This window comes from Halichoerus grypus, chromosome X (assembly GCF_964656455.1).
Source record: "Halichoerus grypus chromosome X, mHalGry1.hap1.1, whole genome shotgun sequence".
Lineage (NCBI taxonomy): Eukaryota > Metazoa > Chordata > Mammalia > Carnivora > Phocidae > Halichoerus > Halichoerus grypus.
Window position 1 is genome coordinate 2398703 of NC_135727.1, and position 72089 is coordinate 2470791.

At 43.3% G+C, this 72089-nt stretch overlaps 2 protein-coding genes and 1 long non-coding RNA gene across 5 annotated transcripts in view; all 3 read left to right on the forward strand.

The window, feature by feature from the left end:
- Positions 1 to 19442: 19442 nt before the first annotated feature.
- Positions 19443 to 28473, forward strand: LOC144380348 (uncharacterized). Of its 2 annotated transcripts, XR_013444478.1 has the most exons (3): positions 19443 to 20678; positions 22636 to 23580; positions 28149 to 28473. It is a non-coding gene; the product is annotated as an uncharacterized LOC144380348 (long non-coding RNA). The 2 variants fall into 2 exon arrangements; XR_013444477.1 differs by having other exon boundaries at positions 19443 to 23580.
- Positions 28474 to 43192: 14719 nt separating this feature from the next.
- On the forward strand, positions 43193 to 53455 carry LOC118547634 (synaptonemal complex protein 3-like). Of its 2 annotated transcripts, none has more exons than XM_078064103.1 (9): positions 43193 to 43309; positions 43400 to 43465; positions 44131 to 44200; positions 44593 to 44627; positions 46231 to 46348; positions 47225 to 47324; positions 49108 to 49206; positions 52907 to 53011; positions 53137 to 53455. In XM_078064103.1, the coding sequence occupies exons 1-9, from the start codon at positions 43249 to 43251 to the stop codon at positions 53137 to 53139; spliced, it is 657 nt and encodes a 218-aa protein (XP_077920229.1). In that variant the 5' UTR covers positions 43193 to 43248; the 3' UTR covers positions 53140 to 53455. The 2 variants fall into 2 exon arrangements, with proteins under 2 accessions (XP_077920229.1, XP_077920228.1); XM_078064102.1 differs by having other exon boundaries at positions 53140 to 53455.
- A 16761-nt stretch (positions 53456 to 70216) lies between these two features.
- LOC118544197 (synaptonemal complex protein 3-like) overlaps positions 70217 to 72089 on the forward strand; it is an 8258-nt gene continuing 6385 nt past the window's right edge. The window contains exons 1-3 of the mRNA XM_078064812.1: positions 70217 to 70239; positions 70415 to 70449; positions 70573 to 70584. Of these exons, the coding sequence (XP_077920938.1) occupies positions 70217 to 70239; positions 70415 to 70449; positions 70573 to 70584 (70 nt within the window). The remainder of the gene's footprint in view (positions 70240 to 70414; positions 70450 to 70572; positions 70585 to 72089) is intronic.

The following is a 72089-nucleotide window of genomic DNA, read 5'->3' on the forward strand; positions in this document are numbered from 1 at the left end:
GAAAGAAAGAGCAAAGCAAAAACATCTTAAGCATCATTATGAAAGGAGATTTGATCTTGTGGACCCCTGCGTGAAAGGGTCTTAAGGACTCCTCGGGGTTCCCCAGAGTCTGCTTTGAGAATTCTTGTGTTATTCCCTACTTCCTAAGTCCTTGGGATGCATTTATTGCACTGACTGGTCACTGTTAGGATGAATTACACACGTTACGTTTGTAGATGTCCATCACTCCATCTGTCCTGTCTGATGCTGTTACTGCGTGGAAAGCAATATGGAGCAGCAGGGTGAGTCAAAGGAATGCCAAAAAGATAAGAATGAAACAGTGGTTAGGCCAGCGCTATGGAGGGACCTGAAAGGGAGGATGGAGTCATGCATTTGTGAACGAGCATTTCTGTAAAACTTGCTGTTGGGCATAAAAAGATAAATAGAACAAGGTCACTTCCTTTAAAAAAAAGTAAGATCTCAGCATGGGAAACTGATAAAGACAAAAGTAAGTATGTGCAAAACCACAAGATCATTGTTCCATGGAGTAGCAATAGAATGTTGGGAAGGATTGTTGCAGGGGGAGGACAGGACAGAGAAAGATATCTCCTGTGGGCAGATCTGGAGGATTTTCCTGGGGTGACCCTGGAAGGGAACATTCCAGAAAGGGCAAAGGACCTGCCTCAAAGCAGGCAATATTGAGGGCACTGCTGAGCCAGTGCTGGAGGTGGGCTATGAGGTGAGGTGGAGACCTGGGAACTCCAGAAACAGCAAATTCTCAGGCCTTACCCCACTCTGGACACTTTGGGAGCAGAGCCCAGCACTCTTGAGTTCTAACAGGCTCTCCAAGTGGTTCTGACAGGGAAGACAGTTCTAGAATCACTGTAGCCCAGCAATGGGTTAAGAGTGCAGGGTTTTGTGCGACTGTGTAGATTCTAAGTCCAATTCCACCCCTTAGTAGCTTGGTGATCCTGAGCAATACTCTCAACCTATTTGAACTTCAATTTCTGCAACTACGAAATGACCATACTGAAGGTTTCTCCCTGACAGGCATGCAGAAAGGCTTGGATGGAACTGTGCATATACAGCAATCTGGCTGGTCTTGGATGCAGCCCTGAGCTGCTTCCATGAGCGCTGTCCATGGATGAGCTGACAGACTGAGGAACCCTCTCTTGATATGAAACTAGGCGCACTCAAGCATGTCCCGTTCCTCGGTTGACTTACTTCTTGGTGATTACCTATTTCACTGGAATGAATAAACACCATTTCCCTGGCCCTCCTCTGGTCCTCAGTTTGTTTCCTTATTCATTCCTCAGAATGGAGATCATGAAATGCATGATCGGGATGGAGCGGGGAAGTGGGATTACAGGAGACCTCTCCAGCACACTGATCCCCACCCTTCTCTTGGTCCTTTTTTTTTGTTGCTGGTACTGTCTTCTGTGTCCTCAGCGTCACTCTCCGGCAGGAGCGCCCCCAGGGGCCGGGCACTCTTTCCCCCACTCCTTCGAACCCTGTACCACGCCAGCGGTGCTCAGGGCTGGAGCGGGAAGAAGTCCTGTGGTTTTCCCAGAAGGACGGCTGAAAGCCCTAAGCGTACCCGGACCAGCCCAGACCAGCCTCCCGATGTGTGAGCTGCCCCTCAGGTTCCGAGAGCGTGGGCCCAGGTTGCGGGGGGCGTGGCCAGAGAGCCGCCGTTGGGGATCTGACGGGTCCCTGGGGCGGATGGGCATGTGGGCAAACAGGCTGTCTGCTGACTCTAGGAGGTGCGACCTCGGGTTTTAGGGAGGCCCAGTGAGCTCCTTGCGTCTTCCCAGCGCCAAGACTCTGATTGATGGCAGGGCTGGACTCCCACGGAGTAGGACAGCATGCATCCAGGCCCTCAGGGGGCCTGTGCTAATCCAGAGGCCAGGGTTTCAGCTGAGATTCCCAAATCAGACTCCCAGTGGTGGGGCCCTGGAGTCTGCATTTGGTCATGTGGGCAGGGTGATGGGGAGAAACACGTTAGAAACTCAGGCAGGTGGGCACTGGTAGTCTTCTCCCGTGAAGCTGCTATTCTTTTTTATTTAAATTCAATTAGCCAACATATAGTACATCATCAGTTTCAGATGTAGTGTTCAACGATTCATTAGTTGCTTATAACACCCAGTGCTCATCCCAACATGTGCCCTCCTTAATACGCATCACCTGGTCACGCCATCCCCCCCACTCCCTGCCCTTCTGTAACCCTCAGTTTTTTTCCCAGAGTCCAGAGTCTCTCATGGTTTGTCTCCCTCTCTGATTTCTTCCCATTCCATTTTCCCTCCCTTCCCCTGTGGTTCTCTGCGCTGTCTCTTATATTCCACATATGAGTGAAACCGTATGATAATTGTCTTTCTCTGACAGACTTATTTCACTCAGCATAATATCCTCCAGTTCCATCCATGTCCATGTAAATGGTAAGATATCATCCTTTCTGATGGCTGAGTAATATTCCATTGTATATTAGTATATATACAAGTGAAGCTGCTATTCTAATGTCATGGGGGCAGCATATGCAAGGCTAAAGCCTTGAAAGATGGCCTTTGAAAGCTCCAGGAGGTTTTAGAATTGACCAAGACTCCAAACTTCTGAGTGTAATTTTATTTATTTTTTTAAAGATTTTTATTTATTTATTTGACAGAGAGAGACACAGCGAGAGAGGGAACACAAGCGGGGGGAGTGGGAGAGGGAGAAGCAGGCTTTCTGCTGAGCAGGGAGCCTGATGCGGGGCTCGATCCCAGGACGCTGGGATCGTGACCTGAGCCGATGGCAGCTGCTTAACAACTGAGCCTCTCAGGAGCCCCCTGAGTGTAATTTTAAAACATAATTTTAGTGTTTTATCATATTCAAATCCTTTGGAATTAAAAATCTGTTTAAGTGATGTGTTCAGTAGTTAGGTAACCAGAAACCATTCTTGTGTGTAGGACTCCTGATGTGGACGTGTGTGGTTTAGCACTGGAACTGAATGACCTGGTCTGAGAATGAACAGGTAAATAAATATTCATGTATGTTAATGAGAAACATAGATGAAAGGCACTGGATGATATAGTCATTACTACTGAGCATGTGAAGTGGCATAAAGATAAAGGAAGCTGAAGTCCATGAGCAAACTGCACAGTAATGACAGTGACAGAGGTGAATATTGAATGATCAGGACTTGAGTCACCTGACACCCTCCTCCTAAAGATGCGTGTACGTAACTATTTCTAAATCATATATGTGTTACTACTGTAATATAGTATGTACTACACTATAAAATACCTACAAGCTAGACACTTAAAATGATGTAAGAGCCATAGAAAATGCACTATTGCCCCCTTCTTCTGCCCCCACCTACCTGGCCCTGCCACCTGGTTTGTAGACTGCTGGCCTTGAAGACTGGGTATAAGCTTAGTTAGCAGTATCTGGAGCTGGGGAAGCATATTGAGAAGAGCAGGCCAAGGAAGGAGGCTTGGATGTGGAAAAGGTTCCTCTCTGCCTGGCACCTCATTCATTCATTCATTCATTCATTCTCCAGCCTTAGGAGTAGAGTCTTTTCCAAGGGCAGAGACAATGCTTTCTCCATGTGTATCCCTAGAGTGTAGCACAATGCCAGGCACCAAATAAATTTTTTTTTTTTTACTGTTTGATGTTTTTATTTCTTTAATTTAATTTTATTATGTTATGTTAGTCACCATACAACACATCATTAGTTTTTGATGTAGTGATCCATGATTCATTGTTTGCGTATAACACCCAGTGCTCCATTCAATACGTGCCCTCCTTAATACCCATCACCGGGCTAACCCATCCCCCCACCCCCTCCCCTCTAGAACCCTCAGTTTGTTTCTCAGAGTTCATCGTCTCTCATGGTTCGTCTCCCCCTCCGATTCCCCCCCTTCATTTTTCCCTTCCTACTATCTTCTTTTTTTTTTTTTTTTTAACATATAATGTATAATTTGTTTCAGAGGTACAGGTCTGTGATTCATCCATCTTACACAATTCACGGCACTCACCATAGCCAAATAAATACTTTAAAAATATTGAGCCAGAAGAAGAGAGCCAACACAGCAAGGATAAATCTAAGTTGTGGTTAACAGCTACCCAGAGAGCAGAAGAAGAGCTCTGGAGTTGGTACCATAGGCCCACACACAGGGCTAAGGCTGGAGTAGAAATTGGTATCACACCTATGGAGAGCAAGTTGGCAATATCCACTGAAAATCCAAATGCACAAAGCTTTTGAATAAATCGTTGTACTAGTAGGAATATTTATTCTATAGATAAACACTCTCATGGGTGAAAGAGGTATATATAAGATCTTCACTGCAGCATAGTTCGTAATAGCATGAGATTGGTACCATCTAAATGTCCACAATGGGAGATTAAATAATTGAGGCATATCTACATATTGGATTACCATGCAGTGTACAAAAAGATTGAGGCTACTTCTACACTGGTGTGGAAAGGATTCCAAACTGTGTAGATATGTGAAAGAAGAACAATGTGCATCGTATGTACCGTTTCTGTTTTCTTTCTCAAATCTGACCCATTGCCTGTTTTTGCATGACTGGCAAGTTAAGAATGGTTTTAATATTTTTAAATGGTTGGAAAAAATGAAAGGAAGAATAACACCTTGTTACACGTGAAAATATATGAAATCCAAAAGTTGGTGCCCATAAATAAAGTTGTACTGGCACACAGCCATGCCAATTCATTTCTGGCAGAGTTGAGCCCACAGAGGTAAAAATATTTACCCTTTGGTCCTTTACAGAAACAGTTTGGCATCCCCACCTTTAACTCACTGTGCTCCTTTTTACCTGTGAGTGCTTCTCCCTGCCTTGTATTCCCACCTCCCTGGCCTGGCTAACGCCTACCCTTTTCCTGCTTAAAATTCCCCCTGGAAGACTTCCCTATTGGCTACGTAAGGGAGGGTGCCCTTGCTATCACCTTCTACAGTCCCCTGGTATCCCTCATCTTGGATCTGAGCAGCACACATCTCCTGATTTACAAGTACATGTTTCAGCATGTCCTCCACTGGGCACTGGTTTGCGTGTGCTGTGCTGAGAGTGTGTGGTAATTTCAGCTCCCGGCCCAGTCATTGGCATGGTGTAGGTGCTCCAGAAGTGATTATTGAATGGATGAATGTGTCTCTGTGCTAAAATTAAATAGGCTTTCAGTTAGATAAACTTTAGAACTCAACTTGGTGGCCAACTGGTATAACTCAATTTACATTCCTGCTTCTTCAGAGACTGGAAAAGAAAGAGCAATGTTCCTGCTGATCTTAAGCCTCAATGTTTCCAATCTAGACTGAATCAATCCAAAGACAAAAATGTTTTGCATTCTACATGTGTATATGTATTTTTACTCAGCACAGAGGAGGGAGGAGTCCATGCAACCACACACCAGCGGGGCGGGGGTGGGCGTGGGGTGGGAGTTGACTGTGGGTGTGTGAGCCCACGCTGCTAACGGAGCTGGTCCCTACAGGTTCCCAGTCCACACACTGCAGCCTCAGCAGGCCACATCAGGTCAGGCTACTCAGGCTAAGCATTCTGGGTACATTAGAAGAAAAGACTCTTCTTTCAGTAATTGCCAAGGACTATATTTGCTTAGTAGACTTCTAGCGGGTCAGTGATGTCACTGTCCATAAAACAGCAATGGTGGAGCTATTTCTTGAGGCTCCTTCCCCTTGTCTTGGACTCTCTTCCCATGGTTTCAGGATGCCGGCTGTGGTCCTGCGGGCCCGGCTGCCACTGGCTCCACAGGGCACCGCTGGATATTGAGAGGCTTGCCTCCCAGATGGCCTGCAGACCAGAAACATTGGCACAAGTGGTTCTAACTAGCTGTCAGCAGCTTCAGTGTTTCTCAAATCCATGTGGTTGAAATTGCTTGTCCTTGTAACATGGGCTATCAATGTACTGAAATTAAAATGCTTAGCTAGCTTTTGTCTTTTTGTAAAAAAAGATTTTATTTATTTATTTATTTTTAAATTTTTTCAATGGCCTACTTTATTTTTTATTTCTAAATTTTATTTTATTGACGGGGCTCCGTAGCTCAGGGGTTAGAGCACTGGTCTCATAAATTTTATTTTATTATGTTATGTTAGTCACCGTACAATACATCATTAATCTTTGATGCAGTGATTCACGATTCACTGTTTTCGTATAACACCCAGTGCTCCATGCAGTATGTACCCTCCTTAATACCCATCACTAGGCTAACCCATCCCTGCACGCCCCTCCCCTCTAAAAGCCTCAGTTTGTTTCTCAGAGTCCATAGTCTTTCATGGTTCATCTCTCCCTCTGATTTCCCTCCCTTCATTTTTCCCTTCCTTCTCCTAATGTCCTCCATGCTATACCTTATGTTCCACAAATAAGTGAAACCATATGATAATTGACTTTCTCTGCTTGACTTATTTCACTTAGCAGAATCTCCTCCAGTCCCATCCATGTTGATGCAAAAGTTGGGTATTCATCCTTTCTGATGGCTGAGTAATATTCCATTGTATATATGGACCACATCTTCTTTATCCATTCATCTGTTGAAGGGCATCTCGGCTCTTTCCACAGTTTGGTTGTTGCAGACATTGCTGCTAAGAACATTGGGGTGCATATGGCCCTTCTTTTCACTACATCTGTGTCTTTGGGGTAAATACCCAGGAGTGCAATTGCTGGGTCATAGGGTAGCTCTATTTTTTTTTTTTAATTTTTTTATTGTTATGTTAATCCCCATACATTACATCATTAGTTTTAGATATAGTGTTCCATGATTCATTGTTTGTGCATAACACCCAGTGCTCCATGCAGAACGTGCCCTGGGTAGCTCTATTTTTAATTTTTTGAGGCACCTCCACACTGTTTTCCAAAGTGGCTGTACCCACTTGCATTCCCACCAACAGTGTAAGAGGGCTCCCCTTTCTCCACAACCTCTCCAACATTTGTTGTTTCTTTCCCTGTCCATTTTTGCCATTCTAACTGGTGTAAGGTGGTATCTCAGTGTGGTTTTGATTTGGATTTCCCTGATGGCTAATGATGATGAACATTTTTTCATGTGTCTGTTAGCCATTTGCATGTCTTCTTCAGAGAAGTGTCTTTTCATCTCTTCTGCCCACTTTTTGACTTGATTATTTGTTTTTTGGGTGTTGAGTTTGAGAAGTTCTTTATAGATCTTGGATACCAGCCCTTTATCTGTAGTGTCATTTGCAAATATCTTCTCCCATTCTGTGGGTTGCCTCTTTGTTTTGTTGACTGTTTCCTTTGCTGTGCAGAAGCTTTTTATCTTGATGAAGTCCCAAAAGTTCATTTTTGCTTTTGTTTCGGTAGCCTTTGGAGTTGTATCTTGAAAGAAGTTGCTGTGGCCGATGTCAAAGAGGTTACTGCCTATGTTCTCCTCTAGGATTTTGATGGATTCCTGTCTCACATTGAGGTCTTTCATCCATTTTGAGTTTATCTTTGTGTATGGTGTTAGAGAATGGTTGAGGCCAGCATTACCTTAATCCCCAAACCAGGCAAAGACCCCATTAGAAAGGAGAATTTCAGACCGATATCCCTGATGAATATAGATTCCAAAATCCTCAACAAAATCCTAGCTAATAGGATCCAACAATACATTAAAAGGATCATCCACCACAACAAAGTGGGATTTATCCCCGGATGCAAGTGTGGTTCAACATTCGCAAATCAATCAATGTGATAGAACACATTAATAAGAGGAGAGAGAAGAACCATATGGTCCTCGCAATTGATGCAGAAAAAGCATTTGACAAAACACAGCATCCTTTCCTGATTAAAACTCTTTAGAGTATAGGGATAGAGGGAATATTCCTCAAGTTCATAAAATCCATCTATGAAAAACCCACAGCGAATATCGTCCTCAATGGGGAAAAGCTGAGAGCCTTTCCCTTAAGATCAGGAACACGTCAAGGATGTCCACTCTCGCCACTATGCAACACAGTACTAGAAGTCCTAGCAGCAGTAATCAGACAACAAAAAGAAATAAAAGGTATTCAAAATGGCAAAGAAGTCAAACTCTCTCTTTTCGCAGATGACATGATACTTTATGTGGAAAACCCAAAAGACTCCACCCCCAAATTACTAGAACTCATACAGCAATTCAGTAATGTGGCAGGATAAAAATCAATGCACAGAAATCAGTTGCTTTCTTATACACTAACAATGCAACTGCAGAAAGAGAAATTAGAGAAATGATTCCATTTACAACAGCACCAAAAACCATAAGATACTTCAGAATAAACCTAAAAAGAGGTAAAGGATCTATACTCTAGGAACTACAGAACACTCATGAAAGAAATTGAAGAAGACACAAAAAAATGGAAAAACATTCCATGCTTATGGATCGGAAGAATAAACATTGTTAAAATGTCTATGCTACCCAGAGCAATCTATACCTTCAATGCCATCCGGATCAAAATTCCAATGACATTTTTCAAAGTGCTGGAACAAACAATCCTAAAATTTGCATGGAATCAGAAAAGACCCCGAATCGCCAAGGAGATGTGAAAAAGAAAAACAAAGCTGGGGACATCACGTTGCCCGATTTCAAGCTATATGACAAAGCAGTGATCACCAAGACAGCATGGTACTGGCACAAAAACAGACACATAGACCAATGGAACAGAATAGAGAACCCAGATATGGACCCTCAACTCTATGGTCAAATAATCTTTGACAAAGCAGGAAAAAACATGCAATGGAAAAAAGACAGTCTCTTCAATAAATGGTGCTGGGAAAATTGGACAGCCACATGCAGAAGAATGAAACTCGACCATTCTCTAACACCATGCACAAAGATTTTATTTATTTATTTGAGAGAGAGAGGGGCAGAGGGAGAAGAAGAAGCAGACTCCCCATCCCTGGTGAACAGGGACCCCCCTCCCCCAATGCAAGCCTCGATCCCAGGACCCTGGGATCATGACCTGAGCTGAAGGCAGACACTTAACCCACTGAGCCACCCAGGCGCCCCTAGCTTTTGTCTTTTTAAAACATTTTTAATAGTGGTAAAATACATATAACATAAAATTTACCATTTTAGTCATTTTAAGTATACATTTCAGTAGTTTAAGTATATTCACACTGTTGTGTAACCAATTTACAAAACTTTTTCAAAACTGCAAAACTTGCCAAACTTGTAAAACTGAAACCCTGTCTTCACTAAACAACAACCTCCTATCCCCCTCCCCCAGCCCCTAGCAACCACAATCCTACTTTCTGTCTTTATGAATTTAATGACTCTAAGGACCTCGTAGAACTGGAAATGTATACTATTTCTCCTTTTCTGTTTGGGTTATTTTACTTAGCATAATGCCCTCGAGATTCATCCATGTTGTAGCATGTGTCAGAATTTCCTTTCTTTTTGAAGTTAAATAATATTTCATTGTATGGATAGACCACATTTTATTTGTCCATTCATCCATCAGTGGACACTTGGGTTTCTTCCATGTATTAGTTATTGTGAATAATGCTGCTAAGAAAATGGGTGTACAAACACGGGTTTGAACTACACTGTCCACTTATAGTAAACACAGTATGTATTTTCTCTTCATTATAATTTTATGAATAATATTCTCTTTTCTCTAGCTTATTTTATGGTAAGAATACAGTATATAATACACATAACATACAAAATATGTGTTAATTGACTGTTTATGTTATTGGTAAGGTTTCTGGTCAAGAGTAGGCGGCTAGTAGTTAAGTTTCGGGGGAGTGAAGAATTATTATACATGGATTTTTGACAGTACCAGTGGTCGGTGCTCCTAACCCCCACATTGTTCAAGGTTCAACTCTATCTCCTTGAGACCCTGCTTTCAATTCCTTTGAGTGGATACCCAGAAGTGGAATTGCTAGATTGTATGGTCATTCTATGTTTAATATTTTGGGGAACGATCATACTGTGTACTAACTTTTCTTTAAAAACAAAACAAAACAAAACAACCGAAGTTCTCCTAAACTTTGAAATAAAATAATAAAATTCTTTTAATAAATATAATAATTGATTATTTTTGCTTTGCTTTTTCCTTAGGACCTATTACAATGACAATGTATCATTATAGGAAAAGCATAGAGCTTCCTTTCTCTTCCATCCCTCAGCTCAGTTTTGCTGATGTTGATGTCAGGAGCGAGTCATGCTCAAATTGAGGCCATGAATGGTGCCAGGGTGCCTGGGAATGCCCTTCGAGGAGGCAACCGTCTGTGTCTATGTTCCTTTTTCCAGGTTATGACCCATAGAATCCATCTAGTTCTCAAAGGTGTTTGTGACCCTGCATTCCCCAGCACAGCCTTCCCACCTCCAGCATGGCCTCTCTCTAACTCTAGGCTAGAAGGCCCTGGGCTCTGCCTCATTCCATTTGCCCTGTGGCCTCTTCTTGCTCCCAGGTCATAGTTGCTCATCTCAGGGCTCAACATTCTGGTAAACTTTTCACGTCCCAGCCCATCAGTGACCTTGGGTGTCCTGTCACTACTGTTCAAAAATAGCAGACTTAATTCTCTTATTTGCCAGTCATTCTTTGAGCCCCTGCACAATGCCCAACCTCTGGCTTGGAGAGGAGATTTGATGAGGACCCCTTTTTTCCTTGACATGATCTGAGTCCTGGAAAAGGAAGTGTTTGGGATTCAACAGTCTTGCACAATTCACAGCGCTTACCAGAGGACATACCCTCCCCAGTGTCTATCACCCAGTCACCCCATCCCTCCCACCCCACCCCCCACTCCAGCAACCCTCAGTTTGTTTCCTGAGATTAAGAATTCCTCATATCAGTGAGGTCATATAATACATGTCTTTCTCTGTTTGACTTATTTCGCTCAGCATAACACCCTCCAGTTCCATCCACATCGTTGCAAATGACAAGATCTCATTCCGTTTGATGGCTGCATAATATTCCATTGTATATATATACCACATCTTCTTTATCCATTCATCTGTCGATGGACATCTTGGCCCTTTCCACAGTTTGGCTATTGTGGACATTGCTGCTATAAACATCGGGGTGCACGTACCCCTTCGGATCCCTACATTTGTATCTTTGGGGTAAATACCCAGTAGTGCAATTGCTGGATCATATGGTAGCTCTATTTTCAACTTTTTGAGGAACCTCCATACTGTTTTCCAGAGTGGCTGCACCAGCTTGCATTCCCACCAACAGTGTAGGAGGGTTCCCCTTTCTCCGCAACCCCTCCAACATCTGTCATTTCCTGACTTGTTAATTTTAGCCATTCTGACTGGTGTGAGGTCTCTGAAACAAATAATGCAATATATGTTAAGAAAAAAAAAGATATCAGGAGGGGAAGAATGAAGGGAGGGAAATCGGAGGGGGAGACAAACCATGAGAGACGATGGACTCTGAAAAATAAACTGAGGGTTCTAGAGGAGAGGGGGGTGGGAGGATGGGTTAGCCTGGTGATGGTATTAAAGAGGGCATGTTCTGCATGGAGCACTGGGTGTTATGCACAAACAGTGAATCATGGAACACTACATCTAAAACGAATGATGGTGATTAACATAACAATAAAAAATTAAAAAATGAATAAAATAGAAGAAAAAAAAAGAAAAGGAAGTGTTTGGGAATCGAACTTGATTTGCAATGTGGGAGGCAATAATTATATCATCATACTACCAATGTGGGATGATTACAATTAGCGGGTGTTTGGGGACTGCTGTAGGTTGAATTGTGTTTCCCTCCAAAAGATATGTTGGAGTCTCAATACCCAGTACCTCACAATGTGATATTGGAGTGCCTGGGTGGCTCAGTTGGTTAAGTGTCTGACTCTTGGTTTTGCTTCAGGTCATGATCTCATGGGTTGTGAGATCTAGCCCCCTACGTCAGGCTCTGTGCTCAGCAGGGAGTCTGCTTGAAGATTCTTTCCCTCTGCCCCTCCCCACTTTCAAATAAATAAATAAATCTTAAAAAAAAGAATGTGATCTCATTTGGAAATAGGGCCACTGCAGACGTAATTAGTTAAGATAAGGTAATTAGAGTGGGTCTTAATCCAATATGACTGGTGTCCTTATAAAAAGGGGACATTTGGACATAGCCATGGACATGCACAGATGGAAGACAATGTGAAGACACAGGGAGAAGATGGTCATCTACAAGCCAAGGAGACAGGCCTGGAACAGATTCATCCTTCACTATCCCTTGAAAGAACCAACCCTGTAACAATTTGATCTCCCACTTCTGGCCTCCGGAACTGTGAGACAAGATATTTCTGTTTAAGTCACGCACTTAGTGGTAATTTGTTGCAACAGTGCTAGCAAACTGATAGAGAGGCCTACTGAGCAAGATGTGGATGTACTGCCAGAGTGCTGAGAAATCTAGGCAATAATTTCTTCCCCAAGGAGTAATCAACCCACTCAGGATGTAAGATGAACACAAAGGAAATGAAATCTCATTATCAAATTTAAATAATGATACAATAGGATACTTCACAAGCCAGTTAATAATAATAATAATAAAACAAATCTAGGGAAAATAGAAGAATGTTTCTCACTGATATCTGTTACTTTATTTTAATGCAATCTTCTCCATGCTTCTTAATTAGAATATTCTCAGAACTTGATTAAACGTGGGTAATGTGTAAGGCACTCTGCCAGATGCCAGGGAGAGACCAAGAAGACCAATTCAGTCCCTCCCCTCAGGCAGTTGATAATCTAATACATCTAGAGATAAATAGAAGACAAATATACACTTCTCTAGACAGACCCTGTATTCACTTCCCATTACTTCTGTAACAAATGACCACAGATGTAGTGTGTTCAAACAACACAAATGTCTTATAATTCTGGAGGCCAGAAATATGAAATGGGTCTCCCTGGGCTAAAGTCAAGGTGTGGGCAGGGCTGCTTTCCTTCTGGAGGCTCTAGGGGAGAATCTGTTTCTCATCTTTTTCGGCATCTGAAGGCCAGCTGCGTTCCTTGGCTTATGGCCTTATCACTCTAACCTCTGCTTTTGTGATCACATCTCCTTCTCTAACTCTGAGTTTTCTGCCTCCTTCTTCTCCATTTAAAGACCCATGTGATTAGATTGGGTATACCTGGATACTCCAGAATAATCTCCCCATCTAAAGACCCTTAACTAAATCAATATGCAAAGTCCTTTTTGCTATGTAAGGTCACATATTCACATATTCATCTCATACCTGTCAGGATGGTTGATACCCAAAACAAACAAACAAAATAGATAACAAGTGTTGGTGAGGATGTGGAGAAACTGAACCTTTCCTCACTGTTGGTGCAATGGAAAATGATGCAGCCACTGTGGAAAACAATATAGAGTCTCCTCAAAAAATTAAAAATAGAACTACCATATGATCCAGCAACTCCACTTTTGGGTATTTGTCCAAAAGAACTGAAATTAGGATCTGGAAGAGATCTCTGCACTCCCATATTCATTGCAGCATTATTCACAGTAGCATAGAGGTGAAGACAACCTAAATGTTCATTGACAGATGACTGGATAAAGAACATGTGGTCCATCCATACAATGGAATATTATTTAGCCTCAAAAAAAAAAAATTCTGTACTATGTAACAGCAGGGATGAACCTGGAAGACATTATGCTCAGTGAAATGAGCCAGTCACAGAAGGACATACATTTACTGCATGATTCCACTTATATGAGGTATTTAAAATAGTCAAACTCACAGAAGCAAAGAGAGGAATGCTGGTTACCAGGGGCTGAGGGGTTGAAGAAATGGGAAAATTGCTAATCAACAAAGTTTCAGTTAAGAAAGATGAGTAAGCTCTAGAGATTTGCTGCACAACATTGTATTTATAGTCAACTATAATCTATTGTACACTTAAACATTTGTTAATAGGGTAGATTTCATGTTCACTGTTCTTACTGCAATAAAATAACTTTTTAAGAAATAGGAAAAAATGTGCAGTTAGACATAGCAAAATATAGACCATTTTTACTTAAAAATACTTTATTATTAATAAAATTTAATAGAACTAATTTTTATACCAGCACATAATTATAAATTGCAAAAACAATATTTTGGTGTTACAATTTTATATAATAAATAAATAATAATACTAAATAAATAACACTAAATACTAAATAAATAAACTACTGATAAAAGAACATGTTTAGTATAACAAGACCAGCTCTTTCATCACCATGATTGCAGAAAAGAGTTTTTTTTTTAAAGATTTTATTTATTTATTTCAGACACACACACACACACACAGAGTACGAGTGGGGGAGAGGGGCAGAAAGAGAAGCTGGCTCCCCGTTGAGCAGGGACCCCAACTGGGGGCTGGATCCCAGGACCCTGGGATCATGACCTGAACTGAAGGCAGATGCCCAACCAACTGAGCCACCCAGGCACCCTAAGAAAAGAGTTTTAAAAATTGTGCATACACTTTTTCCACTGTCCTCACTCCTTTGTACACCAGTTGCCCTATGTTCAACTATTCTGACATATAGCCACTATATATTCCCCTTTCTTCCCATGTCCCTTATTTATGCATTATTCTACATGCAAATACATATTCAATCCTTGCCACCAGCCTTTACTGGTGTCCCTTCATTTATTTTGGTTGTCTGAAGTTCATTCTGTAATAGATTTGTAAGAAAGGAGTCATGGCAACACACCATTCTCCAAGTTTTCACGTTGGTGAGAATTTGCTGTGTTTATACTTGAAAGTGAGCTTGGTTGGATATAAAATTCTTGGCTCAGATTATTTTCCCTTGATGACTATCTTAAATTTTCTTCTGGTGGAAAGCATCACTGTTGAAATTTTGAAGAGAGTCTTGTTTTCTTTCCATTATATACTTATTCTTTTCTGCCTAGATATCCAAAGAAATTTTCTTTCTTTAATCCAATAATTTTACTAGAATATGTTTCAATTTTGCTTGTTTTGGGGTGATTTTCATGGGTACCTGGTGTAATCTGTCAATTTGTAATTTTGAATCTGGTTTTGTGCCAGGAAAGTTTTCTTGAATTATGCATTTTAGTATTTTTTCTTTTCCTTTTCTTTGGTTTTTAATTTTTGTGGACTCTTATTATATGTATATTAGATTTTTTTATTGCTTTTCTCCTGAGTTTGTCATTTTCTTTCAAATACTCTTCATATTTTTATTCATCTTTCCTCTTTAAACAATTCCCTTATTTTCTTCTACTTCTCTTAAGGCATTATATGTGGCATTTATGCATTCTTCAGTTCCTTTTACTTTAGTCTTCGGTTTTGAAATTTAAAGGAATTTTAAAAATCTTTTATTTTGGGACACCTGGGTGGCTCAGTTGGTTAAGCGTCTGCCTTTGGCTCAGGTCATGATCCCAGGATCCTGGGACTGAGTCCCACATCAGGCTCCTTGCTCAGTGGGGAGTCTGCTTCTCCCTCTGCCTCTGTCCCTCACCCCGGCTCATGCTCTCTCTCACTCTCTATCTCAAATAAATAAATAAATAAAATCTTTAAAAAAATCTTTTATTTCCTATTCTTTCCTGAGTCTATCATCTTATTCCTGAGTTTTTCCATTCTGATTTATGTTGTTCTTTCATGTCTTGAATCATTTTCTTAATGCCTTAACTTGCTTTACAATGAAGGATTGTAGTTCCATCTGTTTTGTGCACATTTCTTTCCAGGATGCTTTCAATGTCTAGAGGGATGCCCTATATTCTTTGTTTTATTCTAATAACTTTGTGTGAGATTTGCCTTTGATCTTTTTCTATTACTCTTTTTCACCCCAAATTAGTTTTCTTGCAATTGTAGAGGAGGATTAAAAAATATATATATAGATTTTCTAATTTCACATATAAAGAGCACCCTCTTCTGTTGATTTTGAGAACTGTAAAAAATATGTCCACTTACTTTCTGTGATCATCTCAATTTGTTCTCCCTCACTTTTATCTGGACCTCTTTTCTTTGACCCTACCATTCCTATCTTGCTTGATTGGTATTCTGCTCCCAGTAGTTTTTCCTCAGTGGAAGGAAGTTTTGAGAGTTAATTGGGCCCAGTCTGTCCCAACGCCTTTAGACCTTTATGGTGATGGCAAAACCCTCCCTTGCCTCTCCTCTGAGAGACAGTGGAGTCCTGGAGCACAGAGCATTAGCCATTTCTTTTCTTTGTGCTCAGCTTCTGGCACAAGGGCTGACCTGACTGAATAGAACAGCCACCTGGAGATGTGAGTGAACAGGCCAGCAACAGACCCCACTGATGCCCCCCCCCCCACACCCCTTCCAGGACCTCCCAGTGCCCATCTCTGGGAGAGGGATGCCCTGGGCCTGGGTCCCCCTCTGGGTCAGCAGTGAAAGAAGCAGATCCCCCCGCCCAGGATGTGTCCTTGACCCCTCCTCTGAGCAGGTGTGTCCCGCAGAGGTGGAAGGCAGTTGCATCCCTACATGCAAGTACATGGGGCCCTGAGTCACCACGGAGGCCACCTGCAGGGCGCGCAGGATGGTGCTTGCCTCTCAGTCACTCCCCCTGTCCTTGGCTCCTTCCTTCCCTCCAGGCCCTTCTGGCCTTGGCAGCCCCATCGGCCCCCCTCCTCTGTGGGGGGTTGCCTAGAGATGTGCAGCAGCAGGGACTTTGCCACCGTCAGAGCCCAGGGCCCCAGGTGCCAGGAGTCTTTGCCCTTACCGGCAGGTGGCTTGGCTCTTCCCTGACCTGCTCCCTGTCTTGCCCCCTCCAGGCCCTCCCAAAGGCCTCATGGGCCTCTCTACCTGTTGGCCAGGCTACCTCCACCTGGAGCACCCTGTGCTCCCACCAGGCCAGGAGCTTTGAGAGACGCATGCACCCCCTGCCCCCTTCAGGGGCTCCTTCCCGCATGACCGGGCTGCTTCTCCATGCATTCCCTGAGGCCTTCCCCGCCAGTGCAGCTCCCCTCTGGGAGGATTTGGGCCCTGACCCTGAAACTGGAGCCCCCAGCTGGGTGGTCTCCTTGTCAGTCAGACCCGGGGCTGCAGGAACATGAATAAATAAATACACACATGCCCCAGCCCACCAGCACCAGGGCAGGGGCCTGCTGGGGGCACGGAGCAAGTAGACTGGCCTGCTGTTGCTCCGGCGGCATCTCAAGCCCAGGGCGGTCCCTCATCTGCAGCGCCTCATGGCAATTCTGGACGTGGCTCTGGATCGCTGGGACCACGCCCACAGAAATGTCCAGAATGCTTGCACATTGGTCCTCAGGGAGGCATAAAGAGGGGTGACATGAAGGACAAAAGGAGGGGGGCTGACCTGATGGAGGGTCTCTCTTACTTGTCAGGACTCATTCTCCACAATCTGTCTTACCCCTGCCTCTTGCCAAAGTGTAGTTTTAGGCTTTGTTTGGGCAGGTCTAGAATAGTCCTTTTCTCCTGGTCATGGTTCTCCTTCCTGATGTGTGACCTTTCTGGGGTCTTATCTAGCTGTCTAGGTTTGATGAAGAGTCCAGGTAGATCTTCTGCCATAGCTGTGCCTCAGGTCCTGTTCTGCTCTCAACCCCTCAGCAGGCACAGCTTCTCGGCCTGGTGTCCACTGCCCTCTTGCATGTGCAGCGCTGCGGTGGCCCAGGGACTCATGAGGAACCCCTATACACACTTTGGGGCTCCCTGGTTTTGCACAGCTCCCTCCTCATATGCCCTGCTATGCAGATTCCAGGCCCTTCTCAGGGAGAGGGTTGCAGCATGGTGGGGCCTAGGGTGGGTTCTCTTCTCTCAGTTGTGCAGTCTAGGCTGCCAATTCTCCAGTGGAGAAAACAGTCACTTCATCTCCTTGATCCTGTTTTATAGTGGTGTATGATGAGAGGTCTGTCATTCTGTCAGCAGTAGAAGCTAAAGTCCAGCTCTCCTTTTTTATAATAGATTAAATCTCTTTATTTTTTTATAGGTCTATTGAGAATTTCTATTTCCTCGTGAGTGAGTTTTGTTTGTTTCCAGGAAATTGTCCATTTCATCTAACTTGTCTAATTTTTGATGTGTAATTGTTCATAGCGCTCACTTGCCATCTTTTTTTTTTTCCTAATCTCTGTAAGGCCAATAGTAATGTCCCCACTTCCATTTCTGATTTTAGTAATCTGACTCTTCTCTCCTTTCTTAGTATAGAATCAGTACTGCTTATATTTTCTTATACTGTAAGGAGATAGCAGCTTGATAGGCTTCCATGTGTGCCTTTCCACATAATGTCACTTGTGCTAATATGAAGATTCTGCCACCTACCAAGTACGTGATTGCCAACAATATACTGAGAGCCTGGAGAAAAAAAAAAAAAAAAAAACCCTGGGTGATCCACAGAACCATTGGATTTCCTGTCAGATTAAAATGAGGCAGAAGTCCATTATCATCTAGACTTCAGAAGCCCCTTTATAAGCAGAGAACTCATATTCCATATTTTTTTTTCAAATGCAGGTATCCTCCTTACCACAGTGCACATTTACCTTGGTAAATAGACACAGGTTTTTGGGAAAGGCTTGGCTGGGTTTTTCTGACCTCCACCTTAATCAAGGCTCTGGGCCCATGGGCTGACTTAGACCTCGACACTTGGTGGGGGACTAATGTTTTCCACTACGGTTGCTAGCATCAGCTTTCTGCTTACCAGCTCTCATTTTTTTTTTTTTTCCTTACGAGAATCAAGTAATACCCCAGCCAGCTGTCCATACATCCAGACCCTAGAACACTACTACCTACTATCTATACTATCTATATTGCCACAGATTCCGGTCAGTCAGCTGAGACTGACTCCACCCTGGCCTTGCTGCCCGGTATGGTAATGATGCCCACCTTGCCCCTGGTAGTTTTGTGCCACCATTGGGCCCCTGCCTTTTGAGAATGCTGTCATCTCCATTGATTGCCAGTTCCATGCCATCATCGCTTGCTTCCAACAGTGGTTTGCAGAGGAGAGTCAGCACTGAGCTCTTCAAAGATGCCAGTGCCACTTCACCAGCACATTCCTTATTTGAGTCGTGATTTCTCTGCCCTCCAAAGAAACAGAGGCTGGAGGTAGGACGTCTGATCTCACATTATAAGTCGTATCTAAAAACCTACTCCCCTGGACCTTCTCGCCAGTTCCTCAATTTTCTCTGCCTAGGAAGTTCCAGTATTTCCATGTCATTTACTGTAGACTGTTTGTTGTCCACGCTTCTATAATATGCACATTATAGGGGCCCTCAAAGGGGCTGGGTTGGCCCCTTTAAGGACATCAAACCCCGAGTCACAGCTCTGTGCTCCCACGTTAATAAGTTCTCTCCATACTGACTTATATTCTGTTCCCTGTCCTGTGGGACCAACATTCTCAAAATCCACTGGCACATATATTATCTCACTTCATGCAAGTACATATGAGCCAGGTCCTACAGTTTCTTCTGAATGTAAGGCATTTCCCACCCAAACCAAACTGTATTTTTTTTTCTTGTGCTGTCACCTTACCTAGTCTTACCTACCCTTGTTATTAGTCCGATAGTAATGGAAGTTAGCAGAGATTAATGTTGAATAAGAGAAGCAACATCTGTTTGGGTGGCTGCCTTAGATGAGGTCTTTGCAGGGTCTCCAGGAACAAGGAAGCTTCTCCAGTAGCAAGAGTTAGGGGGCTGCTAATGCCCAGGTGAGGTTTCAGGGGATTCTGGGTATTCAGTGTTCTCATGCTCGCCACCTTAGTGTGTCTCGGGGTTCCACTTTTTCTTTGTCAGATCCATACGTAAATATGGAGAACCGTAAATTCTGTGCGTTCCATCTCCATGCGTCTCTGCCAACCAACAATTACGGTCAGGGCCTGATGTTCCACCATCTGCCTTATGACCCCAGGAGAGGAGGTCTCCTCGATCCAGTAAGTTAGGGTGGGTGACAGGTTGGGCTATCCCATCAGACACACACACACACCCATGATAGAGAACCAGTTCAGGGCCATCTCTGAGCCACCTTAACAACTGCTCATGCTGGGAGGTATCTCAGAGTCTACACAGCCAGCCCCCCAAATCCGGCTGCACACCCCAAATGTGATCCTGGTTCAAGTGGAGAAGAGATGCGTGTTCTAGGCATGTTGCCCTCTTCAGTGAATGCCTCAGGCACAAATGACACCCCAGGAGGGACCAGGTCCTCTCCCTTCACCCCAAACCAAGAGATACTCACAATCTCACAAGTATGGGAAAATCCAGGGTTCTGGTCTCACATATAGGCAATCAATCCATGATGCCGATAAATATTTCTCACTAAGAATGTGAAGGAGAGCATCACAGTCATCTTAGAAATTAGATTGTCACCTGGGTCCCAAGATTGTCATCTTCTTTCTATGGCACCTGAAATTTATCCTCAGATCAGAGTCTTAAACCACATCTTACTTGCTCTACTGACTCACAATGCTATGGATGGATGGATGGATGGGTGGATGGATGGATGGATGGATGAGTGGGTGGATGGGTGGGTGGATGGATGGATGGATGGATGAATGAGATAGTGAAGAAAATATTAGAATGTAGAGCCAGATCCGGCTATATGAGAAGGCTGAAGTTGAGTGATATATTTGATTCAGAGAGACACAATGTTTATGGAAGAACTAAAGTGTGTTGTTCCAGTGTACAAGGTCCACATAGAGCATGGAGATGGTGTGTTTCCAAGTACTTTTCAGGGCCATGAAGATGTCACTGTGGATTAGCCCAGGCAGAATGCCTCAGGAGTCATTGGTGTCTCTCAGGCAGAGCCCAAAGAAGGTTCTGGTGGGTCTGAAGCTTACACAATTTGGAAGGCCCTCTTCTAAAATGATGAAAGCAAGCATGAAAGTGAGTATTTATTTAGGGTGAGAAGAAAATTCATAATAAACTTTAAAAGATGATGACTAAATCACTGAAATTCCAAAATAGTATGCGCACACACGCACACACGTATGTATGTGTATGTACATATATTATATATACATATTTAGAGACACCAACTATGTAGTTGTACAATCTAAAGTATGAAACAGAAGTTCAAGGTGAAAGATACAATGGTTTTGTTGTGAATCAAAACAGCTAACTCTTAACAAATTTTACACACACACATCTCACGGCCACATGAACACATAACGTGGGCCTGTGAGTGACAGTTGACTCCCTCTAAGAATAAAAATGCACTCAGGTTCGTGTTAAACCTTTAGTGTTTATTTTCACAACAAGTTTTAAAAGTAAACTAGCTTTTCTGACATTTTTTTTTCCTCAAAAAAATCTTGTTTCAAGTTAGGATAGCAATTCATGGGCTTCAGAATTTATCTTTTAGTGAGATGTGTTTCATTGTATTCTGACAACAGCCATATTTAGCCAAATGGAAGATTTTCTGTTGCCCATTTCTGAGTTCCCAGGTCCTCGTCCATCTGTTGCTCAAGCAGCCTGGAATGACCTACCAGCCTGCAGTTATAACTGTTGGAACCTGTCAGGGCTAGTCAATGAATAAGTCAAAAGAGAAAGCTTGCTTGGTATGAGACAAATGACCGTGTTTTAGGGGACACAGGTCCAGGACAAAGCGCACGCTTCCCTGCAGTTTGTGTCACTTAGATGGGCTCCTAGCAGTGAGCTTGAATTCCTAGGTCTAAAATAGCTAAACTGTGTGTATGGTTACTCTCGTTGTCTTCCACGTGGGGATAAACCTCTATGTGTAAAGCATCCAGTCAGTTAGGAGGACAGCCAGGAGGCTGTCTGTTTTAGGAAACCACTTAGCCACCGAACAAGAGCTACTTCCCTAAGTGGAATCTTAGGGAAGCGAAGAGTTAACAGTCTTGCACAGGCTGACAAAATGTTTACTGCCCGTTGAGATTTCGTTCATCCACTTGTGGACTGCATGCAGATGACCCATTGACTTTGGATTCCAGACTGCTTTTCCAAGAACCATTTGAAGGTAGTGACAATATGTAGAAAACATCTCTGCTGTTGGCTTCACCCCTCGGGGCTATTTTTCCAAACAAATAAGCATGGCAGATCAAATTCAGGAATTATCTCAAGAAGGAATCCAATCATTTACACTGAGGCGTCGCAAAAAGGATGAGAAATCCACGTGAAGTTTCTGTGAGCATCTATCCTGGATTTCAAAAACGATTGTTGCTTAATGTCTGACACCAGGGGTCCTTGATGTAATAAAAAGAATGCGCATCCTATATTGAAATATGAAGTACTGTCAAAAGCAACATTATGAAAACACCTGGACAAGTACACATCCAAGGGAGTAGAGGGAAGTAGAACTGTTTGCAGTATTCTAACAAATTAGTTTGTGAAGCGTTTGGGAACCAGAAATGATGATGGCCGTGCTACCCATAAGTGCTAGAGATTGCTCCAAAATGAATCCAGCATGTTCCCGGGGTCTCAGATTTACAGAACATATTTACATGCCATAGAGAAAGGAAGGAATCACACATTTCATGCAGACAGGGCAGTGAGAGGTCGCCCTGCTGAAGCGCGGGCGCAGGAGGAGTTATTTAGCTTTGCCCCTTGTTGCTGATCTCTTTCTCACTTCCTTGAGGATATGTTTATCAAATAGCTCTTTTTCCCGGTAACGCACAGGTGGCCCCCGCAGGTACTTCCGTTCTGCCTCCTTGTAGCCTAATCCATCAAGTGCAGCGATTGAACAAATGATTGCTTCTGGCAGAAGAACTTCCAGAACGAAACTCACTTTGTCATCCCTTGTCAGAGTCAGCATTTTCTTGTCTATCTGTTTGTAGATTTCTTGTAAATGTCTCACCACCACATCCAACTGGTCTTCATCCTCCAGGTATGTTTCGACGCAGATCACGTACCTGCTTGAATTCAGAAATGATGCCAGCCACCTGGACTCTTTCCTGCCTTTGACAATGTCCAGAAGATGGTGATCAGCTCCCTTTCTTTTCACGATGAAGTCCACTAGCTTCTGGTTGGCTCGGTCCCGAGCAGCCCTCATGCGGTCAGGGAGAATTTTCTTGCAGGGCCTCTCCCCGCCCAGGGAGGCCTCCTCCTCAGAATCTTCCAGGTCGGCATAATTCACCTTTGGGAAATCAATCTCCACATCCCCGTCTTGGATGGCTTTCCTGATTGGGTAACTGATGTCGGCAGCATAATAGTCCAGGAAAGAGCCTCCAAAAGACCCGCGACTGAGCCCTTCTCTGTAGTGGGAAATCAGGGAGAAACACCAGTTCACGCTTTGCTCGTACGCTTTCCTGGCTCTCTTCATCAGTTTTTCTTTCTCTTTACAGTCCAGATGCTTTAATCTTCGAAGAGGGACTCGAATGCCACTCATTTCGCCGTGCATGTTTGCCTCAATCAAAAGCACCCTTGCAGTCTGCTCTGTTTGGCTGACACTCTTTACCACCGCTGGCCAAAATGGGTGATCCTGAAATTTGAACCAGACCATCATTCCTCCTTCAATGGCACAAGGCTCCCGTGGAAAAGCCATGCTTGTCGGTTGTCCCATTTCCTTGCCGACATCCTTTTGAATAGCAGTGGTGGGGCCGATAGCCTTTGAGTTGACGGAAGGCTGAAGTTCTTGCAGCCCTTTCTCAAACTCTGGTACCTGCAGCTTCCTTTTTCTATTTGCCAGACGGAGTGAATAACGCAGCTTCGGGTTAGGGGCACTGGAGGATGCTGCCACACCTTCCAAGCCTGGCTTCCAGGGACCCTCTCCGTGGTCCCCAACATTCCCGGAGAAGGCAGAGCATTCAGAGGAGGCAGCCAGGGTCTTTGGGTAGGTGTCACGTGCCTCTTCTTTCAGAGCCTTGGGTACAGTGAGGTTGAACCCTGGTGGCGGAGATGGAAGGGCGCCTCCATCTTTAGCACCTGTACCCTCCTCCTCGACTGGGCAACGCAAGGGCCTAACTCTTGAGGTGTCCCTCTTTCCCTTGCCCTCTTTCTCCCCTCGCATTTTCCTTGGAATCGGAGTGACGGTTCTGTGTGCCTGTGGTCGGCCACCGTCTGGGGCGTCCTCACCCTGTGAACATACCAGCAGCGATTTGAGTTTTTTGCTTTTCCTAAGACTCCTCAGTAAGTTCCCTTTGGGCTTCCGGTACTTTCTACGAGATCGCTTTTGTGGTCCCCTTTGGGACGGCTTAGTGGTCTCTGGGTCATCTGATGCTCTTGCTGGACCCAAATTTGCTCTCTCATTCAGAATCTCCAGTGCCACTGTAAGAGCGTTTCTGTAGGGCACTTCCTGTCCTGGTGGGACACTGGCCTCCGACTCGGCTATTAGCAAGGAGGTAATGTATTCAACTTGAGACTCATTTAGGATCTTTATGTCTGTGCTTTTCACTTCAATTTTTTCATCTATGGAGAGTATCTCAACTTTTAGAGAAAGTGCCCCTTTCCTCTTATTTTTTGGTGAGATCCTAGATCTGGACAAAACCTTTGCTGGCCAAAAACGGCCTTTCCAATTGCATAGGACATACTCAGCATCCATTATGATTTGAGTTTCCTCTCAAGAGGTAATTAACAGAGGTCGTGAGGTCTGGCCATCATACCCACAGGCACGGCAGGTCTTCCCTAAAGCAGTGTTGTTCACCACACCTCTTTGGCCTGGGACCACAAAGGGCTTACGGCTTGCGTGGCCTGTCCTTCTTCACCTGAATCTCCCAGGGTCGCTGGAACTTGTGTTTTGAATGGACTATACTGGAGAATACTGGAATGTGGAAAAGGAAAAGAAGAAAAGTATTAGAAAAAAATTCCTTTGGTGAAAGTAGAAGAACATTGGTCAATGAGAATTGATAAGAGATAAAGAAATATAAAGAGTGTGTATCAGACAGGGGGTAAATACATGGCAAGTATCGGGGGGGGGGGGGGGAATGCAGAAGATACCAGAGGAATTTTATTACTTTCCAAACCCAACTTCTTGCCCTGCTTGTTACTACTGCAATATTAAAGAGCATGTGTGTGGGGAGGTGGGTGTCATTTTCCAGATCTCATTTGTGTTATTGGACATCCTGTGCCTTTTGGGCTCTCTGGGGCTCATCCTGGGGGAATGCTTCAGCTTTCATTTTTCTGGGGGTGCGAATGCCACCCTGTGCACCCAAGGAAGCCAGAGGCGATCTCCAGCCTACAGACACTGAATGTCAGCACAGTGTTGTGTTCAAGAGCATGAGCTTAGAATCCAGAGGCTCACGAAGGTCATCGTGGTGGTTACTGGTACCATGCTTCATAAGGATTGCTGCAGGCATGGGCCATTGGCTGTGACCTGCCCTTTTTCATTTCTCTATGGTGGCTTAAAAGGCTGTTTCCCCTGCCCCCAGCACATATTTGTGTAAAGAAGTGGCTGTAGAGTGAGGAGCAAAATAAACCACACTGCAAGTGTCATCACGAAATGATTGCCAATGAAATGTTTAGTAAAACAGGAACGTCTTACAGAACACCACGTAGGTCGGGGGAGGCGAGGTTCTGTGAGCTGCATCTGTTGATTCACACACTCCAACTGCTTGTCCGGCAGACCCTTTACCTCTGCTCTGTGCTTCTGAAGTGCACTGTCCTTCCAGGGATCAAATGACAGCAAATGTAGATACTCAGGACCTCCTACGTACCTCTAATGTCAATCTAGAAAATCAGAAAAGCAGATGGGAAATTAAGCCAATGAGACGGGGATGGATTCATCATTTTCCCTTCCCCAACTCTGGAATGTAGCCCATTCTGAAACAGAAATGTTAGTTAAATCTCATTTATAATGTAGACATGTCTATTTGCTTCCTTCTTTTGCGTTTCAAAACTATTTCCACGTTAAGCTACTTAGTTTAGGCTAGTCCTCCTATTTCAGAACCGTGGGAACTACTGCTTTCATCATAGTCTTTTTTTGTCTGTCTTGGATGCATAGATTTAATAGTAGCAGCTTTGTGTGTGTGTGTCTGTGTGTGTGTGTGTGTGTAACAAAAATGGGGTCTATAATGTAAGTGTGTTTTGGTGTTTCTCAAGTAACATTAAATGGGTTTGTGGAGAACATAAAACGGGTAGAGAGAGATATATAGGAGGCAATACATTAAAGATGCTTACTGTCAATATGATGGTACGTGGGCTCGTCACACACTTCCGATGCATCCATATACACATGCCCGCACATATTACCTAGGACTACATTTCTTCACTCAAGAGCATATTTGATCACTGTTTCATGTGAATGCTGATTTTTCACATCGTTTTTGTGAATCTCTTTACAGTGTGGTTTCTCTGACATTTAAAAACTTTACTTAAATACATTTCAAACATTTAGATGTGTGTGATGCAGAAAGTGCAATTGTTCTCTCAATCCCTCTCCCCACCCCCGCAAGAAATACCCTGTGAATGGGTTCTACTTTTCTGTATACACTGTTCAAATATGTATTATAGTTCACTTATAGGTTTTAGCTCATCCATTATCAGTTTCAAATGGTATGTTTCACAATACAAAATATTATTTCCCTAATAAATGCATGTATGCACAACTTTGTTCACACATACTCATAGGCATAATATGAAATGTATGATGACTAACTATACCTACTTTGGGCATAGCCTGCACAAACTTTTTCTTGCCAGAGTGTATGATCATGCAGGTACTGTGTCCTCTGCTTTAGAGAACTCAGTGTGCTGGCTCTCAGAACACAGGTGTGATGTGAGGACACAGAACAAAAGGGAGAAGGAAAAACAGGTGATTCAGCCAACTGCAGTCTCCCTGCAGCAGGACCTGCCAGCCCCTCATACAGAACAGGAGTGCCTGAGTCACCTCAACTCCCACCAGATAGCTGCCCATCCCCAAGACACACATACACACACACTCACGGATATATACACACACCCAGAGTGATGACGTTAGAGACCCAAGATGCCTGATATTGGTGCATATAATCCATGCTTTCTGCTCTACACACGCATGCAAGTGTTTCTGCTTCCAGTGCAGATGTTATTTTCAGCTCCTTTCAGTTCCTTGTTTTGAAAATACACATGGAAAATCTAAAATGCTGTTTAAAACTAAAGTAGGAAAAATGTTAAGCATCAGTAATCTGACCACCTAGGAGGAATGTTAACTGCAAATATGTGGGTCCACAGACTCCAGCGTTTTTTATTCTGTTTGTACATATTTTCTATAAGATATTAAAAAGGTTTTAAAGCCATACCACCGATTTGAATATCCTCTCCTATTCACATTTGCGTACATCTGTTCAACTATGAAGCACTTTAATGGAGTAACTTCCAGCGGACAGCCAAAATATCAATGGCGGTTACTTTTTCCGATTACCAAAGCAATGCATCCTTGAGAGAGGCGATCAGAAGGGAAGGGTGTTAAATGAAAATATTAAATCCTAGATGGCCTTCTCACCATATGCTTTGGCCCATTGTCCAAACAGCTTCCATTAAGGGTTGGTACCTAATATTGCAGATGGTTTTCTTTTTATCTTTCGTACTAACAAGAGCACAGCTCTCTTCTTTCCCTCTAAAGATGCATACAGGTGGATGTATAGACAGGCAGATGACAGATAGATAGAGATAATGATATGTAAATGTTGATCCTCTTTTGCACACCAGGAGCAATGTCTTAAAAATAGAACCTTGAATGACACTAAAGTAACTTTTAAAGTAACCCCCAGGGCGCCTGGGTGGCTCAGTTGGTTAAAGTAACCCCCAATCCTCAGAGGGCTTGGATATGAAAATGTATCCAGTAACCTAGTCGGCGCTCAACAAGTATTTGCTGAATGAATGGGATAGGGAGATTCTCACCTTATTCTGAGGTGAAAACTCCATCTGACCCCAAGTTGTTCTGGTCTTGGTCACATAATAACAACTTTAATTTCGTAATAAAATCTCAAGGCTCAATTTCGTCATGAGGATGCCCAGTCTCAGGTAATAATTAAAATCCTAGCTTGGTGGGCGCCTGGGTGGCTCAGTCAGTTGGGCATCTGCCTTCAGCTCGGGTCATGATCCCAGGATCCTGGGATCGAGTCCCGCATTGGGCTCCCTGCTCAGCCGGCGAGTCTGCTTCTCCCTCTCCTTCTGCCCCTCCCACCCCCGCTTGTGCTCTCTCTCTCTCTCTCTCAAATAAATAAATATTAAAACGAAAAACCGGAAGGGGAATGGTATAAATAGCAACTCCGCAATCTATAACTTCACAGTCAATTCCAGACCATCAAGAAATGGAACCCTCAGATGGATCAGCTTCAACTTTTTAAGTCCTGGTATAACTTTTGTTCTATTCCATTTGCTCTTTGGTTAAGGAATGAAAGAGCTTTTACAATAAAATCCACCGGCCCATCTTGCGTGGAACGGCTTTTGGTAATGCTTCTAAAATAGACCTATTTTTTTCAGCCGCATACGTGTGTGAGGCAACATATTCTTCATATACTTCAAACAAACCAACAAAATTTAACAGACTGAATAAGGAAGCAGATGGAATACAGCTATCTTCTATGAAGCCAGACATTGACAAGACTTGCAAGAATGTAAAACAATGCCACTCCTCTTATAACATTTAAAAATTTTTTGAATATAGTTATTTTCTTTTTTTAATATCACTACCAATCTCCTTAGAACATAGTTATTTTCATAAAAATGTTATTATGTTCACATATAATGATTTTATTTTAAATGAATTAATAAAAATTTGAAAATTAAAAAAAAATGAATGAAAGAACTTGATGGCAATGAGTATTTATTTCTCCAATCAACGGCCATGAGTTTTGGAAGAATTATTTTGGAAGCTTTATTCCTTAACTCTTTTCCCCAGTGAGGGCTGTAATCACTTCCAAAGAAAGAAGAAGACAATACTCTGAAGGTATTGTCTCAAAATAAGGGCATTTTCCCTGATATGACTCCCGTACCGCCCCCCCCCCCACTCCCCAGAGGCAGGAGTTCTCTCATCTTTACCCCAACACCCCTTCATCCCTTCCCTACAATTACTGCTTATTTATTGGAGCTTTTTCTCTTTTTTTTTTTTTTTTTTTGAGAGGGAGAAGGGAGGGAGGGGCATAGGGAGAGGGAGAGAGAGAATCTTAAGCAGGCTCCATGCCTAGGGTGGAGCCCAATGCAGGGCTCAGTCTCATGACTCTGATGGTTGTCATGTCTGATGGATCAAGACCTGAGCTGAAATCAAGAGTGGGACGCTCAACCGGCTGAGCCACCCAGGCACCCCTTGGAGCTCCTTTTTTTTTTTTTAAGATTTTATTTATTTATTTGAGAGAGAGAGCGCACAAGCAGGTGGAGGAGCAGAGGAAGAAGCAGACTCCCCACTGATCAGGGAGCCCGACACAGGGCACGATCCGAGGACCCCGGGATCATGACCTGAGCCGAAGGCAGACACGCCTAACCGACTGAGCCACCCAGGCACCCCGTCCCCCTGGGAGCCTCTTTTAAGCTGTAGGTTTTGTGACTTTAAACTGTCCCCAAAACATGTCTTTCCACAAATGGACAAGTTGGCAGTCCCCCTTTTTTATTATAAAGGCACATTTTATGTAATTTCAGTTGTAAAAGAAAATACGTTCTTGCCTATTTTTGCACCTTTCCAGTGCCAGATGAATTCAGCACGGACTTTCACATGTAAAAGTTTTTAAGTTTTCATTGGGTTTGAGTTCCATTTGTAGAATAACTGAATGGGAATTGATAATCTTCCAACCTTTCCCTTGTGTTGTTCACTAGTTTCATAAATTCATAAAGGTCACTTGGAAATGTGGGCTATTTTTGTACAAACGTTTAAATGGCAAATATTACAAACTGAAAAATCATGAACTGTCCTCGGTTTTCTCAAAGAAGTGAAAAAATTAGGCTTGCTTCTCCCCTGCAAGTGATCAGCTACAACACTAAATACACATATACCTTCAAATTGCCAAGCTCTGCCTCCCAATTTTTCCTTAACAAAGAAGGAACCAGAGAAGCTACTCTTGCAGGCACACACCATCAAGAGCTATCTACTCAGAGAAGGAGAAGCATGAGTGCTTGAGCAAAGAGCTCTACAAAGGTCAAGGTTTCCCTCAGGGCCTTATTTTAAGACTAGAGTGACTTCTCTCCCATGCCTTTCACAAACTCAGGTGGTTTCTCCCATCAAGTAGGCCAACTTTCTTCCAAAGATGCTCTGTTACCCCTCCAGTCCCTATGACCTGCCACAAGGAGACCTCCACTACCGTCCGTAACACTACTGAAATCATGCACGGCATTAGGGTTGAAAAAGTCAAGGACAGCCTCCTCTTTCCAGCAGGCGAGACCTCCATAGTTACTAATATCCAGGCGAGTGGGCGAGGTGTGTATTTCAGAACGTACTGATTTCCCTGTGTCGTGCACAAGGAGAAAAAGGTGCCCTCGTTCACAAGATAAGTCACTGCATTGTAGGTTGTCACAACAACACTAGATGTATGCCAGGTGCTTGCTACCCATGGGGAAAGACTAACAAACCTATAATCTAAGCCAACAAGGGCTTGTTATGTCTCCAACACAAAGACTGATGCAGACCCTCATGTACTGACTCAGGAAAAAAAAATTCAGACAAAGAGATCTAACCAGAGACCAATTAAGTACAAATAATACGCTTTACGTGAAGCACACATCCACACGGAGAACAACCGTATATACTTCATCGTGGGATACAAAAGACATGTAAATGCAAGAGAAAAGTCTAGAATGGTAAACAGAAATGTCCCATGGCATTGTTCCATTGAAAAGAGAAGAAGAAAAAGGATGGAAGTGTGTGGTGAGTGAGGGTAGAGATCATCGTTTTCCGAACGTTTTAAAATATTACAGGGAGGACACATTTATGTGTTCATAGGCACCAAAACCTTACTTTACAGAGATTCTAAGGAGATATGAAATGAAATACTGGATGTAAGCGAACAAAAAAGAAGGCAAGCAAAAACCGTAGCCTACCATTGCGTAGAAAGCAACGAGAATAGATTAGAGATGTCTTTGAGGTATATTTTATATTGATCAAAGGAAACAGTCATCACTAAATTGTATATATTTAAACACATAAGAGATATCGTATTGCAGTCCAAGAAGAGAGAAGGGCTGCTGAATGTATGAAGGAACAATAGCCAACAATGTTCCAAAAATAAAGAAAAATATCAGGTGGTATATTGACGTGCCAAACTGCAAGCATAATACATTTCCTCCCTTCCCACTCCCCCCGCCCCCCGCACACACGAAAACACACATACAAACAGGTCTAGGCTCATCATAGTGAAACTTCTGGAAACCAGAGGGAAAAGAACTGCCTCAAAAGCAAAGAGGGAAAAACAAACATGACTAATAAGCAATATTCTCTTACTATTTTAATTAGAGAGAGCTTGACAGAATTATTTGGAGACCAAAAAAGAAAAAAAAAAAAGAAAAAGACAAAAAGGAACAATGAGACAAGAGTGCCACGATAGGAAGTGTAGGCACTTGTAGTTCTGGAGAAACCAAGGGACGATATGGTGGTTCTGGGAAGCCATGACCTCTGAGGAGGAGACCTCAGAGCTTGGGCTCAGACTTTGTCTTTTAGAGATGTTTCTTAGTTCGTGTGTGTGTCAGCTACTCGGCGTGAGCACAATATTATCCCTTAGGTTACACAAAGTAACATTAGGTCTTCCAATCCTACCCATTTGCCTCATTTGCGGACTTCAAATTTTCTCTCTCATATCGGACACATAGTAACTTCACTATAAGTAGGTGTAAATGAGTAAACTTACATCTTTAAGGGTTCGTGGGACAATCGTTAAGCAGAGGTACACGATGAGAAATATTTGGGGATCTCTGCTTTCAAGAACTCAGGTAACAATGTCCTCGTGTAATGGTGTCACTTTAGGACAGCAGAATGGGGCTGGGGTATGACAGGTTATTCAATCACCTTAACCCCCCACAAGAGGAGCTGCCATCCTCTCTTATAAAACAGGAGGGATTAGAGCTCTTAATGTCCAACTAAAGACCACACACCAGGAACACCCACAAACATGCGCGCGCGCACACACACACGACTCACATTGATAGCAGACACCGACTAGTCTCGATGTTTCTACAGTTACTCCATCTCTCCAGTCTGTAAATATCCTTGTTAAGTGTTTCTGCCTCCAGGAAAGAATGGCTTACCCCGGTTGTCATGGAAACCAGAATGTCATCAAAACATTCTCCCTGATGTTAGCTTTCTATGGAAACCAGGAAGTACTAATACATCCTCAGATGCAGAGCACTGATCTCACTCTCAGTCAATTACACCCTGACCAATCCAATGAATGAATGAGTGAGTGAGTGAATGAATGAAATATTAGAGACAATACCCAATGTTCTCAGAAAAGGCATGGAGGGCAGGGGAGTTTTCGCAAAACGGATTATGGAGGAAATAAAGTAGAAATAGATAACAGCTTCTGTTTTCCCTTCACACGTGTGCGCGTGTGTACACACACACACACACACAGACACACCACTTAGGATCCGGGTCCTGTTAAGGACCTCCTTTCAACTTGCCAGGACACATGAGGCCAGGTGTGTTTGTTTAGGTGGGATCCAAGGTCTCTCAGTCAATTTAAAATGACCCAAGAGGAGAAAAAGTGTGAGGATAAAGGACCTGGATGTCAGTGGAAGGCAAACTAGAAACTCAGGTTGCAGTAGGACCAAATGACCCTGAGTCTACACTTGGACAAATATGTATTGACAGGGTTTTCAGGACACCAATGGTTCCTGAGAAGAGAGACAACTCCCCAAAATGTCCTTGATCTAGGACAATAGGGAGATAGAGATGAACCTCTCACATTTGGGATCTGTGCTCAGCATGGACTGCTGCAACCACACTGACAATGAATACTGTGCTCAGAGATAGGGCTCCTATCATCAGGGCACACAGCACACACTTCCTCTCTCATAGTCATTTACATTAGGGGACAGAGCTGCCCTGTGATGCAGCTCTTCCTCCTGTTAATGAGCTCCAGGCAATTCTTCTGTGGCCAGTCCTGGGCAGTGATGTGCTGGAAACAGGCCTTTGGGAGGGGAGAGTGCAGTTCCAATTTCCAGGGTTTTCCTATTTCCATGATGTAAATACTCCCATTATGGCCGACTTCAAGCCACTGACATGATGTCACTGAATGCTGATTTGGCAAGTGATGCCCCAGATCAGCCCTCATGAGGTGACGGTTCCCGACACGCCCAGCACAGCCCTGGACCCCAGATTCTGGAGCAAGACAAAGCCCTCCCATTCTGTACGCAATCCAACAGAGAAGGGCAAGCTGGACTTTTATATAACTGTGCCAACCGAATGAAGGCTTTCACCGGGTTCTTAGTGTAGAGGAGAGGGAGAGAGATACCAAGACCCCCCACGTAGCCTATGTAGGTTTTGGGGACGGAAAATAGTGGGGTGCATCCATGGTCGATCTTTTCAAATCAGAGATGCTTTCTGAAAGACCGATGCAGGTTTGAGTCTCAGCTCTGCCTCTCCTCAGCTGTGTGTGACTTTCACATTGCACCCTAACATCTCTGTTCCTCAGTCTCCATTTTTTTGTCAAGTCAGCTAATAGTGTCTCTGCTCTCAAAGGGTTGATTAAACTTCATGAGGGAACCGTAGTAGACTTTGGCAGTGCCCAGTGGTCGTTCTGGGAGAGCTGGGGGTGGTCCCTGAGAACCCTCTGGAGGACCAATGAGGTCTTCTTCTCCCTACTCAGTATCAGTGAATCTGGATTGCTTGGTTGCCTTTCCATGGAAACAACAGATTGTAAGAGGTGAAGTGAAGAGGCAGGTAAGAAAACCCAGGTCTTTCCTATTCAGGTAGGTATTAAGTAGATTTGCAAAGATGGAAAACAATGCCATACTTTTAATACTTGGTTTTCAAAAATGTAGTATTTTTTTTTTTTCATAAAGCGTATTTACATGTAAGCAATAATGGGCTTAATATTATTCTTAAATGAATACATTACAATGGAACTGCTTAGGTTTTGTTTTGTTTTGTATTTTTTTCAAAATACTTCAACATTTTATTACAGTGGTCTAAGAAGCATTATCTTTAATTAAAATATTTTCTTACTGATGGGTCATAGGGTAGCTCTATTTTTAATTTTTTGAGGCACCTCCACCCTGTTTTCCAAAGTGACGGTACCAACTTGCATTCCCACCCCAAAGACAGAGATGTAGTGAAAAGAAGGGCCATATACACCCCAATGTTCATAGCAGCAATGTCCGCCATAGCCAAACTGTGGAAAGAGCCGAGATGCCCTTCAACGGAAGAATGGATAAAGAAGACGTGGTCCATATATACAAATGGAATATTACTCAGCCATCAGAAAGGAGGAATACCCAACTTTTCCATCCACATGGATGGGACTGGAGGAGATTCTGCTAAGTGAAATAAGTCAAGCAGAGAAAGACAATTATCATATGGTTTCACTTATTTGTGGAACATAAGGAATAGCATGGAGGACATTAGGAGAAGAAAGGGAAAAATGAAGGGGGGGGGCATCGGAGGGGGAGACGAACCATGAGAGACTATGGACTCTGAGAAACAAACTGAGGGTTTTAGAGGGGAGGGGGGTAGGGAGATGGGCTAGCCCGGTGGTGGGCATTAAGGAGGGCACGTACTGCACGGAGCGCTGGGTGTTATACGAAAACAATGAATCGTGGATCACTACATCAAAAACTAATGATGTGTTGTATGGTGACTAATATAACATAATAAAATAAAATTTAGAAAAAACAAGTTAAAGCAAAAAAAGAAAAAATTAAAGTATACCATCCAGTGCCATTAAGTAAATTTGCAATGTTGTGAAACCGTCACCTCTAGCTTCTTAACAAAACATTTTCATAAGTTCTAAAGGAAATCTTATACCCATCTTATACCCAGTCACTCCTCACTCCCACCTGCCCCCAACCCCTGGCAACCACAAATCTACTTTCTGTCCTTACGGCTTGGCTTATTCTGAATATTTCATATGAATGGAATCACACAATATGTAACCTTTTGTGTGTGGCTTTTTATACATAGAATAATGATTTTAAAGTCCATCTACATTGCAACATTCCCTTTTATGTCTGCATAATATTCTGTCGTATGGATATTCCACCTTAGGTTTATCCCATTCGTCTGTTGATAGAAATTTGGGTTGCCTCCACTTTGGGCTGTTTTGAATAGTGCTACTATGAACATACATGTTCATGTGTTTTTTGAATGCCTGTTTTAAATTGGGGGGTGGGGTGGGGATATCTCTGCTGCATCATAGGCTAATTATATGTTTAAGCTTTTGAGGAACCAGCAAACTGTTTTTGCTTCTTTTTATTTTTTTAAAGATTTTATTTTACTTATTTGAAAGAGAGAGAGAGCACGAGCACAAGCAGGGGGAGATGCAGACAGACAGAGAGAGAGAGAGCACGAGCACAAGCAGGGGGAGATGCAGAGAGAGAGAGAGGGAGGGAGAAGCAGGCTCCCCACCGAGCAGGGAGCCCACCACGGGGCTCGATCCCAGGACCCCGAGATCACGACCTGAGCCAAAGGCAGATGCTTAACCGACTGAGCCACCCAGGCGCCCCTCACCAAACTGTTTTTAGCAGTGGCTGTACCATTTTAAATTCCCACCAGCAGCGTATAAGGCTTCCAACTTCCCCACATTCTCAACAGCAATTTGTTATTTTCCCCCTAATGTTAGACATCCTAATGGGTGTTAGCAGCTATTGTTAGGTTTTGATTTGCAATTCCCAATGACGAGTAATGTTGAGCATATTATCATGTGACTGATGGCCATTTGTATATCTTCCTTGGAGAAATATGTATTCAGATCCCTCTCCCGTTTTTATTGTTTGCTTGGCCATTTGGTTGGAGTTGTAAGGGTTCTTTACATAATCTGGTTACTAGACTCTCCCTAGACATATGATTTGCCAATGTTTTCTCCCATCTTGTAGGATATTTTTTCTCTCTCTCTCAATAGTGTCTTTTAATGCAAAAAGACTTTCGTTTTGATGAAGGCCAACTTACCTATTTTTTTTTTCTTTTGTTGCTTTTGGTCTAATATTTAAGAAATCCAAGGTCACAAAGGTTTACTACTATGTTGTATTCTAAGACTTTTATAATTTTAGCTCTTATATTTAGGCTTTCTGTGTATGGTGTGAATATAGGGTCCAATTTCATTCATTTGTATGTGGATATACCATTGTCCCAGAGGCACCTGTTGAAGAGGCTATCCTTACCCCTCCCCCGCCCCCATTGGACGGGCATCGTCAGCCATCCCTCACCCAACACACTGGTGTGCTTACAAGAGCCAATGAAATGCTGAGCAGTATAAGGAAGGGAATTAGAAGTAAAACATAAATCATTGGCTTAGCATTAACCTGTTAACTTGAAGTAGTCAGTATGAAAGTGGGATTGCACTGAATAAAATATTGAAGCTTTGCTTCCAAATCTTAGATGAAAGAAGTAAAATGCGTGATTAAAAACAGGGAAAAAAAAAGAAACCCCAGAGCTGGTAGCAAATTAAGGCCGGTACAAAAAAGTGAAACGTTAAAAGAAACTAATATACGGGGAAGAGGGAGAGAGAGGAAGGGAGAAGGACGGAAGCAGATAGTATCCCCCAATTTCAAACTGTATAGTGTGTCTCGGTAGTGGAATGAAGTATGAATTTCACTTCCTCCGTAGATTTTATATTTTGTAAAAATTATTCTACCATGAATATTTATTGCTTTTATAATTAGAAGAAAGACTTAACAGTAGAACTTAACTAAGAGTGCTCTGTATTAAATTATTTTCGGAAAGTGGAATGTTCTTTATTAGCTAACCTCTGGGAGGATAATTTGAAAATTCATGAAATCTTCCTGGCACCACTGTAAGAAATCAAAACGTGGTGTAATGATCTAGAGATAGGATTCATCCAATACCTGTGTTTTTGTGTAGTCGGATGACAATTGAGATGCATCAGTTTGATTTCCCCTTAAACGTTTAATACAGACAAGTTCAAGTTTGGTGTTAGAAAAGCCAAAAGATGGGGCGCCTGGGTGGCTCAGTTGGTTAAGCGACTGCCTTCGGCTCAGGTCGTGATCCTGGAGTCCCAGGATCGAGTCCCGCATCGGGCTCCCTGCTCAGCGGGGGGTCTGCTTCTCCCTCTGACCCTCTTCCCTCTCGTGCTCTCTGTCTCTCATTCTCTCTCAAATAAATAAATAAAAAATCTTTAAAAAAAAAAAAAAGAAAAAAAAAAGAAAAGCCAAAAGATGGGTATTAAGGAGGGCACGTACTGCACGGAGCACTGGGTGTCATACGAAAACAATGAATCGTGGATCACCACACCAAAAACTAATGATGTACTGTATGGTGACTAACGTACCATGATAAAATAAAATTAAAAAAAAAAAAAAAGATGTTACAACTCAGTCTTGGTTATTCATGGAGCAGATACTCCACTCGTGTCCTTTGTTCCTATTTCCTTCCTGTTTTTCAGATTTTTAATAGTTTTCTAACAACCATGGACTGCATTTGCAAAACACAGTGGTGTTATGAAGCCACCAGATGGAGATGTTGAGCTGCCATTGTTGATGACAGTCAGGTCCTCCTTGACAAATACAGTGGTTCCAACTTTAGTGGGGTTGAGATCAACCGGGAGCATTTATTTAAAATGCAGATCCCAGGTTGGTACAGCCACTTTGGAAAACAGTGTGGAGGTTCCTCAAAAAATTGAAAATAGAGCTACCCTATGACCCAGCAATTGCACTCCCGGGTGTTTACCCCAAAGACACAGATGTAGTGAAAAGAAGGGCCATATGCACCCCAATGTTCACAGCAGCAATGTCCGCCATAGCCAAACTGTGGAAAGAGCCGAGATGCCCTTCAACAGATGAATGGGTAAAGAAGATGTGGTCCATATATACAAATGGAATATTACTCAGCCATCAGAAAGGGTGAATACCCAACTTTTACATCCACATGGATGGGACTGGAGGAGATTCTGCTAAATGAAATAAGTCAAGCAGAGAAAGACAATTATCATATGGTTTCACTTATTTGTGGAACATAAGGAATAGCATGGAGGACATTAGGAGAAGGAAGGGAAAAATGAAGGGGGGGGAATCGGCGGGGGGGGGGGGGCCAAACCACGAGAGACTATGGACTCTGAGAAACAAACTGAGAGTTTTAGAGGGGAGGGGGGTGGGGGGATGGGCTAGCCCGGTGATGGGCATTAAGGAGGGCACGTACTGCACGGAGCACTGGGTGTTATACGAAAACAATGGATCGTGGATCACCACATGAAAAACTAATGATGTACTGTATGGTGACTAGCCTAACATAATAAAATGAAATAAAAAAAAAAAAAAGAAAATGTAAAATCTTTTTTTAGATTATAAAATCACCTGCCTATTTTTGTACTTAAAAAGTTATTTACAGTTTAATGGACAGCTTTACTGATATTTGTCAGATGAGAACCTTTAATAAAAGACATGAGTTGAATTTCTTTAAAAAAAAAAGAAATTTCCAGAATGAAAGCGGGTAACAGGAGAGTATGCAGTTATGGAGGCCAAAGGAGAACAAAGAGAGTGGAAGGAAAAAAAGAAGAGAGGGGTCAACCAGACTGCACATAGGTTTTTTTTTTGCTTTTATTCAAACATCTATCGTCTTCTCTGACTTCTTTTGGAGAAATACTGCCTTAAAGAATAAGAATGCCCTTGTGACATTTGACGTACCCTAAATAATTCGTATACTTGAAATATATATTTCCCGTCCCAAACCCACCTTTGTTAATGAAATGTTATATTTAATCCTGATGATGAAAATAATTCATTTTTTTATGCTTTGAAATATATAGCGGGCACTAGTTTGCATTCACTGTTGCATATTCAGGAAATTGCGTACCAGTGACTAAAAGAGTGGCCATAATGATGGCAATATAATAATTATTTTAACATAATCACAATTATATAGAATTAATTATGAACATTAATATCATTATACTGTTATTAATATTTGAGTGCTCGCTTTATATCACTGAGCGCCCATAAGGGTTTTTATGCTTTATTTTGCTTAATTTCATCCAAAATATTATGAGACAAATACTATCGTTATGCCTTTAAGGTAGTGAGAAAGTCAGCGAGGCTTAGAGAAGTCAAGAAATTAGTTCAGTGTCTCACAGTCCCTAAGTGGGACAGCCTCGTTTAATTTCGTGCTGGACTTTCAGTTCATGCTTTGAGCATTTTTGTGAGTTTCCCTTTAAGAAAACCCAATGTAGTCAAGTTTTACATTAATTTTAGAAAGGCACAGGTTGCAGGGACTTTCAGCTCACCACCTAAACCCTTGCGTGCCTCTTCTTCCTGGGCCCCCAACCTAGGCATCATTTCCCAGCTTTCCTTGCTGTTGGATATGCTGTGTGGCTGAGATCTAGGCAACGGGATGTCAGCGGAAATGATGTGTGCCGCTGCCAGACCTAACTCGTAAAAACCTCATACCGGGTGCACCTCTCTGCTCTTTTCCCCTTCTAGCAAACTGCAAAGCAGACCGCCTCTGGGTCCCTGTAGAAGTGCATGGATAATGCCCACCAGGAGGACATATTCACTTTCCCGGAAATGTTACAGGAGAAATAAACGAAGTAGTTTTTTTTTTTTTTTTTTTAAGATTTTATTTATTTATTTGACAGAGAGAGACACAGCGAGAGAGGGAACACAAGCAGGGGGAGCGGGAGAGGGAGAAGCAGGCTTCCCGCCGAGCAGGGAGCCCGATGCGGGGCTCGATCCCAGGACCCCGGGATCACGACCCGAGCCGAAGGCAGACGCCCAACGACTGAGCCACCCAGGCGCCCTAAACGAAGTACTTTTGAGTCATTATACATGTTTGGGTTTAAATGTTGCAGTAATAGTCTACCACACCTGATACGAGTTGGGTAAAAATAAATTTCAGGTACGTACTGCTCTATCATTATGAATTGCATTTTACTGCATTTTTAACACACAGTAGGAATCCATACTTCAGGGCTGGTACCACAGCTCAAGGAGCCAGGATCTTCTTTCTTCTTGTCCCTCTATCCTTAACTGTGGCTTTTGTCTCCAAGGACACAGGCATTGGATCTGCATTGCTGGCAAGACAAGGGGGAAAGCTCAAAGGGGGAAACCAGCTGCGTCTTTCCAGTTCATGAAGCTCTCCCAGGAATGCCACCAGGGTCATCTGGGACAAGTATCATGGCCAGCCCAGGAGCTGGACTGGGCCATGTGCTCACCTCTATATGCAACGGGGTCAAGGTTCTGTTAGTAAGGATGAAAGGGTGAAGGATGGAATGCTTAGGTACGTACAGGACCCACCACAGCACTTACCTTACGCTGTCTTTATTAATTACCCAAATCCCTTGTGGGAGCTTCTTACAAATTCAGATTCCCGTCCTCGTGCCAGCCATAAAGAATCAGCATGTCCCTGAAAATTTGGGACCTGAAAGCAGTTGTTGAGCTACTGATCTTTGCTCTACCGAGGATAACCCCTTTTCCTTGTCACCTGGTCTGGTCTGCACGAACTCTTCAATGGGTTTGTCATTTCATAACGTTTAGGTGCGCTCCAAAATGTCAGAGAGAGTACCTTCCTCGATTAACTTGTTTTGAACTCTACATCGAAAACAACCACCTTGTAAAAGGACTTCCACGTCTACAGCGACACTCTTCAAACCATTTTCTGTATTACTGGAAGAGACAGACACTGCTAGAGATCACGATTTACAGCTGAAGATGTGGTTTATTCCCAGAGCAGCAAAGTGACACTGAACAGTGACAGGCAAGGGCCGGGGGAGAGCAATGGGTCAAAATACCAAAGGTCTGGTCCTAGCTCTACTGTGCAGCTCAGCAAACTTGGGTGAGCATTTCTACCCTTTGATCCTTGTCCTCTTAAATTATAAACTGGCCTTACACTAATTCACCTTCCAGAGGGTTATTAAGATAATTAAATGAGTCGGGGGTATGTATACTTTCAAAGGGCAGTAAAGCTCACAGAAATGTTGTTTTTGTTTATGGGCAAACAGTGACCAGTATGAATTGCAAGCTCCGAATCTGGTTGGTAGAATTATACAGGTTTCCCGCATGGTCAAAGTGAGGCAAAAGAGTGCAGTCTCATTAGCACACAGATGATTGGATCACAGCGCCGTGAGAGGAGAGAGGCGACACAAGTCACAGTGACAGGCAAAGGAAGGAGTGTCAACCGAGACTCGACAGAGAAGTTGGTTGAGCTTGTTCAAAGGCCCAGTGGCAGGAAACAGCAATGGCGTGCTTGAGGAAACTGCAAGAAGCTCTGGATGGAGAGCATAAGAGGGGAGTCAAACCAGGCAAGATGCTAAGGGTCCTCATATGTAGGGTAGACCCTCTTGTGGAGGCTCTGAGGAATCACCGAAGGATCTCAGGCATCATAGTGTAAGCTAATCTCCGAGGATTCAGAGTTAGACAGATCTGACTTAGAACCTTCATTCTACCACAAGCTGTGGTTTTGGCACAGGATAAATGAAGTGACTGGTGGAATAGAGAAGCAGAATCAGGGACATGGAGAAAGTTGACATATGACAGACACGGCACGGCTGATAGCGGGGAAAGCATGCACCATTCAATAAAGGAGGATGGTACAATTATTTTTTCCGTGGGAGGAAAAAAGCAAGTGGAGAAGTAGGAACCACTGTGCACTGCTGGTGGGACTCCTCTAACTCTTGGGCTCCTTTAAACGCCGCAAAACACAATCGCACGTATGCCAGACACTGGAATATTGCTAGCGTCACTGCTCGTAAGGGCTCTCCAGTGGAAGGTATCCACACGTCCACGGACAAGACAACGGATGAACGAATGGAGGAGTGGTTCCACAACGGTGTGTGCTACAACAGGGCAGACGACAGCAGGACGGCTCTGCGGAATAGTCCAGGCGCTGTCAGGGCGCAACGTTGGGTGGAAAAGGAAGCGGCGGAACACTAGGCAGAAGGCGATACAGTTTATTGTACTCCCCGGGCAACACAGCAGGAGGCCAGGACAGTCAAGGATACACACACGGGTCTCTAAGACAAAACAAAAACCAACCAGCCGACCAGCCAACCAACCAGAAAACAAACCCTAGAAAACGGAGGGGGTTGGTTTACGCAGGACACGCAGCAGGATGGCGATTCCTCTGCGAGCGGAAGCGGTGGGTGGGAAGGGCCCCCCCCCCCCCCCCCGGGAGGAGACTGAGTAGGAACTGTTACAAGTGTCCCACGTCGGGAAGGTGGAGGCTTGAGCACCTACGTGTTCCACACTCCCGTATCCTTTTGTGATTTCCCAGGAAGAGGACCCGTGAAACGTCCTTGAATATGGTAGACCCGGAGCCGCCCAGCCGGGGCCTCGATGCTCGATGCTCGATGCTCGATGCTCGATGCTCGATGGTCGATGGTCGATGCTCGGCACCAGCGCGCCCGGAGGCGCAGTTGGTCCAGGGGGCGTGTCTCGGCCGAGGTCCCGCCTCCCGCATGCGCGCTGCGCCGGCCAATCAGTAACGCTCCCGCCCAGGCGAGGCTGGCGAGCTCCTCTCCGGCGCGAGGCCCTCAGAGGAGCGTCGCGGAGGACGTGGTGTGGAGGTCGCTGTGCAGATGGAGGGATGGAGGGAGGGACAGAGAGACAGAGGATGGGGGTGGGGCATAGGGGACCCTCAGGGAGGCCCAGGCGGCTAGGGGAGGCGGGCCCGGCGGCACTGTGTGGCCATGGGGGTCTCCTCAGACGTGAGGGGGCCAGGGTGTGGGGCAGCGGCGGCTGGGCTGGCCTCTGAGGGGATGTCCCCACGGGGTCGTCGGGGGCTCCGGCAGGACACGACGAGGGCGCCTGGGTGGCTCAGTTGGTTAAGCGGCAGGACACGACGAGGCCCCCGAGGGCGGGGCTGGCAGGGCCCGCGGGGCCGGCAGGGCAGCGGGCGGGTCCGACGGTCCCCGCCCCACTTCCTGGGAGGGTCACAGCTGGTGAGGAGGGTCCGTCTGCGTCTGTCCCTCCTGCCCGGCCACCCGGCAGGACAGTTTGGTCCCCGGAGGTCGTCCTGGGGTCCAGATGGCGTGTCGAGGAGCCGCCCTGGACCTGACGGTCCCCGGACAGGTCCGGACAGGGGCAGAACGGTTTATTCCCCATCCATTCGGAGGGGGACACTTAACGTTAGTCCCGGCCACGGTTGGGCCTCCGGACCAGCACATTGTCCCGCGGGGGGCCTAGGGGTGGGGACGGCCTCTGTCCCAACGTAGGGCGACAGAATGCGGCGGAAGGTCCTGGCACTCAGATGTCCCGGGGCAGGTCGCATGCGCTCGGTCGGAGCCGGGGGGGGGAGGGGCGGGGGCCGGGGGGAGGGAGGGGTCCACCGTCCCCATCGTCTTTGTCCCCTCCTGGTCCAACAAGAGACACGAGGGCACGCACTCTCTGATCCGCGCAGAGGACCCTCGCCTGGCATCGCTCACTGACCGTGTCCCCCCATTTCCTTAACGCGTGTCTGTGCTCACAGCGTGCAGGAGAGCTCAGAAGACACCTCCTCGGGATGGCGCCGGCTGGCAGGAAGCGCCTGGGCAGAGCTGCGAAGGCCCCGGTGGAGGCTCAGGGTAGGGCAGCCTATGCCTTTGGGAGACAAGAGGGAAGAGAGCTGAGGGGGCCAGAGGCTGAAGGTACTGCCTATCTGACACCTTTTGCAGATACCGCGCTTGTTGATGGCGCACGCCGGGCAGGTCACCGCTTTGGAGTCCCCAGCGTTGTAAACAGTAAAATCCTCGTGTGTGTGTGTATCTGTCTGTCTCTGTCTCTGTGTGTCTGTTCTGTCTCTCTGTGTGTCTGTGTGTCTGTCTCTGTGTGTCTGTCTGCGTGTGTCTGTCTGCGTGTGTGTGTGTGTGTGTGTGTGTGTGTGTGTGTAAAGCAGTTCCACGTACCGGAGGTTGCCCACTTGATCCTCCTGTCCCAGACCAGGATTACCGAGGCTTAGATAGCAGCTCTTCTGCTCCCCCGCAGTCCTTCTTTCCAAAATATCTCACACCTGCTGGGTGAGGTACTCTGGCATTAACCTTGAAAGGCTTGTAACGCCGTCTCCATCGCATGGTCCTGGTCGCCGATCTAGTTTCATCTGGCCTTGCACATGCAGGCTTCCTTTCCTGGGTCTGCCTTAGAAAACTTTTGTTTGCGAGACGGAGGCCTAAAAAACTCCACGGTGAAGGTATTGCTCCCTGAAAACTGATCAAAATGCCGTACTTCATTTTATTGTTTTAGATTTCAATGCAATGAGCCAACGTGTAGTACATCATTCGTTTGTGGCAGAATGTTCAGTGATTCCTTAGTTGCGTATAACACCCGGTGCTCACCACATCACGTGCCCTCCTTGGTGCCCACCACCACACTTCATTTTAAAATGTTTTCCGCTTCTATTTCAACGCAGGAAACAGTCCACTGACTGAATACTACGGGGGAAGAAGTCCTCCAGCAGGAACATTTCTGGCAGATGTGGGGTAACGCGTTTAAAGTAATTTTCCCGGGCGCCTGGGTGGCTCAGTTGGTTAAGCGACTGCCTTCAGCTCAGGTCATGATCCTGGAGTCCCGGGATCGAGTCCCGCATCGGGCTCCCTGCTCGGCAGGGAGTCTGCTTCTCCCTCTGACCCTCCCCCCTCTCATGCTCTCTCTCTATCTCATTCTCTCTCAAATGAATAAATAAAATCTTTAAAAAAAAAAAAAAAATAAAGTAATTTTCCCTTGACCCGTAAGGTACTTTAAGAAAAATAAAGGTTGGCTCAGGTAACAAGTATGTGAAGTGTGTGAAGCCCTTGGCATGACATATTTCACCCAAAACATGCGTGCTGTTTTAGGTACCCTTAATTAAATACCTGATGTCATTTCTTTACAGGAATGAATTGCAGAACATGTTGGAAAGATTTGAAGGTATGATTTAGGAGCTATTTCAGCGAAAGTAAGTTGTTTTGAGCCATAGAACACATATTAACGAGAGATGTTAATCAGTGGGCTACCACACTGTTATTTAATGCCTTGTTCTCAGATACAGGATTTTCCTTAAGTATTTAGCGTGATTTGGCTTCATAGATTTCCTTAGTTCCCCTTTTTACTGTGGATGTGCAGAGACCGGGGCTGCCAGTGGTGAGGTAAGAGTGATGCTTTTATTTTATACGTGGGTACATTTGATGGACTGTGGGGATATTAGGAGAATTGGCACGAAATAATCTGTCTTCCACTTCGTGTCCCAGAGTGAGTGATACATCGGTTTTTAATATCAATTTTTAATTTTCTCATTGTAGTTATTTTCCTTGACTTTTCTATTTATTTTCTTTGGTACAGAGGTTTAAATTGAAGCCTGTAAAATAAGTCTTTGTCATGATGCTTATACACTAATAGACCGTGCAGTGGAAAACTAAAGACCACTTTGCCAGCATGCTAGCAACGTGTGATCAGAACCAATAAACCTAAAAGTTTTCAGCTGTTCTGTCAGATGTCACTTAAACATTAACCGGGTTACAGGGCAGGACTCTTAGTATAAAAGAGTCTGAGTCGATTTTTGAGTCCTCTATATGGATCAGTCATACAAGCAGGTACGTCTTGAAAGCTTTGCTCTGTTCGGTGGTGTCAGGGTTCTCGGTGTGTGAGCTGTCTCATACATTGATTATTCTACGTGGCAAACTGGATATATAAAGTGGTTGTGTAACAGTGCGCCTTTTCCCGGTCCCTGGAAAACAGCTATTGATGGCCGATGCAGAACACGCAGTCAAATGCTTAGGAAAGCGTTTTCTGAAATATTAAAAATTTTACTAATTGCAAAGGTGCTTTTTAAAAAGGCTGTAAGAAAAACTCCATTTGTTTACTAAGAAACGTATTTAGGAAGTGTTTTTGAATAAATTCTTTTATTTCCTTAAACTCTCCACGGTCTTTTAACTCAAATATACTTAAAATCCTCATTGACTAAATTAACACACACACACACACACACACACACACACACACACACACCCCTTTCTTCTCTTTTCATTTATTTATTTGTATCCCTTTTGGACACTTTTAAAACAGAATGATAAAGTGTGTTTTATATATCGACTTTTAACAAGAATCCATCTCAATGAGTCCTTTGATTTGGAGGATATTTTATAAATTTATTAAAGACCAGCCCGTACAACGGTCTTTTCATGAGAAAATTAAAAGACTGTCATTGAGGAAACCCCCCCCCCCATTTTTATTTCACACATTTTGGGAGATAGTAACTTTTGTTTATTAGCTCTTTTTCCAGGATAAGTTAAATAAAAGGTGTGTGCAGGCAAAAACAAACAAACAAACAAATTAGAATTCAGATATCAGTAACTGAAAGATTTCACAGGTGAAAAAAAAGAAGCGAATAATCTTGATTTCTGATGTGAGGCCTTTTTAAAAAATGCTAGTTTTCTTTCCAGTGCTGCTGAACCAATATTGCCTATGTTGTCTTGAGTAAGCTGCAAAAGAGGATTTTCAGCATTAAATGTCAATAAGTGTATGCTTAATATAGGTGACATTAGAAACCTTTTTCATGAAAAGAGGAAAAGATGCATGATGGATACCAGAGCTTCTGTCAAAAACATTAACCAGAAAATTGAGCGTGTTTGGAAAGCCCAGGAAGAGCAAAGGTAACGTTGTTGGTTTTTGGAGCCAGAAGCTGTGTGCAATTTCTTAGTATTTGTGGTTACAGATTAATTCAAAATAATGCTGTCGTCCTCTATCCGTCGGAGTCTCTATTGAAAAATACGTTTGGCTTGATTTGTATCTCAGCAAATAGTTCCTTTAGTCCTGTAAGTTCACACCTTAATTGAAAAGAGATGTATTATCTAGAGGTCAATAAAGATAACCCCTTTTTTCTCCTTTCAAATTGTAATTGAGCTTTCTTAGTATAAGAAAAAATTATATTCGTTCTTGGAGTATGCGAGCTGAGTAAGAGGCAAACGTCTTACGACAGTTAGCTGTATTCAATTATGCAGAAAAGATTAATCTTATATTTGAATATTTTTGAAATGTATCCCTATTGGGTTCACTGTTCTTTTGTACAAAATCTTTATTGTGCCACAGTGGGTAAAAAGTGAAATATTACTGTTTGGGAGAGTTACGTTATATAAGTGAATACGATACCCTCATTGAACCTATTTATCATTCCACGACCTATGTGTTATTCAGCAAATGGATGAAAATGAAAAAATAAAAACAAAACCCCTTGTAGATAAAATGCATTTTTTTTTTGGGAAAATTTATAATGCAATAAATCTCCCTTAGTTTTCAAGAGTGAAGGCATTCGGGAGAGCATCCCTCTTAAGACGGTTAGCGGTGAGTGACAGTTAGCAGTGAGAGGAAGCCATCCGCTTTATTTTGCTATTTTCCATCAGAAATTTTCAGCTGTGATCATCCCCTTCTCCCTTTATAGGACATTTACGTGCAGTCAATTTGGTTTTGAATGGGTTTGCTTTTCTCTTAACAATATAAAGTATGACCCTATTCATTATTATGTCTTACAGGCAGAAGCTTTATCACGAATACTGTCAGCAGTTTCTAACTTTGCTTCGAGAGTGGAATATAGATGTGCAGAGAGCCAAGGAAGAAGAAGAAAAACTAGCTGTTGGTATCAGGCTTAGCTTTATAATTAATCTATTGTAACCGAGTCTCAAGTAGGAACGGTGAGCCTGGCCGCACCTCAGACCTGTAGATTTGAGCCAGAGTCCTGTTTCCATTGCTGGCTACGTGTGTGGGCCCCGATCTCAGAAAAATCAGAGAGGCACAGGCCCACACCCTACTCACAAGAGCCCTTGGTCTTTACTTCCTCTCTTGGTTGGGATTCCTGCAGTTCCAAGGGACAGGCGTTGGCCAAAGTGCAAAAGAGGGATGCCCTGGTTTATCTGAAGAAGTCAAAGGGAGTTTTGCGCCAGGTACAGCTGAATGAGTCCGGGTACCAGGTGCTCAGGCAGTGCCGTCTGGGCTCTGTCTCCATCTCCTAGTAGGCCCTCTCCACGGGGTCAGCGTGATAGCACCTTACAATCCTAGATTCACTACCGGGTTAGTGACCCCAGTGTACGGAGATAACCTTTCTCCATAGGTCCGGCAGAAAAGTCCCCTGGGCTGCTATCAACAATCTAGTTTCAATCGTTTGCTCATTCCTGAACGAGTCATTGAGTTCAGGGCATGGTTCGCCCTTAACGGACAGGCCTGTATCACATTTAGGAGTAAGGATGGTGGAGGAGATGTTGCTTTTTGAGGGCAGAGCGGGAGGCCTGGGACTGTTTCCTGAGAGTGGGCCAGTGAACGGACAAGGGAAATATCATTGCCAAGCAACGTTCCGGTCCAATGCGGCTTGGTGTCGTAGCAATCCCAAATTTATATGAGACTAGTACTCATGGTCGTGGTTGTGTCTGAGCCGCCGGAGAGCTGGATTTTCCAGGGTTGGCCTGAGGTTAGCCGTGCACCTCGACAGAGTGAGAAGGGGGCGAAGTATATAAACAAGGGTGTAGGTATAACCATTGGCCACGGATTTAGCTGGAAAGGGGGAAAATGAGGACAGAGGGTGGAGACAGGGGACGATGAAAACTGTTCCATTCAGTGGATGTCGGATCCCGCTAGGGTACTGAGCTGTAGTATGAAAGGGAGCGAGCCACAAACGCAGGGACGTAGAGGTGGAATGTTGGGGAAAGTGGACAGACAGTGTGGTACAGGGGTCAGGAGCCCGGACGCTGGGACGATAATGTTTGGGATCCAGTTCTGATTTCCTAATTGCTAGCTGTGAAACCGTGGACAAATTGCTTTTCTCTGAGCCTCAGTTTCCTCACCTATGAGAGGGAGTATAAGGAGAGTACTTATAGGTTTTTTGTCTTTGTTTTTGTTTTTAGGATTTACATGAGCTCCTCTGTAATAAGCTTATTTGAAATGGTTCAGAACAGTATCTGTACCGAGTTCCTCTATAAGTCTTTGCTATTAGTAACGTCATGTAAATGTTTCAGTTATCGGGCTGACAAAATCTAAGGTATGACTCTGAAAGTGAGTGGCTAAGTAGGGATAGAACAAGATCACTGGTGGAGGAACAGGAAGATCATGGAAGGATTATTGGAAGGATCATGTGTGTGGATTTTGAAATCAACAAGAATAAGATATATGTTTTGAATATTGCTAAGAAAGGAAATTTCCTACTTAGTGACCAGCAGACAAGACCACCGTGGTGTTTTTGTATGTTACTGGTAAACACAAACGATGTAAACTAGGTCACGATATTTGATAAAAGAGAAGATACTAAAAAAATATTTACTTAAAAACGATTCAAGTTCAATCTAGATTTTTTTGTTGTTGTTAAATTTTAGATTTTACCCAAATGGTCATCACAGCTTTTTTTTTTTTTTTTCTTTTATATTTGTAGAATATACTTCAACAGCAACAAGAGGTTTTGCAACACTCTAGAACGGTTCAGAGCCAGAGAATGCAAGCAATTAAAGGGTTGTATGAGCAATTCTTGGAGGTCCGTTGAATTTGGTAACACAGTGTATTCTCATAAAATGTAATCTGTATATGGAAGTAGAAAATAATTGTTTTTCCTTCTCAATACATGTTAAAAACATTTTGGTTATGCCTCTAAAATCAATTAAAATTAATTGGGCATTTTCCACTTTGAATTCATTGTTCTGATTTAACATAAATGCTAAACGTACTTCTACTTTTCAGATTCATTCACGGTTTTGTGGGTGTTACTCAAAACAGGGACTGGTAGATTGGGAATTTTACCAAGAAATATGCATATCGTGCATGAAACTGATCCTTTATTAACAATTTAATCATGGTTCTTTGTTCCAGAGTCCGCCTTTCTTAGGAGAGCAGTGATGAATACATAGTTTGAAAGTAGGAAGTCTTGAAATCATTTCTCGATGTCATTTACTTTTCTTTGTGCTGCCAGTGTTTCTTAAACAGCAAGTAGCCAATTTTATTCTCAATTGCATTTTATAAGTCTTTTATGGCATATTTGCTTTCAGAATTATTAAAGTGACTAAAAGCGGCTTTACATGCCAACTTACAATTGCGAGAGACAGCACAGATATATAGGAGAATGAAAAAAGCCAGAGTAAGCCCATAAGCTTGTGAACTGACGTTACCTTCAGTCGTATTTCCACGTTAGCGAATCATCCTCAGTGACACGGACCTCTTCTTCACACAGCTATATACTCGTTTGGGAGTGGATGGAATCCTGTACATTCCCCTTCTGTTTTTGGTCAGGGTGCTGTTGTCGTTGTTGTTTTTAATGTCCTAAGAACACTTAACATGAGCCCTCCCTACCCTCTTTTGCTCTTTTGCATGGGGACATAAAGTTTTCCCAGCTTCCTTCGTTGAAGACACTATCTTTTCCCCATTTTGTATCCTTGGCCCCCTCATCGAAAATCAGTTGACTGGGGGCGCCTGGGTGGCTCAGCCGTTAAGGGTCTGCCTTCGGCTCAGGTCATGATCCCAGGGTCCTGGGATCGAGCCCCGCCATCAGGCTCCCTGCTCGGCGGGAAGCCTGCTTCTCCCTCTGCCACTCCCCCCTGCTTGTGTTCCTGCTCTCGCTCTCGCTAACTCTCTCTCTCTGTCAAATAAATACATAAAATCTTTAAAGAAAAAAAAAAATCAGTTGACTGTATACGTGGAAGTTTATTTCCGGGCTCACTGTTCTGTTCCATTGGTCTATACATCTGTCTTTATGCTAGAACCATACTGTTTTTATTACGGTGGCTCTGTAATATAGTTTTCAAATCAGGAAGTGTGATGGCTCCAGCTTGTTGTTGCTGTTCTTGCTTGGAATCGCTTTGGCCATTCACAGTCTTTTGTGGATCCACATGAATTGTAGGATTGCTTTGTAGAGGCATTTCTGTAGAAAAATAGCATCGGGGTTTTGGTGGGGATAACATTGAATCTGTAGGTCGCTTTGTGTGGTATGGGCCTTTTAACAATATTAAGTCTTCCAACCCATGAGCATGGGATAATTTTTCCATTTATGTATGTTGTCTTTAATTTCATCAGTGCTTTGTAGTTTTTCAGCGTACAGGGCTTTCACCTCCTTGGTTAATTTTTTTTTCCTAAGTATTTTACTCTTTTTGACGCTATTGTAAATGGGATTGTTTTCTTGATTTCACTTTTGGGTGACTCATTGTTAGTGTGTAGAAATACAACTGACATTTGCATGTTGATTTTATCACTTGCAACTTTGCTGAATTCATTTATTAGTTTGAACAGGGATTTTTGCGTGTGTGGAGTCTTTGGGGTTTTCTACATATGAGATCACGCTGTCTGCGAACAGAGACAATTTTGCTTCTTCCTTTCCAGGTTGGATGTCTTCTATTTCCTTTTATTGCCGAATTGTTCCAGCTAGGACTTCTGGTACTATGTTGAGTAGGAGTTGTGAGGTTGGGCAAACTTGTCTTATTCCTGATCTTAGAGGAAAAGCTTTCAGTTTTTCACCACTGAGTATGTTAGCTGTGGCCTTGTCGTATGTGTCTACAGTACCTGGTTTGTGGAGAGTTTTTATCATGAGAGAGTGTTGAATTTTGTCAAATACTTTTTCTGCAGCCTTTGAGATGATCATGTGATTTGTTCTTTAAACAATCTTGTTCAAATACATGGTAAAATGTCCCTCTTCTAAACTAACTGGAATGTTTAAGCACTAGGAATATAGTTTCAAAATAAGTATTCTTGAAAGAATCTTAGAATGACACATATGCAAAATAGTTACAGTAGAATTGTTTCCAAGTAGAGAGCGTGTTGCTCTAATGCTCTGTGAAGACCATTTTAGTGATTGGTGTGGAGGTTTCCTAAAGTAACAGAAATTATTTCTTCTAAATGTTACTGCCCAGTGTAACCACTTAGGGTTGGAAATTTAGTGTTTTCCTTGACTCCTGCATTTCCTTACCCTTCCCCTCCAGTTACCATCGGGCTGTGTGATACTTACCTCTGCAGTGGTACTTGAAATTCTTTCTTCGAATTCCCACTGCTGCAGCCCTAGTCGAGGACCTCATCGTCCCTCGCTCCTGCTATGGAGCTCTCATCTGATCTCTCCGTCCTTCATAGGTCTGCGGTACTATCTTCCCACGAGATTGTGCTTCCCTCCTGAAGGCCTGTCAGTCGTTTCCCCTTCTAAAGTCTTAGCTATTCAAAGATTCACCATAACATGGTGCCCTTTTCAGTTTTATTTGCTACATCCTGTCTTTAGTCCCACCCTTCCTGATAAATGCTTCGTCTTAAACTAACTATTACTTCTACGCTTTGCTTATGTCCTTCCCCTGGAAGTGGTTTTAACTTCCTTTTCCTCGCCTATTGAAATCTTTTTCTTTCGCCAACCGTGTCGGCCTTAATCTCCTTTTTCTGCTATGTAGCCGCAACAAGTTGTGCTTCTATAACTATCATAAAATTTTTGTATCATTTCTGTTTATGTTTGCTCTTGGCACTGGACTACGGAAGAGACTGTGTATTCATTTTTAAATTCCTCCACAGTACTCAACACGGTACTTTCTACACGGTATGCACTATTTCACCACTTGTGGAATGAATGGCAAAATTTAAAACGTAGGTTGTGTTTTTCATCACTTGAAGAGGTCACATCACAGATCATTTTATTCCCTCTAAGGGAATCATGTTACTCTGACTATTACTGATAATAAACGTGTTATTACCTGGTGTTAGAAAGCTTATTACTGGATTTCAAAATTATAGCATTCGTTGATATGGACTCCCAGTCCTTTTCTATCTTTGGGGTCCATTTTGACCTCGACCTTAACTGCTTGACGTTTGAGCAAAGTGTACTATAATTGTGTCTCCTAAAATAAGACTATTTTGGGGCACCTGGGTGGCTCGGTCGGTTAAGCGTCCAACTCTTGATCTCAGCTCGGGTCTTCATCTCAGGGTTGTGAGTTCAAGCCCCGTGTTGGGAGTGGAGCCCACTTAAAATAATAATAATAATAATAATAATAATAATAATAATAATAATAGTATTTCACTCGAATCTGATATTTAAAATTTTTCTTAGTGAATGTTTTTGCCTACGTGTGTGATTTAGAATTTTTTTTTTTTATTTCAAATAGATAACGGCCATCACTGGACTATTAAAAAATTGTAGTACTTTTGAAATTTAATTTTGCATGTTTTGAACGTAGGAAGAAAAATGGTGGTTTGTAACTGGACTAGGCTTTTTGTTTTAGAGTGTGGAAGACTTAGAGAAGAATCAGGAAAATTTTCTTACTGGTGAACAGAGTGAACTTAGGAAAGAAATGGCCATGTTGCAAAAACACCTTATGATGGAACATGTAAGTAGTGTAATATTTAAAGGTGAAAACTAAGGATTGATTTAAACATTGAAATAGTCTGTTTGCTGTTATAGGCATAATCCTTATATAAATACTGAACAAGTACATTCTCTCCTTTCATTTAGTAGCAGCAACAAGAGGTGGCAGTTTTTCAGAAGTCTCTTCATTCTCCGTTATTTTGATGACATTTGAAGAAAGGACTAAGTAACCTGATAATTGTGGTCTAACAATTCTAGTTTAAATGATTACATCTTGTTACTCGTTGGCTTGTTTGAGTGCAAGGCCCTCTTTCTGTGTAAACCCAAGTGAGACCTAAACAGTTACGTGAGTAGCCGTAATTCCAAAGTTATATGCGGGAAACGTTCAGACCTTTGGTAGTAATGGTGACTTTTTCTCCCTAACACTGTCAATTAAATTTTAGCAATAAAGATGATTTACATTTAAGTTTGCTTCAGCGAATCTGTACCAGTCCCCAAAGATAGAAAGTACAAGCATAGAGGGTTACGTTGCTCTTTCTGAAAGAAAACAAATAATGAAAGAATACACGCTTTTGCATATACTCATTAAGTTAAAGGACCAATTCTAATGAAAATAAGATTTGAAATACAATCTACTCCACAGAAGTACACAGTTTATTAAAAGCAACTTAAGTTTGTGCCCCAGAATAAATGAAACTGCTAAAAGTCATTAAGACAACTGAATAAGATATGTAAATATCCACTTGTGAGACATGGAGTTGTGAATATGCCATTCCCACCAAAAAAATTAAAATGTCATTTAATTGATTTTGGTCCACTGTTAAATGACACCTGCCCTTAGCATTGATTAAAAGTATTTTATTAACATATACATGTACTTGGTTACCTGTGGTTTAAATATTTCGTGCCTATCTTTAGAGATTAATTACCTAGAAAGTTTTGTTTTGCAAGTTTGATATTCAGTGAGTATATGGAAAGTTGATTGTATGCTCATCTAAAAACGTTAACAATTAATTCTCACGCGTTGTCTTTTCTGGTGCACTTTTTACATGCAAAACCACATGAAATTCTCAACTGGAAACATTTGATTTCACGAGCATGAAGTTGTTTGAGGAATGAATGGCAAAATTTAAAACGTAGGTTGTGTTTTTCATAACTTGAAGAGGTCACATCACAGATCATTTTATTCCCTCTAAGGGAATCATGTTACTCTGACTATTACTGATAATAAATGTATTGGTGGGAATGCAAACTGGCGCAGTTTATTATTAGTTTGGAATTATTATTAGTCTGGAATAAATCGGCTAGATGTATTCTCTTTCTAAGTTACTGAAATTCCTTTCATGAATCATTCAGAACAACAACAACAACAACAACAACAACAACAACAACGACAAAAATACTCCCGTTTGGAGGAGAGGACTGTCCTTCTCCTGTTTTTCTGTATGTTTGATATTTTAATTATGGCCGCTAGAGCCCACTCTTCTATTTGTTTTATGGTTTTCCCTGTTTCTAAAGTAAGCCCAAACATACTCTTTTTTTCGAACTTCTAACTTATTTATCTTATGTAGGAAGAAGGGAGTCCTCCGCCATGAGTGAATATTTGACATCAAGGGACAGTTTACTCCTTAAATACCGTATTTTTTTTTTTTTTTGTGAAGGCTTTTCCCCTTAAGCCAAAACATTAAGTCTTAAGTACTACTTCAAACTTTTTTTTTTTTTTTTTCCCCTGGGGTTTCTGTTTAAATTCCAGTTAGTTAACATACAGTGTAATATTAGTTTCAGGTGTAGAGTTTAGTGATTCAACACTTCCATACAACCCCCGGTGCTCATCACTGACAAGTGCCCTCCTTAATGCCCGTCGCCTATTCAACCCATTTCCCCCCGCCCACCTCCCCTGTGGTAACCAACGGTTTGTTCTCTATCGTTAAAAGTCTGTTTCTTGGTTTTCCTCTCTTCCCCACCCCCTCCACGTTCATTTGTTTCTTAAATTCCACATACGAGTGAAATCATATGGTATTTGTCTTTCTCTGACTGACTGATTTCGCTTAGCACAGTACTCTCTAGCTCCATCCACGTTGTTGCAAATGGAAAGATTTCATCATTTTTTATGGCTGAGTAATATTCCAGTGTGTGTGTGTGTGTGTGTGTGTGTGTGTGTGTGTGTGTGTAAAACGCAACATCCAAAAAACAAATAATCCAATTCAAAGTGGGCAGAGGACATGAATAGACATTTTCCCAAAGAAGACATACAGATGGCCAACAGACACATGAAAAGATGCTCGATATCACTCATCATCAGGGAAATACAAATCAAAACTACAATGAGCTATCACCTCACACCAGTCAGAATGACCAAAATCAACAGCACAGGAAACAACAGGTGTTGGCGAGGATGCGGAGAAAGGGGGCCCCTCCTACACTGTTGGTGGGAATGCAAACTGGCGCAGCCACTCTGGAAAACAGTGTGGAGGTTCCTCAGAAAGTTAAACACAGAACTACCCTGAGACCCAGCGATTGCTCTACGAGGTATTTACCCAAAGGATACAAAGATAGTAATCTGAAGGGATACATGCACCGCGATGTTTGTAGCAGCATTAGCAAAAATAGCCAAATTATGGAAAGAGTCCAGGGGCCCATCAACTGATGAATGGATAAAGAAGTTGTGGTATATTTCACACTTTTAAGGAGACCCTCACTTGAGAAATTTTGCCACCAGGCACAGAGGCAAAATAAGTACGCCAGTGTGTTCTCTGTGTATTTAATTCACATGGGCGTATTTTTTCCTTTTAAGGAGTATAGACTTACTGGCTTTTGTTCAATATGCTTTTCTCCTGCTTAAGATAATTATAGTACATGCTCATCACTCCATTACTTTTCTTACTGTTTCATTGTGCAGCGTAGGGGCTGCAGAACCGTTGGATCAAATTAAAACTCGGGTCGGATGGGGGGATCGATATCTCACCGAATGGCCCTTACTCATAGTGTTACCTGACATCTGCTAATAAGGAATGAAAACCTTTAGCAGAAATTTGCCTACTTCTGTTTACTATCCATAGGAAGATATGTTATCTACAGAATTACTAAACTGCCAGTCAAAACATAAAACAGTAAACGGAGTCTCCAAAATACCATTCACTTTTAGTCCTGTGAGCTACCTATAAAAAAGTAGAACAAATTATTCCTTTATTGCTTCAGATTAATATAATTTGATAAAAATCACTGTGTATTTTACCATTTAAGTGTTTTCCCTTTTATTTTTAGTACTGGATATTAGTTACAACTTGAATTTGAGGTCAAGACGAGTCAATCTCACATCTGATAGGGGAACACTGATTCTCAAACTTCTCAAATCCATGGGTGGGTAGCCTGTTAAAAGTTTCAACATCTGAATGGTATGCTATCAAAGTGGGAATGATAATAACAGTAAGACTAACAAAGAACTCACAGTGTAGTTAAGTTGGGAAGGTGGCCTCCCTGCGCGCCCGGCGGTAAACTCATATCACAGTCTCACGGTTCCCGTGGAGCGCTGACAAAGCTTAACCATTTATCGAGTGATGACGCCAGAGAGGAAACCCGCGCATTGTGTGAGTAGTTTCCAGCCTGGAGTTCCAGGACTAAGGGCTTTATTCACACCATGAATCATCAGTTCAAATGATTTCTTACCACCAACTGTGTGAGGCTTCAGCAAAGACACACTCAAATATTAGGGTGTGAAGATGAGGACGTTTTTCAGAAACACTAGTTGCTGACTTCTGGCAGCTCATTATCGCCAGGAGGATCTTTAGTCCTGTGGGGAGTCCAGGTGACAGAACACTGGCACCCTAAGGGATACAGCAGGTCAGCCTCGTACGGTGACATTGCATCTCTCCCACCGCAGACAGCCTGCCAGACCGTAGGAATCTGGAGCGCACGGCCTAAAGGAGTAACCAGGTCAGGGCTGCGCTTTCCCAGACTTCCACAGAGCCTCATGGTGTTACTCAGAGGTCGTACAGGGCCGTAGAGGTTTGGGCCAACCTTATATACGTGCAGGGTTTTATACCAGTGACCGGCTAACAGATAACAATGGGATTTACCCTACATCTGTTTTACTATGTCAAAGGTCATCTACACGTGGGTTATCGAGTTAATATGTTTTTGCGCAGATGTCTAGAGAATGCTTATCCTGCCAACTCTGGAAAAACACACCACCGCCGATTAGGAGGACTGTAACTCTGCCCTGGCGTCTGCTCACAAACACCGTTTTCTGCCTTCTGACTGCAAATATCTGAGCTGTAAAATTGTACAAGGCAGCAGCCCATTACATTTTCATCCATGTGAATCAGGGTTCTCCCAGCACCGCTAATCTAAAACAAATAATGAAATTAATTAGGCATGAAATCTTCTAAATCTAGAACCATCAACCTAAATCTGTGTTTGCTAAAATAGATTTGCTCTTGTGTATGTATAAAACAGTATTTTTTTTTTTTTTTAAATAGGATGATTCTGAGAGTCAGATGAGGCGGTGATGGAGAAACCTGTAGGCACATAATAAGCGCTGAATAGATGTTACCTGTGAGCCGTCGACACCCTCGTTCTTCTTCTTGACCCGGTGGGCGTGTGTGAGTCACTTAGCCGGTATTATGGACTGAGGTTGTCGTGACAGAGTCGTTTGTTCTCTCTGTGAGGTTTCTTCCTATGCAAAGCTTGATTTGATGACAGTGGCCTCTTAAGAGCCAACTTTTTTCGGGGCGCCTGGGTGGCTCAATCGGTGAGGCGTCTGCCTTCGGCTCGGGTCATGATCTCAGGGTCCTGGGATCGAGCCCCACATCGGGCTCCCCGCTCAGCGGGGAGCCTGCTTCTCCCTCTGCCTCTGCTGCTCCCCCCGCTTGTGCTCTCTCTCTCTCTCTCTGTCTCTCTGTCAAACAAATAAATAAAATCTTTAAAAAAAAAAAAAAAAAGAACCAACTTTTTTCAAGTACTGAAGTCAGCAACCAAGCAGAAAATAAAACATTGTATGAGGTTCAAACACGAGAACCTTCACCTCACAGTAGTTTATTAAAAATGCAGACTATCAACTTTTCTTTCCTAATATTGAGTTACAAGTTTTAAGTGTAGAATGTTATACTGGATTTATTTGTTTTAGCATTTAATGTGTGAGATAAATTTTATCCTATAAAAGATAGTTCGACTATTGTATTTCATTTTGTCTTGGGAAAATGAGGTCATTTGCTTGTCTATGGTAATACCTTCAACACATAGTGGGAAAATGTGCACAGTATATAGGATAACCAAATTATAAGATGAAGAAAAAAGGTAAAGAGATGGAATCAGCACAAATATAGTGCAGAGATTTTTTTTTTTTTTTTTTGGAGAAAATCAGCAATGCAGTATTGTTTTTCTGAATTATTTCACAGGTTCTTTAATATAATTTTAAATGCTCATATTTACCGTATAGCCCCACATTGTTTCTCCTCAAAATGGAAATATCACAAAGATGATCACTGGAGCTACCTGAACTTCAGTTACATCTAGTCTAAAGAGGGAGAGCAAACAATAGGTGAGGGTTTATAAATAAAATTCCCGAGTATGGAGGATAGCTACTCCTGTTATTAAGCACCAAAGATGTAGAGATATCTATTGGCTTTTTAAAAAAAATTTTTTTAACCTTAGTTCCAGGATTAAATTATTGTCTGACTTGTAGTATTAAGTGAAGAGTGCTAGAGAGAGCAACATGAGCTCACAGCTTTTGTGAGGTAAACATCAGTAGGTAGAGGGTCCGGGGTCGGGGTCGGGCAAAACCCTTGAGTGGCATGGATCAAACCGCTAATAGCAGTTATCACTGAGGTGACAGAAGACGCTTACTTTCTACTTCATGTACTTCTGTCAAGTCTAAATACTGTTTGTCACCAATCATAAATCACTCTTGTAATCAGGAAAAAATTACAATAATCAAAACCATCTGACTTAAGGCAGTGCTTTAAGCACTCTCAAGTCAATTTCACTGAAAAACTAGAGAAAATTTCAATAGCCTTCCTTATTACGTTACTAATCAGCTTTTGGGTGTCCACAGACAAATCTCCACTAACGTATAAACATGCTTAAGTGTCCGATTAACCAACCTACGTTGGTTCCTCTAATCTCTATCCTCTGAAACTATCACCCCTCCTCCCCTTCCTTTCCTCCATAATAGACAAGCTAACTGGAAAGCAGTCTATGTGCGGAGAAAGGGGAACCCTCTTACACGGTCGGTGGGAGTGCAAACTGGTGCAGCCACTCCGGAAAACAGTATGGAGGTTCCTCAAAAAGTTAAAAATAGAGCTACCCTATGACCCGGCAATGGCACTACTAGGTATTTATCCAAAGGATACAAACATAGTGATTCAAAGGGGGCACATGCACCCCAATGTTTATAGCAGCAATGTCCACCACAGCCAAAATATGGAAAGAGCCCAGATGCCCATCGACTGATGAAGGGATAAAGAAGATGTGGTGTACATATACAATGGAATGTTACTCAGCCATCAAAAAGAATGAAATCTTGCCATTTGCAACGACATGGTTGGAACTCGAGGGTATTACGCTAAGCGAAATAAGTCAGTCAGAGAAAGACAAATACCCTATGATTTCACTCATATGTGGAGTTTAAGAAACAAAACAGATGAACGTAGGGGAAGGGAAGGAAAAATAAAATAAGATGAAAATTGAGAGGGAGGCTAACCATAAGAGACTCTTGACTCTAGGAAACAAACTGAGGGTGGCTGGAGGGGAGGTGGGTGGGTGGGGTGGATAACTGGGTGAAGGGCATTAAGGAGGGCACTTGATGTAATGAGCACTGGGTGTTATATGCAACGGATGAATCACCAAACTCTACCTCCGAAACTAATTAAAAAAAAAAAAAAAAAAGGAGTCTACATTTGCAATTTACTCCTATCCTCGTATTTGCTTCTTAACACATTCATGTCTGGAGTTTGGCTACATTATTCTTACCAAACCTGTTCAAGGTAAGCATTGACTTTCTCTTTTTGAGGGGGAGAGGAGGGAGAACGGGTGGGTGGGAGGGGCAGAGGGAGAGGGAGAGAATCCCAAGCGGACTCCGCACTGAGTGGGGAGCCCGAGCAAGGTGGGGCTCCATCTCCCGACCCTGAGGTCATGACCTGAGCCAAAATCAGACTCCACCGAGTCAGACTCAACCGACTGAGCCACCCAGACACCCCAAGCATTGACCTTCAGTTGCATTTCACTAATTATCTTGCAAAACTTCTCTGCAATATTTGACATGCTGGTCACTTCCTCTTTTTGAGATGCTTTGCTATGCTTTGATTTAGTCCATGCTCTTCCCTGCTGGAAACTCTTCTCCAGCTCCTTCCTAGACTGCTTCTTCCTCCCTATCTTTAATTTTTCAGAATCCCATCTCTTCTCCTTTTATATTCACTGAACAATTTTATGTATACTGAAGACTACCATCTATATGCTACAAGCTGGTCCTGTACAACAAGTAGTTTGGAAGTAGTGGTCAACAAATGTCTGCGTGAGGGGCTGAACACCATGTTTGTTGCCTGGTGGATTTAATACGGTGCGGGAATTCCCATGCTTTTGAAGGAAAGGAAAATTAACACTGAGTCTGAACAGTCACACGTAGGAGCGCCTCCAACTCTTGATTTCGGCTCAGGTCGTGATCTCACGGTCGTGAGATCGAGCCCCACGTTGGGCTCCACGCTGGGTGTGGAGCCTGCTTAAGATTCTCTCTCTCCCTCTCCCTCTCCCTCTGCCCCACCGCCCCCATAAAATAAAAAAAAATAAGTAGTCACACGTAAAGAACGATATATACTACACAATAATGTTAACATTGGGTTTGACCTTAGAATGATTGGTTGGGATTTTAAAAGGTGAGTTGTAAGCACTGTTTACTCTTCTGAATTACACAAGACCCTTGCTACTTGGAATCGAACATAATAAATAGGACATGACTTATCTCCAGACTAGCATTGATTAGTACAGGGGCAGATTTCAACTGTACATTTATAGAAGTTTTCACTAACTACATCCAGAAAAACACCAACTGATCAGCCTAAAACAATCTCTAGCTAGCGGTTGAAGAATATGGTTAAAAATAGTTATTAAGTAATGTTTTGCGGTTTATGTGATCTAATTCGAGGTAACAGGTTCACATTTGTACTGATATCTACCTACTTTTTTTTTTAAAGATTTTATTTATTTAAGTATCCTGCTTTTTAGTTTTGTTCTGGAATCCATAAGGGTTTCATGAAATTACGAAACAATTTAAAGGGCAAGCTCTTAAAATAAATAAATAATAAATCACGTGACATAGTCGTGCAAGTTGTGTATGTCAAATTGGCGGTTTAACCCTACAGAATACAGAACTATTTCAAATGACTTAAAAATATAGCAATTTTAGGGGTGCCTGGGTGGCTCAGTCGGTTGAGTGTCTGACTTCGGCTCAGGTCATGATCTCGGGGTCACGGGATCTGGCCCCGTGTCAGGCTCCCCGCTCGGTAGGGAGTCTGCTTCTCCCTCTCCCTCTGCTCCTCCCCCTGCTCATGCTCTCTCTGTCTCTCTCCCTCAAATAAATAAATATAATCTTTATATATATATATTGCAATTTTACTGTGTGTATCCAATGGGATATATCTTAAGGATAAAAAAGAACAAGGCATCTTGAGCTACATTAAGAAATCATATTGCTAGTAGTAATATTGCCTTTGTTATTGCAAAATACCATACATACACACGCACACACACACACACACGCACACACACAGAAAGGGGGGTAAGTAATTATATTAATATCATTAGAATTCAGGAATTTCTATATGGTGGTTCACTGAACATAATAAAAAAATTTAAAAAAGAACCCAGGAATTTCAGTTTAAAACAAAAGACACAAATATAGGACCAAATTAATCTTAAACTTGAATGGAAATGGCAGGAACTCATTGAGTATGTGCATGGACTCATTCAGCATGAACTCTGATTGTCAGTATGGACCCTCAAAGAAATGTATTTCCTAGCTCTGTCCACTGCAAAGACCTGGAAGCAATGAACATCATCGGTTGCAACGACGAGAACCTTTAGTGCCCACATTATGATCTCTAGAAGAAACCAGAGGTCCTTGGAGAAATGGCTCGTTTCAGACCCGGGGCAGAATAAGGACACGGTAAGTGTGGAACATCTTGGAGTATCCAAAAGTTAGGATACACGTTGAGGTTATGTCAAAAAGACACCAGAGGCATGCGAAGGGGCTCCCAATGTCCAAATGTCAAACAGTGTGAGCGTCAGAAGGAATGATAACTGCAATGGTTTGAACCACCAATACATTAATACCCATGAGTTCATTGCAATACTGAAAGGGTCCCCAAATGATCCTTGTTCCCTTGAGGAGACCAGAAGACAGCAACCCATCACTCTGAAAGGGAAAGAATAAAGCAATAATTCTGCCTTTCTTGTGTGAATTCTATATCAGGAGAACAAAGTAGTTTGTAGTTATCCTTCATGGGAGAATTCCAGCCAATAAACGCAGCAAGAATAATAAAGTTAGAAGATTACCCTTTTACAACACCTCATGAATGAATGGATCTACATAATAACCCTCAATGGCTGCCAAATCTATTACATGGAGGTTGATATGAGGGCTGAGCATACACTACGGTTCTCCTGGGGGCAAGTCCTGGTTTACATTGGTTGTCCTCTACCACACCCTCCTTCACTCTCAAACTTGTCTCCATTTGGATGATACATTATATCATCACCCTAGTAACAGGGAACTTTGTAAAGAATGAGGAAGACTAATAACACCTGAACCCACAGCTCAATCGTAACATTATAGCGAGAGAGACCCCAGATATTAAGGATCTCCTGATGGGATGTGGAGATTATGCATGTGAAGCACTTGGCACCCTGCCTGAGATAGGCCTGTGTTCAATAGGCAGTAGCTGCAATTATGGTAGAATTTAGATCAATGTAAAAAATGGGCTAAGGCCTTCCCTCTGATAACCATCCATAGTTTTGAGCTTCTCCTGTCATGTATCATTTCCAGACGTTTTTGGGGAGCTACAATTTCTCCTACGCAGCGATGATGTGGGGATAAAAAGAATCAGTAGACATGGGAAGGCAAAGCTGGAAATGAGCCAATGGCGGAAAGTTCTTAAAGATTCAGGCAGAGAAGAGGGGCGCCTGGGTGTCTCAGTCGGTTAAGCGACCGACTCTTGATTTGGGCTCCGGTCGTGAGATCAAGCCCCAAATCGGGCTCTGCACTCAGCGGGGAGTCCCCCTTGAGATTCTCTCTCTCTCTCTCTCCCTGCCCCCACCCCTGCTTGTGTGCTCTCTCTCTCTCTCTCTCTCCCTCCCTCCCTCCGTCTCTCTCTGTCTCCCTCCCTCCCTCCCTCTCTCTCTCTCTCTCTCAAATAAATAAATATATCTTTGGGGTGCCTGGGTGGCACAGTCAGTTAAGCGACCGACTCTAGGTTTCGACTCAGGTTGTGATCTCAGGGTCGTGAGATTGAGCCCTGCATCAGGCTCTGGGCTCAGTGCAGAGTCTGCTTGAGATTCTCTCTCCCTCTCCCCCTGCCCCTCCTGCTCTTTCTCTTGTTCTCTCTCCATCTCTCAAATAAATAAATAAATCTTAAAAAAAAAAAAAAAAAGATTCAGGCAGAGAGGGAGCTACAAGGGCAAGAAGAAAGAGATTAACTTTTCTGCTTGGTGCGCTATTTCCTGGTGTCTCTTCTAAGAAAGAGATGTATATGTATCATCTAGTGTTTTCACCTTGTATTACCAATTGTCACAGTGGAGAGTCTCCTGATCACCTCTTCCTGGTGACTGCTGTGAATGGGCAGCGTCCCTTTTGACACACAGGAAGATTTTCACAGAAAAAGACCCACGGACTTCTTATCACATTATTTCATTATAAAGTCAACTACTACTTACTTAAGCAATGCACACCAATTTGTTCTATACTACTTATGCCCCTTATTTGTGTCATCCCACCGTCTGTTGTAAGCCTAGCATTGCGGGTAAGTCACACCTTTTAGAATGGCCACCACCCCCCCCCCAAAAAAAAACAAGAGAACCGTTGTTGGCAAGGATGTGAGAAAAGGGAACCATTGTGCAACTGTTGGTGGGATTGTAAACTGGTGCAGCCGCCACGGAAAACAATACGGAGGAACCTCAAAAGCTAAACAGGAGAACTACGGTACGATCCAGCAGTTCTGCTTCTGGGTATATACCCAAAAGAAGTGAAAGGACAGAGTCGAACAGATATTTGTGTACCTGTGTTCATATAGCATTATTCACAATAGATAAAAGTGGAAGTAACCTAAGTGTCCATCAACAGATGAATGGGCAAAAAAAAAAAAAAAGTGGCATATACCTACAATGGATCATTATTTGTCCCTTAAAAAGGAAAGAAAAACTGAGACATGCTACAATATGGATGAATCTTGAAGACATCATGCTCAGTGAAATATGCCAGTCACAGAAGGACAAATACCGTATGTATGAGGTATCCAAATTCATAGAGAAAGAGCGTATAGTGGTGGTTCCTGGGGGTTGGGAGGAGGAGGGAATGGGGGATAGGTGTTTAATGGGTACAGAGTTTCAGTTCAGAAAGATGAAAAAGTTTTAGAGATGGATGGCAGTGATGGTTGTACAACAATGGGAAAGTACTTAATGCCACAGAGCTGTATATCTAAACATGGCTTAAAAGGTCAAATTTGTGTTATTTGTATTTTATCGCAATTAAAAGGCAGAGGGGAAACACTGTTGTAAAGATTGACATCCGGATAAAGAAGATGTGGTTCATATATACAATGGAATATTACTTAGCCGTCAGAAAGGATGAACACCTACCACTACCATCGACATGGTTGGAACTGGAGGGTATTATGCTAAGTGAAATAAGTCAACCAGAGAAAGACAATTATCATATGGTTTCACTCATGTGTGGAATATAAGGAATAGTGCAGAGGACAACAGGGGAAGGGAGGGAAAACTGAATGGGAAGAAATCAGAGAGGGAGACAAACCATGAGAGACTCTTGACTCGGGGAAACAAACTGAGGGTTTAGGAGAGGGAGGTGGGTGGGGGGATGGGGTAACTGGGTGATGGGCATTAAGGAGGGCACGTGATGTGATGAACACCGGGTGTTATACTCGACTAATGAATCATTGAACATTATATCAAAACTGATGATGTACTATATGTTGGCTAGTTGAATTTAAATTAAAAAAAAAAAGATGATATCTGGAATATATGAAATGCTTCTACAAAACTGTAAGAAAGTCATCCTACCCATTTGTAGAAAGGTCATGACACCCACATAAGATGATGCCATGGAAAAGGAAATCGAAATGGACAATAAGCATATAAAGGAGCTCAATCTCCTTAGTGGATGGAGAAATGCAAAAAAAAAAAAAAAAAGACCACCACCGCAAGCCCAAATGTAATCCGGTGAGATTATAATGTAATCTGGTGAGAATATGGAGCAGTTAGTACCCAACCGGCTGGTGGGAGTCATAAGCTGGAAACAATTTGGCTATACCGAAAGCTCACCTAGCCTATGACCTAGCAATAGGTCATCAACTCCTCTAAACTCTTGGGCTCCTTTAAACGCCGCAAAACACAATCGCACGTATGCCAGACACTGGAATATTGCTAGCGTCACTGCTCGTAAGGGCTCTCCAGTGGAAGGTATCCACACGTCCACGGACAAGACAACGGATGAACGAATGGAGGAGTGGTTCCACAACGGTGTGTGCTACAACAGGGCAGACGACAGCAGGACGGCTCTGCGGAATAGTCCAGGCGCTGTCAGGGCGCAACGTTGGGTGGAAAAGGAAGCGGCGGAACACTAGGCAGAAGGCGATACAGTTTATTGTACTCCCCGGGCAACACAGCAGGAGGCCAGGACAGTCAAGGATACACACACGGGTCTCTAAGACAAAACAAAAACCAACCAGCCGACCAGCCAACCAACCAGAAAACAAACCCTAGAAAACGGAGGGGGTTGGTTTACGCAGGACACGCAGCAGGATGGCGATTCCTCTGCGAGCGGAAGCGGTGGGTGGGAAGGGCCCCCCCCCCCCCCCCGGGAGGAGACTGAGTAGGAACTGTTACAAGTGTCCCACGTCGGGAAGGTGGAGGCTTGAGCACCTACGTGTTCCACACTCCCGTATCCTTTTGTGATTTCCCAGGAAGAGGACCCGTGAAACGTCCTTGAATATGGTAGACCCGGAGCCGCCCAGCCGGGGCCTCGATGCTCGATGCTCGATGCTCGATGCTCGATGCTCGATGGTCGATGCTCCGCACCAGCGCGCCCGGAGGCGCAGTTGGTCCAGGGGGCGTGTCTCGGCCGAGGTCCCGCCTCCCGCATGCGCGCTGCGCCGGCCAATCAGTAACGCTCCCGCCCAGGCGAGGCTGGCGAGCTCCTCTCCGGCGCGAGGCCCTCAGAGGAGCGTCGCGGAGGACGTGGTGTGGAGGTCGCTGTGCAGATGGAGGGATGGAGGGAGGGACAGAGAGACAGAGGATGGGGGTGGGGCATAGGGGACCCTCAGGGAGGCCCAGGCGGCTAGGGGAGGCGGGCCCGGCGGCACTGTGTGGCCATGGGGGTCTCCTCAGACGTGAGGGGGCCAGGGTGTGGGGCAGCGGCGGCTGGGCTGGCCTCTGAGGGGATGTCCCCACGGGGTCGTCGGGGGCTCCGGCAGGACACGACGAGGGCGCCTGGGTGGCTCAGTTGGTTAAGCGGCAGGACACGACGAGGCCCCCGAGGGCGGGGCTGGCAGGGCCCGCGGGGCCGGCAGGGCAGCGGGCGGGTCCGACGGTCCCCGCCCCACTTCCTGGGAGGGTCACAGCTGGTGAGGAGGGTCCGTCTGCGTCTGTCCCTCCTGCCCGGCCACCCGGCAGGACAGTTTGGTCCCCGGAGGTCGTCCTGGGGTCCAGATGGCGTGTCGAGGAGCCGCCCTGGACCTGACGGTCCCCGGACAGGTCCGGACAGGGGCAGAACGGTTTATTCCCCATCCATTCGGAGGGGGACACTTAACGTTAGTCCCGGCCACGGTTGGGCCTCCGGACCAGCACATTGTCCCGCGGGGGGCCTAGGGGTGGGGACGGCCTCTGTCCCAACGTAGGGCGACAGAATGCGGCGGAAGGTCCTGGCACTCAGATGTCCCGGGGCAGGTCGCATGCGCTCGGTCGGAGCCGGGGGGGGGGGGGGGGCGGGGGGAGGGAGGGGTCCACCGTCCCCATCGTCTTTGTCCCCTCCTGGTCCAACAAGAGACACGAGGGCACGCACTCTCTGATCCGCGCAGAGGACCCTCGCCTGGCATCGCTCACTGACCGTGTCCCCCCATTTCCTTAACGCGTGTCTGTGCTCACAGCGTGCAGGAGAGCTCAGAAGACACCTCCTCGGGATGGCGCCGGCTGGCAGGAAGCGCCTGGGCAGAGCTGCGAAGGCCCCGGTGGAGGCTCAGGGTAGGGCAGCCTATGCCTTTGGGAGACAAGAGGGAAGAGAGCTGAGGGGGCCAGAGGCTGAAGGTACTGCCTATCTGACACCTTTTGCAGATACCGCGCTTGTTGATGGCGCACGCCGGGCAGGTCACCGCTTTGGAGTCCCCAGCGTTGTAAACAGTAAAATCCTCGTGTGTGTGTGTATCTGTCTGTCTCTGTCTCTGTGTGTCTGTTCTGTCTCTCTGTGTGTCTGTGTGTCTGTCTCTGTGCGTCTGTCTGCGTGTGTCTGTCTGCGTGTGTGTGTGTGTGTGTGTGTGTGTGTGTGTAAAGCAGTTCCACGTACCGGAGGTTGCCCACTTGATCCTCCTGTCCCAGACCAGGATTACCGAGGCTTAGATAGCAGCTCTTCTGCTCCCCCGCAGTCCTTCTTTCCAAAGTATCTCACACCTGCTGGGTGAGGTACTCTGGCATTAACCTTGAAAGGCTTGTAACACCGTCTCCATCGCATGGTCCTGGTCGCCGATCTAGTTTCATCTGGCCTTGCACATGCAGGCTTCCTTTCCTGGGTCTGCCTTAGAAAACTTTTGTTTGCGAGACGGAGGCCTAAAAAACTCCACGGTGAAGGTATTGCTCCCTGAAAACTGATCAAAATGCCGTACTTCATTTTATTGTTTTAGATTTCAATGCAATGAGCCAACGTGTAGTACTTCATTCGTTTGTGGCAGAATGTTCAGTGATTCCTTAGTTGCGTATAACACCCGGTGCTCACCACATCACGTGCCCTCCTTGGTGCCCACCACCACACTTCATTTTAAAATGTTTTCCGCTTCTATTTCAACGCAGGAAACAGTCCACTGACTGAATACTACGGGGGAAGAAGTCCTCCAGCAGGAACATTTCTGGCAGATGTGGGGTAACGCGTTTAAAGTAATTTTCCCTTGACCCGTAAGGTACTTTAAGAAAAATAAAGGTTGGCTCAGGTAACAAGTATGTGAAGTGTGTGAAGCCCTTGGCATGACATATTTCACCCAAAACATGCGTGCTGTTTTAGGTACCCTTAATTAAATACCTGATGTCATTTCTTTACAGGAATGAATTGCAGAACATGTTGGAAAGATTTGAAGGTATGATTTAGGAGCTATTTCAGCGAAAGTAAGTTGTTTTGAGCCATAGAACACATATTAACGAGAGATGTTAATCAGTGGGCTACCACACTGTTATTTAATGCCTTGTTCTCAGATACAGGATTTTCCTTAAGTATTTAGCGTGATTTGGCTTCATAGATTTCCTTAGTTCCCCTTTTTACTGTGGATGTGCAGAGACCGGGGCTGCCAGTGGTGAGGTAAGAGTGATGCTTTTATTTTATACGTGGGTACATTTGATGGACTGTGGGGATATTAGGAGAATTGGCACGAAATAATCTGTCTTCCACTTCGTGTCCCAGAGTGAGTGATACATCGGTTTTTAATATCAATTTTTAATTTTCTCATTGTAGTTATTTTCCTTGACTTTTCTATTTATTTTCTTTGGTACAGAGGTTTAAATTGAAGCCTGTAAAATAAGTCTTTGTCATGATGCTTATACACTAATAGACCGTGCAGTGGAAAACTAAAGACCACTTTGCCAGCATGCTAGCAACGTGTGATCAGAACCAATAAACCTAAAAGTTTTCAGCTGTTCTGTCAGATGTCACTTAAACATTAACCGGGTTACAGGGCAGGACTCTTAGTATAAAAGAGTCTGAGTCGATTTTTGAGTCCTCTATATGGATCAGTCATACAAGCAGGTACGTCTTGAAAGCTTTGCTCTGTTCGGTGGTGTCAGGGTTCTCGGTGTGTGAGCTGTCTCATACATTGATTATTCTACGTGGCAAACTGGATATATAAAGTGGTTGTGTAACAGTGCGCCTTTTCCCGGTCCCTGGAAAACAGCTATTGATGGCCGATGCAGAACACGCAGTCAAATGCTTAGGAAAGCGTTTTCTGAAATATTAAAAATTTTACTAATTGCAAAGGTGCTTTTTAAAAAGGCTGTAAGAAAAACTCCATTTGTTTACTAAGAAACGTATTTAGGAAGTGTTTTTGAATAAATTCTTTTATTTCCTTAAACTCTCCACGGTCTTTTAACTCAAATATACTTAAAATCCTCATTGACTAAATTAACACACACACACACACACACACACACACACACACACACACACCCTTTCTTCTCTTTTCATTTATTTATTTGTATCCCTTTTGGACACTTTTAAAACAGAATGATAAAGTGTGTTTTATATATCGACTTTTAACAAGAATCCATCTCAATGAGTCCTTTGATTTGGAGGATATTTTATAAATTTATTAAAGACCAGCCCGTACAACGGTCTTTTCATGAGAAAATTAAAAGACTGTCATTGAGGAAACCCCCCCCCCCATTTTTATTTCACACATTTTGGGAGATAGTAACTTTTGTTTATTAGCTCTTTTTCCAGGATAAGTTAAATAAAAGGTGTGTGCAGGCAAAAACAAACAAACAAACAAATTAGAATTCAGATATCAGTAACTGAAAGATTTCACAGGTGAAAAAAAAGAAGCGAATAATCTTGATTTCTGATGTGAGGCCTTTTTAAAAAATGCTAGTTTTCTTTCCAGTGCTGCTGAACCAATATTGCCTATGTTGTCTTGAGTAAGCTGCAAAAGAGGATTTTCAGCATTAAATGTCAATAAGTGTATGTTTAATATAGTATTAAACATATGTATGTATGTTTATTTCAACGCAGGAAACAGTCCAGTAACCGATAAACATGGACGAAAAAGGCCTTCTGCAGTAACGTTTGAGGAAGATGCGGGGTAATGTGTTCATAGTATTTTCACTCACCAGATCAAGTCAACTTGGCTTACATAACAATTATTCTCTGTAAAATCCTAGAATGAGACATTTTTTCCAAAACAAACATGATCTTTGTTTATCCTTAATAATGTTTGATGTAACTTCTTCACAGGAATGAAATACAGAAGATGCTGCAAGGACTTGGAGGTATGCTTAAGTGATGTTTGCGGTGGAAAAAAAAAAATGGTTTTAAACCATACAGCTTTTATAAATGGAAATGTCAATGAGTGGTCTGCAACACTGATTTTAATGCCTTGTTCTCGTATGTAGGATATGACACAGGTATTTAGTGTGATTCAACTTTGCAAGTTTCTTTACTGACCTTTTCCATTGTTGATGTGGAAAAGTAAAAATGGTACTAACCTTGATGAGGTAAGAATGATGCCATTATTTTACACACATGTACATTTAATATAAATTAATATAAATTAAACAGAGAAAAGTTTGAACCTCCTTGTGTGCACAGTGTGCACAGATTAGGTGATATATCAATTTTTAATGTCAATTTTAAATTTCCTTGTTTAGTTACTTTTCATAACTTTCCGGCGTCCTGTTCTTTGGAGCAGCAGCACAAATTGAATCCTCTAAAAAACAAACAAACAGAAAACTCTTTATTGTTACTTTTCATTAGCAAACCGTGTAGCTGCAAACCAAAGAAGTCTCCCAGCTAGTGAGAAATATATAATCATACCCAAACTCCTAAGTTTTATGTGGTTTGGCCAGATGTCAGTTACACCATCTGCACTACAGGACAGGACCCTTAGCAGGGTCCAAGTCAATCTGCGGCTCTTCGATAGAGATCATCCTTACAAGCGAGTACGTTTTGAAGGCTTTGCTCTATTTGGTGGTGACAAAGTGCTTGCTTTGTGAGCTGTCTGGTAAACTTCTTACTATAGATGGATTCCGGATGTATAAAATATTGTTATTATAGTGCAGATCCTTCATGACTACTGAAAAATAAGTATTGATTGTAGATCCATAAAGTCAAATCATATGATTTGCAAAGCTTTATTTGAAGTATTAAGATTCTGTGAAATGCAGCACTTATGGATAAAAGTGTCATGTAAAAAGCTCCATGAAAATATTTTTTAAATGTTTTTGAATTCATTTATTTAAATTAGAATTTTTACACCCGCGGCCCCTGTCTCTTCTAGTAAAACACAGTTAAAAGCATCACGCACTAGACCGCTTGAAAAATAATTTTTTTTAATGTGCGATATAATTATTTTTATCCTTTTGAGGATCATTTTTAAGAAAACACTTTTGTGCGTTTTATATAACGCATTCTTTTTTTAAATTTAATTTAATTTTATTATGTTACGTTAGTCACCATACAGTGCATCGTTAGTTTTTGATGTAGTGATCCACGATTCGTTGTTTCCGTATAACACCCGGTGCTCCATGCAGTACGTGCCCTCCTTAATACCCACCACCGGGCTAACCCATCCCCTCACCCCCCTCCCCTCTAGAACCCTCAGTTTGTTTCTCGGAGTCTATGGACTCATGGTTCGTCTCCCCCTCCGATTCCCACCCCCTTCATTTTTCCCTTCCTTCTCCTAATGTCCTCCATGTTATTCCTTATGTTCCACAAATCAGTGAAACCATATGATAATTGACTTTCTCTGCTTGACTTACTTCACTTAGCATATATAATGCATTCTAACGGTAATCCATCTAAACATGTCCCTTGAATTGGAGGATATTTTATAAATTTAGAGAAATTTGCCTTTTAGCTGTTTTCTCACAAGGAAATTAAAGTCTGCCTTTGGGGTTCTCTATACGCATTT

What these genes read in the sequence shown, in the direction of transcription:
- LOC118547634 (XM_078064102.1), top strand. Translation starts at nt 43,249, where the DNA reads ATGGCGCCGGCTGGCAGGAAGCGCCTGGGCAGAGCTGCGAAGGCCCCG. An exon ending in TGTATGAGCAATTCTTGGAG is followed by an intron (nt 49,207 to 52,906) that starts GTCCGTTGAATT and finishes TTTTTGTTTTAG; the next exon opens with AGTGTGGAAGACTTAGAGAA. An exon ending in AACACCTTATGATGGAACAT is followed by an intron (nt 53,012 to 53,139) that starts GTAAGTAGTGTA and finishes TTCATTTAGTAG; the next exon opens with CAGCAACAAGAGGTGGCAGT.